The following is a 69164-nucleotide window of genomic DNA, read 5'->3' on the forward strand; positions in this document are numbered from 1 at the left end:
GAAGGATGAATATTTTTAAGATGAATTAACTAAATAGGGAAAAGGCTTGCTGCCTCTCTAGTACCTCTCTTTGCATATGGCGAGCTGTGGCAGGCTGCCGTCTGCCATGTGTCCCTAGCTCTCCCCGAGAAGTTTCAGCCCTGGGTATTTCTCTCCCCTGCCCCCCCCCCGGGCTGCTCCCCAGCTCTTTGGCGGGGTGAGTGCCTACGGGCGAGGAAACGCCTTTCCTCTGCCTGCAAGAAGATGGAAATAAAAACGGAAGGCAGAGGAAAGGGGGCCCCATCGCTGCGGGCCCAGGGCGGGGCGGGCTGGCGGGCTGCAGCCCGGGGTAGGTTACGGGGGTGCGCGGAGGGGGCAGAGTCCCCACACGCGGGGTCCTGGGGCAAACCCGGGGCGGGCAGCTTTCCCCAGCGCCGGGCAGCAGCAGCGCTCGCCGCGGCCTGCTTTACCCCTCCGCCGAGGCGGGCGGGGGTCGGGGCCTCTCCCCGGCCGCGGGACCCCGCCGTGCCTCCTGCGGCCGCCACCTGTTGCGCTGCCTCTTTAAGCCAGGTGCCGGCGCGTCACGGCCAGCCCCGCCCCTCCCGCGCAGGCATTGGGCCGTTCCCCCGTCAGGTGGATGGGGCCCGCGGCGCGTCGGGGGGTGTCCCTCACACACACCCTCCCCCCCCACCCCCCCCTCACCGCACACCTCCGCGGCCGGGAGACGCCTGGGGCGCGGACAGCCAATGGCGGCCGGGCTCCGCCGAAGGGGGCGGGGCCGCTGTGGAGGAGGCGGTGGCGGGCGCGAGGCACCTGCGGCTGGCAGGGGGGCGGGACGGGGCGGCGGCGCTGCCGTGCTAGCCGCGTGCTGGGCTGGCGGCGGCTGAGGGCAGAGGGCGGGAGGGCGGCGGGGAGGGACGGGCGGCGATGGAGGAGCCGCTGTGCTGCTGCGAGTACGTGGACCGGAGGGGTGAGAGGAACCACCTGGCGGCGTGCTGCTGCGACTGCGAGGACCTGGACGAGAGCTGCGAGAGGTAACGGCTCCGCCACCCTCCCCGGCCGGGGGGGCTCCGGGCGTCCTCCTCGACGGGGAAGGGGGCGGCGGGCGGGCCGGGCGCCTCGGGGCGGGCCGCCCCCCCCGCTAGCCGCCGCCCCACCGTTCCCACCTCGCAGGTGGCTGACGCGCAGACCCCCGCCGCCGGGAGCGCTGCGGAGGATCGCCGGCACCGTCGCGGACCGGGCGCGGGTCCCCTGGTTCGGGGGGGCCGTGAAGGTCAACGTCAGCCTGGTGCCGCCGCTGGTCCTGCTGCCCGCCGCGCTGCACCTCGCCGCTCTCCACTTCCTGCTGGGTCTGGCCGTCCTGGCGTCGCTGCCCGCGGCCGTGCTGTGGTACTACTACCGCACCCACCAGCGGAGGCAGCGGACGCTCTTCTTCCTCGCCCTGGGGCTCTTCTCCCTGGGCCACATGTACTACGTGTTCCTGCGGGAGGTGGTGCCCCGAGGCCGCCTGGCCCGCTCCCAGGTGGCCGCTCTCACCGGCGGGCTGGTCCTGATGCTCGCCGCCCTCTCTCGAGCCAAGAGAGACCCCGGCTACCTGCTCACCCCGGCGGGCAGTGGGAAGCCGTCGCCCCGGGGTTTGCCCAGCGAGGGCGTGAGGGGCAGCTCTAACGGGCTCCATGGCGTCACCGCGTCGGGAGCGGCCGGCGGCCGTGCCGTGAACGGGGAGGCCAAAGGCCATGCCAGGGCGTCAGCTGGGGAGCCGGAAGGTCTGCAGAAGGACTGGTGCGCTAGGTGCCAGCTGATCAGACCAGCCCGAGCAGGGCACTGCCGGCTCTGTGGCAGGTGTGTGAGGAGACTGGACCATCACTGTGTCTGGTAGGTCTTGCACTGCTGAGGCTACGCATGTTCTCTCTACCTCTCTCTCTCCCTCTCCCCTTTCTTAAGTTAGCTGCTTTTTTTTTTATGGCCATTGTCAAGTGGGGTTGCTTTTGTTACATGCAAGACCTGGTGATGTTATTTAAAACATAAACTCATATTTACCATTTTAAAGAACAACTTGAACAACTTTTGTAAGTGGGTTGACCTGATAGCTGATAAACTTCTACAGCAGACTTCAGAATTGCCTTTGGTTCGCTACTGGTTTTCTTCCAGACTTTTGGTTTGGTTCTGGTTTTTTGTTTTTTAAGACTTGGTCTGTGGAGCGCTAGCGATCCTGCAGTTAGCTTGCATTAGTGCTCTCCTGGGGCAAGGGAACCCAAAGCTGCCTCTGTGCATGCGGTACTGGAACCAAGGAGCAGTAGGGTATAGATGTGTCTCAGCGAAGAATACTACACTTGCTAAAAGTTTGAGGTAAATGGTCCACTGCCATTACCCTACTGGTCTCTTGACTTGTGCCTATAACCTTTCTATAAAAAGCTACAAAGCTTCTTTGAATGCATTTCAAAGTTCTTAGCCTGTGTTGTATTAGAAGCACCTTGGAAAACAGGTTCTCTGACAGCTGGGGGAGGGAGGAAGCAAGGGAAGCCAGCTTCTTTTCTTTTTAAGCAAAGTAATCTCTTCTTTCCTTTTGGAGGATTAACAGCTGTGTAGGGGAGCAGAACCACCAAGCATTCATCCTTGCACTCTCCTTCTTCATGCTCACCTCTGTGTATGGGATTACGTTGACCCTGCACACCGTGTGTAGGGGACGAAGTCCGTTTGTGGCATTGTTCTACTGCCCCGGGGCCTATTCTGACTACAGGTGAGACATCTGTCTGGGAGAGCGCTGGGGTGGGCATGGGCTTGGTCAGGCAGCTTAGCTCCTGTTCCTAATTCTGTGCTCTAGGCTAGTGCTGTTGGCTGTCAAACCTGACCAAAAAGCACTCCATAAAAAGCTATGGAAAGCAGGGATACATCACTGCTCGTGCCAAGGTGGGGACCCTGAGACTCAGAGAGAGCCCACCATTTATTTGGAAAAAGTTGTTGGAGAAGCTGGGGTTTGAAGTCTTTATTTCTTGTGTCCTGTATAGATACACCCTTAAATATGTTTGCCCCTGGTTGCAGGTAAGGGTCTGACAGCCTGGAATCCGCCTGCTGTCTCTCCCTCTCATCCCTTGCTGTTTATCTAGTGACTGTCCCTCCGAGTTATCCGCTTAGAACAGACAGTGTTAATATGCCTTGTCTGGCAGGGAGGGCGAGTTCAGAGACTGGTGCTACCACTGATGGGCAGAGTGCACTTGCACGAGTGACTCTACCTTCTTCTGTATTCCATTTCACATTCTATCAAGCATGAGTATCGTTGTGCCCTTAAATAAGGACCGAGTACCTTTACAACAGTAAGAGTAAAGAGCTAGGTAGTGTGATAGCAACGTGCAAGAGTAGCTCTGGTAATGCTAAAAGCTCTTACTAAGTAAGCCCTGAAGCTTTAATTTTGAGAAAGCTTTTCAGGATTATCTGATGAAAGCAGCGAAGTGAGATCACTGTGGCAGATGTAGCAGGGATTTGAAAGGGTAGTGATTACCAGGGAAAGTCTCTCTAAAGCAGATGCTCCAAAACTAAATGGCTTCCTTCCCATCTTTTTCCCTGCTGCCAGCTCTGCTCTGTCGTTCACCTGTGTGTGGTACTGTGCCATTGTAACAGCTGGCATGGGATACATCCTCCTTATCCAGCTGTTGAACATCAGCTACAACGTGACCGAGAGGGAAGCTCGGCTGGCTCTGCGGGACAACACTGGGCGCAGGCTCCTGGGTGGGTTAGTGATAGACACTGGCCAGTATAACAGGGGTTTCCTATGCAACTGGGGCCATTTCTTGAGCCTGGGGTCTTCTCCTTCACAGCGCTCTGCTGAAGACATCGTGTGACACCCCACTTTCTGCAGGTGACGTTGACTGACTTTCTTTAGCAGAGGAACGGCCCCTTCCACTAAGACTCCCTTCTCCCACATCCCTCTTCTGCGGCTGGTGCATGGGCTGCCTATCCTGTCACTGACAACATCGGAGGCTTTCCCGGGCAGTATGGTTCTTTGCGTGCTGTCAGCCAGCAGTAGGCTGCAGAAAGCCGTAAGCCATATGCACAAAAATGGAGAGAAGGAGCCTGCTGCCTTTTTCCAGCAAGGAAAACTTTGTGCAGCTCAACAGGAAGAAGAGAACAAGGTTTTGACAGCTTGAGTTTCCGTTAGGTGTGAACCCTGGCATCAAGAGGAGCCTGCTGCCGGACTTCAGAGCATGCACTGTTTCCTGCAAAGGCTAAGGAATCCCCAGCTTGTACCTACGTGCAACATTTCAGAGATGTCAGGAGGGTGAACTTTTACCACAGATGACAGACGGACCACTGCAGAAGCCAGGCTCTTTGGCTCAAAGAAACTGTCTAGGCAGTCATGGAGCAGTTCCTCCTCTCTGGTGCGGGTTTTTTTGTTTTGTTTTTTTCTATCTTCTATTCCATCCAACTGTATATATGCTTGTATTAAGTGCCTTTGTGAGCAACATGTAAGATCCCTTCACCTTGTGACCCCCAAAGTTGTTGTTCCATCCCTGTCCGTCTGACTGGGTGAGAAGACACTGTCAGCTTGCATCTCGTCGTTCTTTCTGCAAGCTGGGTCTGCGTTGGGTTGAAGGCTTGGCTCCTTTCCTTTAAAGTGCTTCTGCTTTGATTATGGAGCGTGACATGAGGCAGCAGGTACATATGCCAAGTAAGAAGGAAATGTTTTGAAGCAACATGTAACAGTGGACTCCGAGAGGAAAAAAGAGTGCTGTCTGATGTTAGTGTTGCTTTATGGAAACTACCTTTCTCCCTCCCTCTGTGGGAGAGTAGACAATTCTGATAACGGCATTTTTGGTAGGCGGCATCTTGGTTGTGTTGCTAATAACATAGTGATCCTCTCTCCTCTCAACCCATTCCCTAGAGCTGCCTGATTGTAGATCTTTTTTCTTGAGCCAGGAAGCTGAGAAACAGTTGAGTCTCTGGCGGCTGCTTTTGGGGTAGGTGACCTGCACGGGCAGGTGAACGAATGCGTTAAATGTGTTCTGGAAGAATGCCATGTGTTCCTCAGTAGCATGCAACTGTATTGGCCAGACTTGAGCTTCAGCTGAAATCACAGGGTTTTGGTGTTGATGGTTTCCCTTTTTTGTGGGTGGGTGTCTTTTTTTGTTGATTTCTGTTTTAAACCCTTTGAGTATGTTGTTGACCCTGCAGTAATAATACGAAAGGTCTGGCTGGAAAAGCCTGGGACTGTGGCACAAGAGTTTTGGGTTGGGCCTAAGATGCTGAAGCAGAGGGAAGAGCCTTGTGCTAGCTACTGGTGTTTTTAGATGAGTGTGCAGCACGCACAGTTCATACCTACCCTTGATTCCAGTTGCATGGCAGGCAGGTGGAGGATGTTGGTTGAGCGACGCAAACTCACTGTGCGCTATCTCTGAAAAATGGGTGGATGGTAAGCAGGCTTGAGAGTGTCCCTGGAGATCCCTGCCATATTTGGTGTGTGTGCTCCTGATTACGTGTCCCAGTTTAAGGTGAAGACCATGCCCTTCTTCACACTGTTTGGTTTCCTCAAGTGTCACTTTCTAAAACCGACAGATAATTGAGGAGCAGCTGCACTTTGAATGTGGCTGTGCAGAAAGATCTACTGACTTGCCAAGCATTCCTTCTTTCCTCTTACTCCTTTTTCATCCAGTGAGCAATCCTTTATAAGGAGGTGAAGGGGACACCTCTCTTGCTTCCTCCCTGTGACTGAACACACGAAGAGGTTTCTGACCACTTCCCTGGCCCTAATGTGAAGAAAAAGGCACTCAGCTGGACTGTGCTAACTCTTTCTCTATGACCTTCTGACTGTTTGGAGCTTGGAGCCTGACCCTAGGAGTTTATATTCATGCGAAGACCTCAGCTCGACATGAGTTGTCTGTAAACGTTTCTGTGGCATGTAGGCATTTTGCAGTGCCTGTTGAGGTGAACTGGAGCTTGGCGACCCCAGAGGCAGGAGTGCTGTGGGCTAGCAGATTTTCGATCTTCTCAGACCTCATGCTGCTGGTGCTTGGGAAGATCAAGGCAGAATGATCTCCTGGGCTAAATGAACCCCTGCGGTGGAGGTAGCCAACCTTTCTGTCCCCGCAAGTCACATGCGCAGAATTCAGTCATGAGCTGAATGAGCTCTGGGAGCATTTACAGGTTTGAGATGAGTGGTTTCTGAGTCCTGCTGCTCCTGGCTGGGAGAACGCAGAGCAGATCACAGATCATTTCCCTGGCGGTGCCTGACCCTGTTGTGCTCACTTTTTCCCACAAGCAGACACTGGTTACTACTTCGCAGCCTGTCTGTCAGTGTAGCGTTGTCCCTTGTCTCTTAGCTCTGGCGTGGGAGATTTAATTTGAACTGCTTACACTGAGACTCTTGGTCGGGTTCTCCCAGGCAGCGTAGGCTTTGGAGTGCACCCTGGGAACAGAGGACCTTGGACTAATGTAACCGTTCTGTACCTTGGTCAAGCCCACCCCAATACAGTGGGGGTAAAGCACTCAAATTTTATTTTTGTGCTCCCTCCAGAGGGAATAGGAGCCATTCAGGACACTGAAATGGTTGCAAGGCTGGGGTTTTGTGGGAGGAGAATACAGTGCTGATTCCCCAGTGAACAGGAAGTTCATGTGGCTGTAATCTGCATAGCAATGATGACTTTTTCTTTAGGGACATGACTTTTGTTTACCATCCTGGCTTCTTCCTGAGAGGATTTACCTTGTGAAAGCCTTGGGAGGTGGAAAGCGTGAAGTAACACGATATATTGCCATCTAAAAGGGCAGAAGAGTTTCGAGCTTTGGATACATACTTGGGAGCTCTCATTTTAATAGCCCTGAGAACTAGCAAGAAGCCCTTGAAGGGTAATGCTCCCTTTTGCACTTATAGCGAGGGCAGACTGTTGTGATCTCTTGTGCATTAAAGGGCAATTTCTGATTATTTTCTTGCTGAGCTTGTTTTTGGCCACGCTGGTAGAAACATGTTGAAACCTAGGCATAGTCAGTCCTTGGGCTCACTCTGTTAGTAGCTGCCTAGGTCCATGCTGCCTGGGTGTTGGAGCAGTGGGAGCAGTCTGCATTTGACAGGTGACTTGTGGGTCATGTGTGCATGGCCTTGAGGTGGGGACCAGTGTCTCACCTGTAAAACTGTGTGCATGTACCTGGCAGTGCAGAAAACTGTACCCTGATGGCCCTGGAAAAGTTTTCCCTGTGTAAGAACAGAGGACCCAGAGCTGGTCAGAAACAGGGAAGGATTTTGGTAATATCTAGCCTTGATGTTTCACCACCCAGACTTGGAAATGAGTTTATCCTACTTTAATGATGACCTTTTAAGAGGCATCTGTTGTTTCACAAATTGTGAGGGCTTCTGCAGACTAGGGCAACTCTTAAGGGGCCAGGGTTCTGATGTTGCTGCTGTTGTAGTGTTCAGCCCTCTGTGTACAAAAGCCAGTACCCTGCTGTTTGGTGACTACACCAAGAGCTGTGCACCGTTAGACACACCCTGTAAATGACGGCGTGGCATGCTTTAACTGTGTCTTCTTAAATTGTGCTTTTTTTTGTAGGCAAGTCACAGGTCCCCACATCGACTGTTTCTCCATTTAACTTGTCCTCAAATGACAAAAGTCACTGGTGAGCCTGAGCTGGCACCGCTTGTGACTCCTAATCGCGTTTCAGCCTTCATGCTATGATGGTGCTTTTTTCTTCAAAGTAGGTTGCTTTCAAGTGTCTTAATGAAATCATTTGCTGTAAAATTTCTTCTGAAGATAAAATGGATACTGCCTCACTGCCTAATGTCTTAATAATGTGTTTCGTTTTTTCCTTCTATATGAATGTATATTGCCTCATTAGGGCAGGAAGCGTGTGTGATTATGGATGTGTTTTCCTGTATTGCTTTCAGTGAAGAACTCTACAGTTTCCTAGGATTTTCTTCCACTGTCAAGATGTTTGTACAGTGAAAATCTTTCTGTGGACAGGTGAGGTGCTTTCTGAAATGTGGGAATTCAGCCTCCCAAGATCTTGGCTTTATGGAACTCCTCTAATGATAACGTGAAGAATGGCGGGCTCTGGAAGAAGTGGGGACTGGGGTGTTTTTGGGTGATAGGGGTGTTGAGGTTTTTTCCCCACCCTAAGCTTTAGGAAGAAACTTTGAAACATATTTGTGAGCTTTGTTGAAAGGACTGGGGTGGGTGGGTGTGTTCGTGTCCATTTTGCATCTTATTCAGTGTTTCCAAATGGGTGTAATTATGAATTAAAATAAATGATTAGAAATAATCTGTGGAGTTGCCTGTTGATTTATGCCAACACACTCAGCCAGGTCAAATGACCAAAAGCTGCCATCATCTCATGGCTAGCTAGCTGTGCGCTGGACTTGGGAATAAGGGAGCAACAGGCTAAGAAAAAGCTAGGAAACAAGTGTTCCTCCAGTTCTGCCAATATTGACATTTGGGTTTGTTGGTGTTGGGATGAGAGACCTGCTGGCAGTTCTCACCACCCTGGAAAGCAGGGATATTCCCCTGTGCTGGGGCTTTGAACTGAGATCTTGCATCCCAAGAGCAATCCATTATCAGATACTGAGGGTTTGTATCAGTTCAGGTTCCTACCCTTTTTGTCCAGTGTCTTGCTTTCCCTTCTACACAATACAACCAGAACCCCAAAAAGGAACAATCTCTTTCTTTAAACCCTCTTCTAAGCCATGTTTGGAAATGACATGGGTATTCTCTGTGCAGATAGTGGGAAGAGATGTAGCCTTTGATCCTGTTGTTATCTTGGGATATCTGCTGAAAGGCAAGATGACTTTTAATGAGTAGAATCACAGGTGCCTTTGATTGTTCCCTGAGCTCTGCTTTGATTTGCCTGGGTGGCACTTCTGTCTGCTCTTCAGCTGTTTCTCTTTGAAGATGACTTTGCACTCGCTGACAATGAGGACCTTGCACTAGCAGTGAACCAGGTTTGTCGTTAGGCGAGAGTGGCGTGTGCCGACTTCTGACACCCCAGCAGCCACCATGTTCATCAACTCCCATGCTGATGACGGGGACACATGAGACTACTGTCTCTCTCCAGTTTCTGTTTTTTCCCCTTGTGGCTTGTGGTGTTGCCCCTGCACAGCAGGAGCATGTCTGGAGTGGCAGCTCACGTGTTGGGGAAGGCCAAGGTGTGCTGCTGCGGCTGGTGTCTACGACAGGTACCAGGCCTGCAAAGATGTGAGCTGTGGATCAGACTGCAGTGGTTCATAGACCCTTCCCAGGCTACCTACCGTCCCCAGCTACAGTCTTGTTTGCCTGGGGTGAGCAGAGGAAATTATTGAACAATTCGGGCACTCTTTCAAATCCAGTTTGAGCTGGGCCTGGGAGACTTTGAAGAGACTAGTGTACAGATTTACTGAGAAGATGGTATTTCTGAGGTCAAGGTTTTTGGGAAAGTATGTAGGAACCCTGGAGGGCAGGTGTCAGCTGGGGATGGGTTTGGGGAGAGGGAGAGTTTGCGATCATTTCAGGGTTCTGCGTTTGCTGTTGTACCAAAATGAAAATCCTGCCCCCCCCCTGTGCAGGAGAAGGAAAGGCTGGCTGTGCAGCCGCCTCCCTCTCTTGCTAAGAAAAGCTAGGAGCTGACAGGCTGGAGTGTGGGCTGATGACCAGCATTAAAGCATTGACATCTGCATCTAACCAAGTGCTGGAGCAGGAGGTATGCTCTGGCAGGTGCAGGCTGAAGCCGTTTCCTCGATCTGACAAGCTCTCTTGTGTGTCACCCTCCTGCTGGGAACTGTTTGCTGGAGTTTTAATTTGCAAAACACTAATATCATGCTGGGGATTTTAGTCATGTCCTGTGCAGTCTCTCAACAGCATCGTCGGGCACAGCCTTGCTTCTGCCAAGGAGGTACAAGTTGTTTCAACCAGGTGTGAACAGAATGGGGAAGTCAAGGGGCTTCTCATCTCCCCTTTGCTTCAGACCACGTTCAGTATGAATGCGCCTAATCCCTGCACATCATCCCTAGCCCTCAGCTGGATCCAGCTGCGGCTTCAGCTCCATGCTAGCATTGAATTAGCAGTAGGCAAGGGTAAAGGGGTGTCAAAGCACAGCTCCTCCTGCATTTTCTTTTGGCTTCTTGCTGCTGGAACTGTCTAGGCAAAGAGCATCTTACCAGGAGAATTTCTTTCAAATCTACTAAGAATAGAAGAAAACCCTAGAAGGTAAGAGTATTGCAGACAAAGGCTGGTATCAAAAGTAAGCGTTGACTGTACTTCAGGTTCTTTGGAGGGAGTTATGGTCCACATAAGCAGAATTACTTGTGAATGGTGAGTGCGAGTTGTGGACCACAAGGACAATATGTGCAAGTGTGGCATTGCTGGGGAAAGAACCTGCAGGTGAGTAAACTGGATGCACCTGAGTACCCAGTGGTTTGGTGCACCCTTTCAGTGTGTGAGAGATGCAGATTCAATGCCTGCTCAGCCTTTTGCTAGGGTCAAGACCAGGCTGCGTGTGGGCCCATCCACTCCAGTGCTCCATACTCCTGCTGCTCCCGTTACCGCCGCGGTGTTGTCTTCTTTCTGGCTGGCTGTGATGCGACCTTCTCTCTAGCTGAGAAAGCCCTTGTATGCTCGCCTTTCATCCTCTGGCTCGCTATCCTCCTTGTGCCATGAATCCAGATGGAGGGTGGGCTGGAGACTTTCCCTGCTGCATTCGTTGCCAAGCCCTGGTGAGGAGGAATTCAGCTTAGGAAAAGGGCACCAGTAACATGGGAGCATAAGGGCTGGTTCGGAGGTGTTCAGGAGCTTGTTAGGCACTAAGTGGGAGAGGCTTCCAAGGGAAGAAAGCGTACTAAGAGAAAGCGGATTGCTGCTGCTGTGCTGCCACAGCTTGCAGCTATTAACACCAAGTGTGGCTGCTGGCTGCACTGGGGTGTTAGTTTGGTAGCTCAGCCCCCTGCTCTGCTCTTCCCTGCCTCTTTGGCTGAGTCCTCTGCAAAGATGCTACCCTTCTGCGGTGCCTGTCCCTCCCTGCAGGAGAAGTTATTCAGCCCTCTCTCAGCTTGTCACTTCCTCTCACAATCTGCCTGTAATGCAGCCAGATGGTCTGTACTCGCCCACACTCCACGCAGGCACCTTCAGCTCCCTGCACTTGGATAATGCGCTCATCTGACCTGCTGGTGGTCAGGTCTGCAAGCAGCCTTTGGGAGATGGTAAACCTTTGTGTGTTGTAGAGGATGGCTGTGGGACCTAACCTGGGACTGACATCATCTTCAGACATACACCGAGAGTCTGCTCGACAGCCTGGCTCGTGTGGGCAGGGAGGCTTCAGACCACAGCCCTGTGAGCTCTCCGCATGGACAGACTCCCGCTGCCAACGCTCTGGAGCCTGCTGCTGCGCCTGGGCACCCGACATGCCCCATACCGCTTCACCGGCAGTGCATAGTGCTGCTTTAGGTCCCTGACCCAGGACTTCTGTCTGGTGCCACTCAACCGGCTTCTAACACATTCGCACCAACAACTCGGTTGTGCTCATTTCAGATTTGGGTTTATCAGAAACTTTCACTGCATATACAGGACTTAAAAATTATCCAGTACAATGCATAACAGTAAACAGTCTTCTTTCTGGCGTTACCTAAGTGCTCCCTGTACTGCCAAATGCTCTTGGAGAGAACTTTGCCTGTCCTGTTGTGAGGGGGAAGCAATTCCAGATTCCTGCCTTATGCTGTTGCTAAGAGAAGACATACTGTACTTTAACCTGCAGCATAGTGCAGATAGGGTAATGCCATTACACAGTGCTAAGAAACTTTAATTTTAATCATGTCAGCTTTAGCTTATGTAAAAATACAGTCTGCCTTTTTCTTGGATTTTTGTTTTTTTGAAGTGCTGGATCAAGCGAAAAGGCCCATACAGACTTGCACAATAAATTCTTAAATACTACAGCTCATCTGACTTGGAAAATGTTTAAATGACAAGAAGATAGAGACTCATAAACTTGGAATCACTGCTTGACACCAAAATCAAAGCACGGTGATTGTGAGCTGGCCAGTGCTGTGAACTAGGCAGTCCCTTGAAAATGAGTCCAGGTTTTAGATTGTCTGTATGTGATGCTGTGATCTGGACCATTAGCAAATATGACTAGCTCTTCCCTCTCCTCCTCCCATCCAAACTTTCCTGGCACTGTTCACTAGAAACTGTTCTCTGGGTGGCCAAGTTTGCAGTAGTGGTCAGGGGTCAGCTGACAGTCAGGTCTGTTTGCGCTCTGATCAAGCTGTGTCACCCTACAGCGTGCTGGCAACAGAAAACCACCAGGTTACTACTTAAAGAAAAATAGGTGCAGTTCAGTTCTGTGCTTCCTGCGCTGAAGGAGGATTCGTGTCAGTGCTGCAGCTCTGCGTGTAGAAATGGTCTTGGCCTGAAACACGCTCTGTGCTAGGCTTTGGCTACCTAGGCCTCACTGCCACCAGCAAAGACACCCCTGCGGACACTTCACAGAAGGACCTTGTGGGGAATAACCCCCTGAAGTGCTCTGTTTCAGTCAGTAGGAAGATAGCACTGAACAGAATCTGTCTTTTTGTCCCCTTTCCCAGTCTCCTTTGACTCTCTCCTGTTATGTTTGGAAGTCAGGGAGAATTTCAGCTACTCTCCTGCGTAGCTGATTTCTCCTTTCCTCTCTCTCTCTTTCCTTTTTCATCAGTAATGGGTACCGCCTCCAGGCCTTGAATGCATTCACCATGAGTCTCCTGAAAGAAATTGGGGACACAAAGAACAAAGTGATGACATACAGATGTGTACATAACATAACAGGTAATCAAAAGCTGACTTCTCTCTGAGGGGAGAACTGCCCTAAAATACATGTGGGATTTGTCCTTTCTGCTGCTAGTCAGGGCTGTGACATGTTAAATGTCTGCATGCAGACCACTCCATTAATGTGTCAGTCATCCCAGGGAAAAATAACACATTGCCCTTCTCTACTCCTCTCTCCCAAGAATTTCGCTCCTCCCTCCGACAGGATTTATTAGCTGGTGTTTGCTTAGCACTCTGAAGATGAAAGATATTTCTTGAAGAATAAACAGGGTCTCTGAAAGCAGTTTCTTCAGGAAAAATGCAGTCTCGTTTGGTCTAGACTGACCACTTGGGAGCGCAGGCACCTGGGCTCCAATTCTCACCAAATTTCAAGCACCCCACCAAAGGCGCCTTGCCCTGGGTTCCCATATGGGCAACAGGGAGCAACAGTCCTGTCTAAGGAATAGTTTGTTATGTCAAGGTCTGAACTGCCTTTTGAAAGTCAGTGGGGGAAGAGGTGATATGGAATGACAGGTGATTATGCGCCTAATACGAGGGCCTACATAGAATGAATCTAGTCTCTTCCCGAGTCTGAATTACACAGAACCACAAAATGGTAGAGGTTGGAAGGGACCTCTGTGGGTCATCTAGTCCAACCTCCCTGCCGAAGCAGGGTCACCTACAGCAGGCTGCACAGGACCGCGTCCAGGCGGGTCTTGAATATCTCCAGAGAAGGAGAATCCACAACCTCCCTGGGCAGCCTGTTCCAGTGCTCCGTCACCCTCAGAGGGAAGAAGTTCTTCCTCATGTTCAGCTGGAACTTCCTGTGCTTCAGTTTGTGCCCATTGCCCCTTGTCCTGTCACTGGGCACCACTGAAAAGAGTCTGGCCCCACCCTCCTGACACCCACCCTTGAGATATTTATAAGCATTTTTTAGGTCCCCTCATAGCCTTCTCTTCTTCAGGCTGAACAAGCCCAGCTCCCTCAGCCTCTCCTCGTAGGAGAGATGCTCCAGTCCCCTCACCATCCTCGTACCCCTCCGCTGGACTCTCTCCAGTAGCTCCTCATCTTTCTTGAACTGGGGAGCCCAGAACTGGACAGAGTACTCCAGATGAGGGCTCACCAGGGCAGTGTAGAGGGGAAGGAGAACCTCCCTCGACCTACTGGCCACACTCCTCCTAATGCACCCCAGGATCCCACTGGCCTTTTTGGCAGCCAGGGCACACTGCTGGCTCATGGTCAACCTGTCGTCCACCAGCACTCCCAGGTCCCTCTCCACAGAGCTGCTCTCCAGCAGGTCTGCCCTGAGCCTGTACTGATGCATGGGGTTGTTCCTCCCCAGGTGCAGGACCCTGCACTTGCCCATGTTGAACCTCATCAGGTTCCTCTCTGCCCAACTCTCCAGCCTGTCCAGGTCACACTGAACAGCAGCACAGCCCTCTGGTGTATCTACCACTCCTCCCGGTTTTGTGTCGTCAGCAAACTTGCTGAGGGTACATTCTAACTCTTTTTTCCCTGGTTCCTCCAGTTTGCTGGCTTGTTGGGTTAAATCATGCACTGTTCTGATCTTAATGACACAGCAAGCTAGAACAGGTTTACTCTACCACCTAAGAGGTGAATTTCATTCAATTCCTCCTCCAAGGTGCTGCAGATCCTGTCTGGGCCATGCACAGGCACAGCCTATTCATGACTGTATGCAGCTGACATGCTTTCATGGTGAATATGCTTCCATTTTCTGCTGAATTTTGACAATAGTTTTTTCCTCCTGTTAAAATTCAGAGCTAATGCACTTATGGGACAACAAGTGAACTGGGAGTGTCCAGCTCCAGTTGTAATCAGTACAACTGTGCTGTAGTTCTCACTGCCAAGTCAGGCTGACAATGGCATAAACTGAAGGATTCCTTAAGGAGGGTTTCTAGTTGATCAGCTTTGGATTTGTGAACTAAATCATCTGCTGTGGACAAAACAATACAGTGTAATCATGCACAATCATTTGGCTTGCTATAATTGTACTTAAAGATTTTCCTAAGCCAGCTTTTAGCAGAAGCTGCACGGCCAGATAGCTAATCAGCTTAGAAAGTTTCAGCTACTTATCCACTTTCACTGTGTTCTCTTTCAGCAGATATAAAAGTTCTGTGAAGGGTACCACTAAATTTCCAGGCTACATGGAAAATTCTTACCATAAACCTCTGCTGATGTTGTCTGTGCATATCACACAAGCCAAAAACCAGCAGTAAAGAACCTGTTTCGCATGTTCTTTGGGAGCAGATAATTGACCTGTCAAAAGCAGTCTCTAAAAAAATCTATAGAGTATATTAAACCTAAGTAAAAAGAACTGCTGGCAAGGGAGCACACTTACTTGTTACTGTGTTCAGTAGCAATCTTCAGCTTCTCCCATAAGGTACTTTTTTCCTCCATGATCAGATCAAACCATGCCCAGAAGTACATCCTCATGAGGCAGGCTGCATGGAGGGTACTCACTTTCTCCTCCAGATTGGAGAGATAATCCTTGTACTAGGGGAAGGAAGACAGAGAAAGAGTTGAGAGTGGCTTCTTTCTACCAACCCAATAAGAAGAAACAGAGCAGCGCTGAGACTGTGGCATCAAAGGGTAATGGGGACAGGAGCTGAGGAAAATCAGCAGGGAGCAGGGTGACAAGAGTGCAAAGGTGGAGGAGCAGTATGTAGGAGAGTGTCCTGGGTGGAGAATGATGGAGAGTAGAGAGCTGAAAGAAGGTCTCTTAAGAAGGGAATGATGTTGCTGGAATGGGGACAGTGTAACTCCGCACAGACTGGGCTCCAGGTGTGTGAAGTGGCACTGCGGTGAGGGGAAAGTGCAGCAGCAGGTAGCTCGCTTGGTATCGTTTCTCCATAGTGGTGCGGGCAAACCTTTAGCCAGTTCCTGAAGCCCCGTCTCAGCAACATATGGGAATAGAAGTCCTCAGCCTGAGACACCTTCTCCATGAGGCTCCTCTGGGTGTGCTGATGCCACGTCGTCAGGCATTTCCTCTGCAGGCCCAAGCAGTGGTGCCTTTGTGCCACCTGAGTCAAGACAGCAGACACGGCAGCTACTTACTTGGATGTGTGACTACATAAACATGAAGCTATAGAAAACTGGGTACACTAGCAAATCACCTCAGCTTTTTGGTGCCCCCAAAATGCAGATGTCTGACAGCTGCAATAACTTACAGGACAGGTTCCCACAAAGAGGGGTCAGCAGAAGCAACAAGAGCAGCCTCTCTATCAGCCTACTGCTGTGTCACTTCTAGAGAGCATCCTTTTGAATTAGATGCTGTTTAACCTACTGTGAATGGAGCAGAGGCTTGGCCTGTAACAGTTCAGTTCAACCCCGTCCATAATGCTGGCCAGCAGGGTGGACTTACAGAGCAGCTGCTATCCCTCCACTTCTTCCCAGCCGGAGGCTATGTGCATTTGGTCAAGTACTGTAAGTAGCTACAGTTCTAGTGACTTAAATGGAAGCTTGCCAGCTTAGCCCTGGGCTCTGGCTAAATCTTCAGGATACGGTTGAGTGTTATTAGTCCACCCCTGATATGGCATGCCCATTCAGTCATGCACGGAAATGCTTCATTAGCAATATTTATGTGTCAAGGTCTCAGAAGCTACCACTTGCCGTTCTGCACTGAAGGTATGGCCAGGCCAGAAGAGATCGCTGGATTATCACGCATGGTGTCCTACCTCTAGCAGTGGCCAACACTGCATCAGCAGTGACTCCAGAGAGAGGGAAAGCCCTAGTAACGGGCTGGGGTTAGCTGTACTAGAACTACAGTGGCTTGGTAGCGTCTTGCTGATAAGCTTTCCTGTGCAGCAAGAAAACTGACAGGTTCATATCATGCAACTTCATTTTTTTTTTTGGCTGTGTCATACTAAACCAACTCCCACTGTGTTATTGGCATCAAATCATGTGGTAGTACTGCAGCCAAGTGGAGGCTAACAAAAGATGACTTATTAGAATGAAGTTCATTCCTTCCTCTGTCCTTTTTGTTCCTGTTTAATCAGCTATAAATGAGGATGCCACCCTTGTGGGTTTTTGATGACCTTTCGGGATTACTGTCAGATGGGCTAATTTAAAGTACTAATATAGGGCAGGAAGAATTTTTGCTTTTTCCATCTTTACCTGTCTTAAGAGCCTATTCAGGTTTCTGCTAAGTGCTGCGTCCATTCTTTTTCCCTTCCTCACATGGCACCAGTCCTTTCCTTTATCCTTAGCACTTACCACCAGGTTTTCCTTGGCTTGCTCCCTCAGCCTTTTCCATGGCACCATTCCCACCTTTCTCAGCAGGACCTTCTCATAATGATCTCTGGCCTTTCTCTGGAGCTGCTGCTCTTTCTCCAACCTCCTTTTCTTCTCCAGCTCTTTCTACAATACAAAGAGCAGTAGTTTTAATTTACTCTGGATGAAGAGGGTGTTAAGACAATAGATTGTCATACTGGAGCTGGAGGTCCTGACCTGACAGGAAATGGGGATCTGCATCATCTTTAGCAGTGCAGACCAGACATGACCCCATGTACTAGAAGCCGTGGTAGAAAGCAGAGCGAACTTGAAAATCCTCATGGAAGAGGATGGCACTTCTGGACATTTCCTTGGGCCACGTATCAGCAAGTGGCCTCCCCTCAGCGCTGCAGTTCGGTGTTACTATAGCGGACATATAATCTGTGGCTACCAGCAGTGCTGACGCAGCAGGAACCTCCTTTGGATGGGCCTTCATCAGTGTGGGGAGGGGTGCTTTGGGGAGCTCAAGGACGGCAGCTTTCTATGTCTATAAAACTAGATTGAAAACATGTCCAAAAATTATTCTGAGTTTACATATGGGCCCTACCACTTAATCTAGCCTAAATAGTAGGGGAGGGATGTGGGTGTTATATAACTGTACAACATTACTTTTGACTGAGATTCAGGGATGAAGGTCAAACATCCTAAAACACTGAATCCAAGTAGAACAGTAGTTGTAGGTCAAAATTCCTGTAGGATTTCAAATGTGCTATTTGGATTATTAGGACAGCTCATTTCCAAGTAACAAGAATGAACTGGAGCTATTCCTAGGCTAGCTCCAAGGACAGGATGCTTCTATTCTTCAGGTGGAAAGTTGCCCTTGATATATCTCTCAGGCTTGTTTACTTTTAAACTGTGTGTTTGTGATGTTATCATTGTGTATGCTGGAGGGGGACACAAGTAGAAGGAGCAGTCTCAGGGTAGGCTGAACGTGCTGCCACTGTGGGGGCTTATGTGGCTATACCTCAGCAGTGAACGTCCACCAGCTGGGACCTCGTCCTGCTGATGAGACACAGACAGTATTTGCTTCATTGTGCCTTCGGTCCACAGCCCTTCCCCTGAAGTTGCCAAAAAAGGGGAAAGTGGTGAGTCTATACAGCGGGTGCTATGCTGTGGCACTCTGCTCTACTAACGAAGCCCTGCAGTTCACATTACTCTGGCTGCTGACTGAGTGCTAGTGGGTATCGTCTCTTCCCCTCCCCTCTAACAGTGATAGGGAAGAAAAGAGGTGAGGTGTTCAGTCACCAGCTTCTGCTGCCTTCTCTCCTCCCGTCGTTTTTCCTGCTGAGCTTCCTTTTCCTCAGCCTCCTTCTTTTGTCGTGCTTCCTCTTCAGCCTTCAGCTGGGCCTTGAAATGGAGAAAATGGAGGAAGGTAAAATTTAATTTGGTGCACGTGGTCTTTTCAGCAAACACAGACCTCTAAGCTTTCCCAGTATTCCTCTATAGTATTGACCAGCACCTGAAACTTTAGAAGGAAGCAGACTTTGTCACATACTAGACATGATCTGTGCTGGACAATGAACTGTCGAAGGGAGAAGAAGGAGGGACTGTTATTTCTACTACCTATATATATCTTTTTACTATCTCTATATGTCTTTCTTTGCCCTAAGTTATAGTATTTGCCTACTCTTCCTCTAAAAAATTTAAACCATACACCAAGTTATATATTGATAACCTGATTACTGAAGTCAGTTCTGAATCCCTGGGCTCTGTTCTGAAGTTTTACTTCTACATGCAAAGCAGCATTACAGATACTTAAACATTTCTTTCCCCAAACACTGAAGACCAAGGAAGTTCGTTTACTTCAGTACTGGTCATATTTGGCACTCCCCTTGCAAACCCCACTCCATTTCACGAAGCTTTTCCTCCTGGTGAATGCATCAAAGGCCTACAAATCACACCAACCATAAGGCATGACTGCTATGACTGTGCTTCCTGATCTGTACGATTCTGGCAACTGCAGCTGAGGAAACCTAACCTGATGCTTGTCTGTCCACTCTATGGTTAGAGTGTTCTTTAAGGCTAGTTTCAGCCTCCTGTGTATGTGAGTGCATCTCTCCTGCCTGGAGAAGGAAGAAACGCTGGTTGTTTTAGGACCCCAGTTCTGAGCTTTCTAATCCTACTGCAATTTACTATCAATGTTTCCAGTGACAATGCCCCGAAGCTAAGAAAGCTCCTCTGTGTATCACAGAATTTGCATATTGTCAGTATCTTTTCTCTTCAGTAGAGATTTGCTAGAAAAATGCAGGACTTTTACGAAGTCAGACTGCATGTCCTCAAGCTGCACGTGACCAGACAGGAAAGCCAGGGGAGGGGAAACCCACCATTGCCAGGTCCAATCAAGTGGATCTCTGCATGCACTTCCACCCGTCACATCCTTGGCATGGACAGTTACAGTCACGTGGTAGGTGTGAAAGAGGTGGGGGGGGGTTGGTATGCTAGGCTGCTCCTAGAATTCCAACTGCATCAACATGAAGTGTCGGCCTGTGATATGACAGGGCTAGTGCCATCACCATATGCAAATGCAGTGATAATTACTTCTTTTGATGTGTGCTGGACATGGGCTTTCTCACAAGCTATAAAACTCTTCTTTCGGATAAAAGGCCTTTTCTTAGTCTCTGGCTCTGGGGTTAAAACAGCATTTCTTTTAACTGAAATGGTGTGAGAGAGACTTTGTTTCATTTTCCTCTTTCCTTACCAGTTTCTCCTCTTCTCTTTGTTGTTTGGCTTCTTCTAGTTTCCTCCTCCGTTCTGCCCGCTGAGCAGCTCTCTCCTCCATAGCTACAGAAACGCAAGGACATAAGGCTTAGTGGAAATGAGCTACAGGATAATGGCAGAAGTTTAGTGAACAAGGAAGACCACTTCTCTCTCCTGCCATGCCCCCATTGACCTCTGGCAATGCCAGTGCAAAGCAACTTGCTTTCTGCTGCCTCTTATGGCTGGCAGTGTCATGAACAAGGAACCCAGAAATGTTTATAAGATGACTCAGGACCAGCCCAATTAGATTCTCTCCAACCTCCTTGGTTGACAGTCACAGCCATGAGGCTCAGTCATGAAAGGGGTTGTGTCCAGAGGCTTTATCCCTGGTTGAGTGCTGAGGCTCAGGGCACCTGATTTAGCAGAAATTGCTATGAGTTCTCCAGTAAGCTCCAATTGCTTATTTAAAGAGCGACTTCATGATGGAAAGCATTCCTGCCACAGTGATGCACAGGTACTCAGTCTCATTAGTGAGAAACTACTGCTTAATGCTTCTTTTGGGAGACAAATTGCAATGTGGTGCCCTTGCTGACATGACCACAGAATATGCAGTGGAGTTGAGAACGCATGCTGCCTTCTCCGAAGTCACAAATGAAGCACAGGCTGGAGCAATCGATAACTGGGGGGCATTTAACTGTTTTGACCACAATAGGCTTCCCCAGGTTCTTTTCTCCTCTCAGCTGTCCAAGGGTCCTCTGCCAAGGTAAAATCATCCAGTGATAACTTAGTCACTGATTTTTGGGGGGACATTTAAACAAAGCACTTGAGTGCTCTAAAATACATTTGCTGTCCCTAAGCTGTACAGAGTGAAGACAAATCAGAGTGAGTGATGGCTTGCACTAGGTAGTACTGGAGCTGAACACAGTCAGTTAACGTAAGCCAACTATTAATGCCCAGCTATCATGGCCATAAAACTCTGTTGATCCCAACAGATCATGATCCCACAATGATCATATTCCAGCCAGCCTTTCATGCAGACTGTGACCATCCGCCCATTGATATGGAAGAACACGACCTAGGGATATAACAGAACCTGATCTTAATTTACTCCACGAAAACGCTGTGCTGCATGTTTAACATGTATACGCTGTTCCAGCATGGCCAGAGAAGCAGAGATATCTCACAGAGGCAGGAATCCAGAGCTCCTTCCCCAGCCTAGCTGCTGTTGTCTCACAAAACCTTGGGTAGGCACTTACTTCCCTTTGAAGTCTGAATACCTCTGTCACAGTTAGATGAAAATGACTGGTCAGTTTGTTACTTGGATGCGTAATGAAGGGATAAAACTGACACCAAAAAACCCAGCAGAGCTTCTCTCTCTGAGTCTTGTCACACCAGAAACAATCACAAGTGTTAAGAGTAACCACTACTACAGTATACTGAGCATGGACTTGCGGGGCTTGCGGTGGCCCAGGTTTTACAGATGCCTGACTTGGACATAAAAACAGCTCACCCCCTCACAGTGCTGGTCAGGCTGGGAAAGGGAGTGCTGAGTTTTACTTGCATACTGTCATCAGCCAGCAAGGCTGAGGGGAAGAGAGGCTTCCGGACAAGCTGTTGAGAAATGTGGTCTGGAATGGTCTTCGCTATCTAGAACAATACCTTTCAGTATGGGATGAGCTGAGGTCAGCTGGCTGGAGGGCCTCTTGCCTTGCATCACTGCTCTTGTGTTTTCTGGCCCATGAGAAACAGGTGGACTATGAAAGGGAAGAGTAAAGAAATTCATCAATGAATGCAGTCAAATGATGTCTCACAGCTACCACCTTTTGTTGCAAAACAGGCCTTGTAGTTTCTATTCTTTGTTGTGCTGCATTTTCATCCTAAATCCCTGATACACCTTTCTTCTACTTGAAAGGGGATTAATGATGTATGCTTGCAAAGGAGAGGAGTACCCAGGGCTGATGCATGTTCTGAAGTACTGAGGTCAACAATCTTGTTTCCTAACTAAATAAATCCCTGCTGCTACTACGTGACACTCTGGCGTTGCTGTTTCTAAGTGGATCCTGTGTGGATCGCAGGGTGTAGAGCCATTGCCAAAGAAGGAGAAGGATGGAGAACTGTGGCCAGCCTGACACTACCCTTGAGGCTAGGTCACAGGTGAGAGGAAGAGATGATAGCGCTAGCATGTCTGAAGCGTGCCTGGCAAATTCTGGCTCAGCTTGAGTAGGAATGAGATATGCTGACTAATTGAGCCTGCTTTACGAAGGGCCTTACATCAAATGCGTTGTATTCTTGCATTTGGGTTGTTTTTCCCTCTTCAGTTTTTCCTCCCTAGTTTGTGAAGCAGAGTTGTTAAGTCCCTGGGTTACAGACATGGCTTGTGCCGCCTCTTCTTTAGCTCTGCTCAGCCTCTGCTTTTCCTGCAGTTCAAGGATCAGCTCTTGCTGTTTCTGAAGCTGCTGCCTCTGCTCCTCAATGAGGCGTTGCTGGAAGGCATGACGGTGCTCAAAACGGCTACCATAAGCAGGAGCTGTCTTTGGACCAGGTGCCTGAAACTGCTGGGGGAGAGTGGCTATTTGATTCCTGTACACAGCCTGGTCCTGGGTACTCAGGGCTGCATCTTTTAGGGTAATGTCCCAGGCAAATTTGGGTTTTCTGCAGGAATGAGATGTGAGCGCAGCATCCCAACAAGAGTGGTCTCTGGTCTGGTCAGGTCCTTTCTGTATGAGGCGAGTTTCAGTTGGCTGGCAGGAAAAAAAAAAGAAATGAAGAAAATTTGGCATTGATTAAAACCAAGCACTCTTCTGCCCTTGCTACACAGTGTTTCTTTAATGCAAATCTAGTGAGATCCCTGAGAAGTAGGGTAATCTCAGCTATACAATCTTTATCCAGTTCCTCACTAGGGCAGAGGGGGCCCCATTATGCACAAAATGGGAGGCTATGGAAAAAAAACATTAAGGAGCCATGTGCCATTCCCTTGGGAGGAACAAACCTCGATCAGGCAAGAGCTCCGGCAGGAATATATCCTGACTATTTTGTTAGGGAGCACAGCTCAGGACAGCTCACCTCTCAGGGATTAGCACACTCCCTTTTGGACTGTGTTGTCCCCACTCAGCACTCGGAGAATAAAGGAAAAACAATTGCTGAAGTGATCTACACAGCCGATCTACTGGACAGTCCCTTTACAGGTGGAAGAGGAGTCTACAAGGTGCTGCTTCCTCCTGCCTCTTCTCCAGCTTTGATAAATATTACCATGAAACTGGTGCACAGTGAGGAATGAGGCTGCACCTTTTCTGACACATGGTTTTTCTCTGGAAAAGGCATCAGATGTAAGATCCACTTTCTAATTCCTAGGTCAAACTCCAGATGCAGTCCCATCCTTCCAGCATGAATTTTACTAGTACATCTGAAGAAAAATATGGGCCTCCTAGGATGATATGAGCACCATAGGAAATCAACTTTTGCTGACAGTTAAGCAAACTGAAATCTTGACCTGTAATATGTGTAAGAGTGCGAGCTCTCATACTGGGATCAGGACACTGCTATGGTACAGGTTCTATAGACAGAAAGGAAGGGCAGGTTCTGACCTGACAAATGATAATTTAAAGAAGCAATTTCTCATCCTCCTCTGCTACCTCCTTGTGATGCACACTATCCTGAAACAGCCAGTGACAACTTTTTTCCCCCATGTTTAAAAACCAGAGAGCTGCACTGGCACAACAAAATCTATTGTCATGCAGTCAAGCATTATTCAAGTCTAAGCAAGCATCAAAGATGTAACTAATCTCTCAGCAAAAGTGATCTGGGGCTGGGACGCTCATTGCAACTCACAGTACGTGAAGGACTGTTCTCTGGCAGCATTAGAGATTATTTTTAAAACTCATCTATTGTCCTTCACATTTGCCTCTGATATTTAAAGACTTCCCTCTTGAACAGTTGCAGGCCCGTATTTGGGGGTCACCCTGGGAAAGAAGCCTTCCTCTGTGACAACGTACTTTTTATTTCAGATTGCACAAAAGAAGTACTTCATAAGAGTACTGACACATCAATGGACAAAAGTCCATGGGAAGGATTTACCTTGTCCTGCTGCAAATCTTGATGATGGTTTACTTCTGCTGTCCCACGCTTGTTTACCTCCAGTGGCCTGTCCAGACCACCCTTCCCCAGTGACACTGCCTCCAGCAGCTCTGCCATCTTTCTCTTTGTCTCCTCCCTCTTGTTCTGCAGCTCTCGCTTTTCTGTCTCTGCTCGGCTCCAGTGCTGCCACGCCAGAAAGCAGCAGCGCAAAAGCCGTCGCTGGTTATGCTCTGCAGACAGTTGTTTTTTCCTGAATGAGAAAGCCCTTGTGTTATAACAGGAGTGAGGCTTCTGCCCAGCCCTGCCTGAAACAATTGCGTCAAGTGCAGCCGCCCAGGCCATGGCACGAAGCCCCATCACTTCTCGAGTCTTTTTGTCGCGTAACTCTGAAGGGCCTCCAAAGCGGTACAGTGTTTCTCCAGGGAGAAGTGGAAGGGCAGAAAGGATGCCCATTACTTTGAAGTAAGTTTCCCTTAGTTCACATTTTGCAGTTTCCCGTGTCATCCTGGGGCTGTAGGATAAGTGCAAAAGAGGTATCTTGTTCCCTTGCCAGCTGCACAGGGGGAAGCGGCAGTGCCCCTAGGCACTGGGAATTCATCCAACAGCCTCCTTAATGAAAGGCACTGGCCAAAATGATCTGTGCTATACTGCTACTGAAATAAGCAACAACTATGTTAATCAGGAATAAATATGGCACCTCATATTCTCTGGGGTCCAGAGCAAGCCACGGTGAGATTCCCAGGAAAGATACCTGCAGAGGCAGTGAGACACAGGCTTGTTGGAAAGTGCTAATGCTCTTGTTTATCTCTGTCCTCTTTTTCATCTGTGCCACAGGCAGTGTAGTGATTTTCTCAAAAAGCTACTTTTTTCCTCCTGCTGACTAACTGGCAAGCTCCTTTCACAGTCCCTGATCACTCCACTGCCCGAGTACTGCTGCGGTAGGAGGAATTCCACAGTGAAGGGTCACTACCTGTTTTGATCTTGTAGATGAACTTGCAATTGCTGTGTCTCATGCTCTACTTTCTGGGCCCAAGTATAGTTTCTCCAAGCTTGCAGGGCCTTCAGTTGGCATTTCCAGTCAGCAAGAACTCTGGCTTTTCCCATTTTAATTCTATGCTCCAGAATGACTTTTAGCCAAGCAGAGAAATGTCGTTGCAAGCACTGTTTGGGAGAATATCAGAAAACCAATAAGCGAGATGTAGCCTATCACACAAATGTTGATCCTCTCCACTCCTCCCCTTATCTGAATTTCCTTTTTAAGATTCTTTTTAGAATCCTCACTTTCCACAATTACCTTGAGGGTAAAAAAAAAAACAACACAGAGCATGTGCAGGTCTTCTACAAAAAGCAGAAAGGGACTAGAAAGATAAGATCATAGAGCTCTGTGCTTTTGAGTGAAACACATTTAGCTCACCACATGTAAAGGAATAAAATGGGTGAGGAACATAGAATTTCCAGAAACAGGAAAGACATTTCAAAATCTAGAAAATGTTTAAGACTCTACAGGTAAGAACACTTCTGTGGAGAACAGTTCACAAATATCTCCATGGACCACCTTGGGTTGTTTTTTTTTTAAACTTTGACAAAAATCAAGACACTTCCTAGTGTGAATTTATGACATGACCTAGGCTCACCCTTGTTTCAGTAGGAAGCCAAATCTTTCTCCTATTATGTAATTAGACTCACTGCCTCTGGGAGTGATATACGTTGTACAGAACAGCAATTTGCTATCTAATCTACCTCGTAATTCTAGCCCTGTCACTGCAGACACTGTTCATTTTGATCCTCCAAGTGGGTCAACTCATAGGACTCAGCTGTTCTCCTTTTGTCATAATGCCTTGTTTTAATTGCATTCCTCTCAGTCACTGAAATCTCCAAACGGAGACTTATGAAAAGGACAAAATGTCAATGCATTAGCTATTTCTTTCTGCTTCAGGAAAATAATCAAAGTGTCACTATTGCTTAGCTCAGCTAAGCTGTGGCTTCTCACATTATGCCAGCACTAAATTGTTCTGTGGTTTCATTCAGGCTTATCTTCACAGCTTAGACTGTGCTGGAGCGAGGCTGTGTACTGCTAAGCAGTCGCCAAGCTCAAATCCAGCAGACATGCAGATGAAATGAGCCATGGGGAGCATCACCATAAAAGCCATGGGATTCTCCTACAGACAAAAATCTAGATGTAGATAAGTAGACATTAATGATGATGACTGCTCTTTTAATTAAAAACATGACGTAATAGATGGCATTCATACCTGAACTCAGGGAAATTTATTCCCTTCACTGAGACTACCCATATAAAATTATTCAGTACAAGGAGATCCCTCTTTGATTGCAAGTATCTGATACAACCAAATGTTTAACCCATCTTATGTTTAACCAAATGTTTAACCCATCTGGCCGTGGTATCAGAATAATGAGGGTAAAAGAAATAGGTTCCTACTAACAAATACTAAAGTCTGCATGTTTGCCTCAAAACAGCTGTTGCAATATCACAGAATATTCTACTGCACCCAGTGGGAGCGGATGCTTGAGGAACCTGATACTGTGGATGTGCTGGCATACTTCAGCTCTTGCAGACCCAGCTCAAAATTCATCCCAGTCCTCAGCACTTCTCTTTCCTCTCCCTGCTCCTGCACCAGGGTCTGCAAGGCAATCTTTAAAATATCTTCCCATATACACAGTAAGGGCTTCTCAGATCCTTTTGTGCCATTTCCCCCCTTTTACTTCCTTCCTCAAGGGAAAATAAATCTTGCTCCGCTGCCTCCTCTGTACATCTGCCTGTTTCTCAATTGCAGAAGCCTTTTTTGTTCACAACTGTCCTGAGAGCCAGATCTTTTCTACAATTCTAAGTGAAACTTCCCACTGAGTACACTTGAGGCACAGACATGCTGGGGGTGGAGGCTCAGGATTTCTGCTCCTAGTCTTACAAGACACTTTTTGCCCTGCTCTTCTACTTTCCTGGAGTAAGGAGGAGGGCTTGACAGAAGTAGAAACTTCTGATAACCAGGACTTTTTACTTCAGTTTTGCAAATGGTAGCTGAGGGCAGGAAGCTCAGAGTCTCACGTAAAGAAGGGTGATGCTCACTCTCTGCTTATTGGTGTGAATCCTGCGCAGCAGCTCCTGAGCCTTTCTCTGTTTCTCCTCTCCTTGCTCTTCTTTCTTCAGGACCGGGGGTGGTGACACAGTAATAGGTATCTCCTGAATTGACAGCTTCTGACTTTCTTCTTGTCTATTCCGCTCCCTGAAAAGTGAATAAACACACAGATCTAATGCAATGAGGAAAGTACTGCAGCACAGATTTCACTCTCTTTTTTGCCAACCTCTTCAGTTTAGAAAGTTGCTGATTATTTAACTCAGCCTTCTTAGAAAACTGCCTCTGTCATGGTTTGGGGTCCCAGAGATTAAACAGTCTGGAGCATTCCCAAAATACAGCAGGCAGAAGAAAATAGTAAGAGTTCAGTAAAGCACTTGCATGAGAAGATTTAGGATCTCAGGGCTGCCTAAGTAAATAAATGGCATCCCTACAAGTCACATCTCTGTGACAATCCAAGCTCAGCAGAAGCAAAAAATACGTCTCTGCAGAATTCTTAGCCAAGAATGCTCTTTATTCTCTCACAGCAGAAGTATCACAAGCGCTAGACTTTCAACATAGACTGTACTAAGCAGGCTAGCGATTCATTCTTCGTGTATGTGTGTGTGTACTGGCTTTCATGCTGCATTAGATGCTAACAAGGCTGGATGTGGCCAGAGTTGATGGAGGGAACAGACACACTGCAGACACACTCCTACTTTGTGACTCAGCATACATAGTGGTAATGGCTGACGGGAGGCTAACAGCATGTTCAGCCCATCCTCCCACTAATGATAAACTCTGCCAATGAAGTTGGTAACAAAGGAATAGAAGGTTTTGGGAGAGATTAAAGACAGGAATAGCACGTTTCCTTTGGGACCACCAATCCTCTTACATTTAGCAAAAGGAGGCGACAAGAGAAGTGCTCTTCATACGGATCTTTCCATGCCCCCCTCTCCCTCTTACGTTCTCCATGCTTCTGCGATAGTATGCCTCTTCTCAGCCATTTCCTTTCGCAGCTTTACCATTTCCCTCTGGATCTCCTCCTCCTCCTTCTTGGCCTTCAATGCCTTCCTTCTGTCCTCCTCCTGTGCTCGGAGCCTGGCCTCAGATAGAACTGATTTCTTCATGGACTTTTCTTGTCTCTGAAGTTCTAATGCCTTCTGACGCCTCATTCGGTTTTCTTTCACCTGGGAAGGAGGAAATCGGCAAAAGTCAAAGCAGGTGCCAAAGGCTGAAGAATTTGAGGTTCCGTGCACACTGACAGGGTGGGTCACAATCCACCTTTCACATCAAGCAAGCAACCCTATCCATACCTGGCACTGACTGGACTGGTTCTGCTCTTAGACCAGAAAAAAACTGGATTCAAGAGTGGGGTTAAACCAGTATTATTTGATGGAAGCAAACTCAGAACTGACTGCCATGGTGGCTTTTTCTGTCAGTCTTCAGAAAGGAGAAGAACCTGAACACATGTAGTATAAGTTGACTGTGCAAGCTACCGTGAATGGCTAACGTGTACGCAGAAATGCAGTAATGTTTCAGCTAAACTGTGGAAGAGTATCCTCAGGTATTTGCCTTCAAGTCAGAGATTATTGCAGGCTGGGGAAGAATACTGGGGGAGTATCACTGAGCATTTACTCTAATCCTATAGTCCTCCATCTTATTCCTTTTAACTGTGGTGCCTTGCCTCCTCACCTGCTTGTGTCTGAGCTCCATGATTATTCGTGGATCTGCCAGTTTTTGTTTTTCCTTCATGTCTTGAAGTCTAAGGTTTTCCACTATCCCACAGTTCACAGCTTCGCTCTGCAAAAGATGCTGTAGGTATTCTTGGACAGAAGAACTTTCCAGTTCATTTTCCAGATAGCTGCACAAGTCTGAAATTAGGAATTTAGATTATCTCAGGCTAGTCTGAAATGAATAAACCCCTCTGTCTCAGATCACAAAGCCTAATGTAATTAAAGGGATCACTTTCCCAGACTGTGAATGTATTTCTGATGAAAGCAGACACACTGGCTGCACTCCATTTATCCCCAAAGAGTCTTAATCAGTCTCCCATTGAACATGCTAGAGCAGTAACAACATCTTGTCCATTTTTCACTACTTTGCCTCTGAGCATCTCAAACGGCTGTATGCATTTGACAGGCCTCACAAATACCCATACACAAAAGAAATAAAATTTCTCTTTTACAATGGGAGACATCAAATGTTTATGAGGTGCATTTGTGCAGCCCTACAGGAAGCTGCTGTAAAAGCTGGGGGAGTAAAATCATCACCTCTACACTTGTTTCTACTGAGCCCACTATCCTGGCCTCAAAGCAAGTTTTACTTCTCAGTCTGACAAGCCACAAGGCCTGACTCGCTTCCCCAGCACACCCTCAGAAAGGAAGCCAGGAACTGCTTTGTTGTGCTCTCACCATCAAACCGCTCACACTTCAGAGGGGCTGCAGAAGGCTTTTCCAGGAGGACAGAGTCAACTTCCTCTTCTCCATCTCTCATCAGCTCCAGTTGCAGTTTGGACTTCATCCAGTTACTGAGCAGCTCTTGGGCTATCATGGGGAAAGAGACTGATGACTTCACTTGCTTAAAAAATATATGGGTAAGTGTAAACTAGCAAGACTCTGTCTCTGGGATAGTCATATCACATGCTGGGAAGGCTGTCTAAAATGACTGAAAGCTGAGCTGCAACAGAAAATGGAATAAGGCTAATAGCTCTGTTCTCATCTTCTTGATCTATAAAAGAACAGGAAGAGAAGGTGGAAGACTTCTTCCCTGCCACATACATCACAAACGAATTCTTCTCCACTCCATTTATCCTACAAGATTCTGTGGACGTTTAGATCACTCACGTGATCGTAACAGCATTTATCAAGGAGATGGAATTCAGATGAGGTAATTCATAACTCAGATAGCTTTCATATATTTTACCACTGCACTTGCAGACACTTAGATATTTTCCACATGTACAGCCAAGGTCATCACATGTTAAATACAAAAAGAACCACTGTTTGGACAAGTGTTTGCTTCATGTGTACAGGTTAACCTTTGCAAGTACCACAGCTCCAGGAACAAGTGGTGAGTCTGGATTACAAATCCATCAGGTGGCAAGCTTCACCAGGGACAACCTATACTCAGAATTAAGACTGCAACTACAGGAGTGCACCCATGATGTATTTGGTACTCGTCAGTGAGCTCAAATGCCTAATGAACAACTGGGTATAGACTCCTTTTGTGGACTTTATTTGCATCTCCGCCCTTCTGTGGAAGAAGGCAAAAATTCCTTTTTCAGAGTTCCTACTCAAAAGCAAGGACTGCTAACGTGGCTGCTGCCTCATCAAACCACCTGGCCTCGCTGCACGGGTGGCCAAGCTGTCCTGAAGCAGAGCGCAGGGCTGTAGACTACAAGGCATGAGGAGCAGCTCCACAAGAAGCTGAGCCATCCATGCGGTGAGGATGGGCAAAGAGCAGGATCTCAGCAGCCACTGCAGTGCAGGTCATCCCCTGTAAAGGCACACAGCCGCTAGCCAGGAGGAAGCAGCTGCTCCAAATCTCTAGTTCTAACACAAATGAACATGCTCCCATCGAGTCCTGGTATTTTTAAGACAATAAAGCCCTTTTAATATTTCCTTAAAGGGAGGGGGAGCTTGAATGAAACATAAATCTAATGTTTACTGTCCTTCTAATCACTTTTGTTCTCTTTTATAATCTCTCAGGCCAGCTCAGGAACAAGGAAACATATCTGACGACAGAAAGAAGAGAGAAAAACAACTTATCACTTGGGGAAGGGTTACTTTTTAAACTGGGAAATGCAAGCTCCTTGTAACTGGAGTAAAAGAGTCTTTGTGCTTATTTTATCAATACCTTTCTTTGCAAAGTGGACTATGTGTAGTTAATACCATTAAGTATTCTAATAATGGATTCCAGATAAAAGGCTTTCAGCTGAGCTAGGAATAATCCTGAGGGACTGGTAGCTATAAAAAGGAAAACACTACCAGAGAAGGGCAAACAAAAATAATAAAGGAACATGATGAAAGCAACTTTTCCACATATTGCAAAGACAGCTCCTTTTGAGCCACTATGCTATATAATGCATTCAGACAGTGCACTGTAAGCAGATAGGTGTATTCTGTGCTATTAGTTGAACCCTTCATGATTACGAGCGAAAAAGCTGCCTTCCTGTATTGAAGTGGATGCTCCGGAGACATGTCTTCATTCCACTCTGTAAGGCTCACTTTTGACTCTTAAAAGAAAGGTTAACTCAGTTTTTACAATGTCTTCTATCAGCTTTTTACACTGCAGGTGTACTTCTAGCACTGATGGGAGGTAATTTCCCTCTTGTTTTTGTTTTTTAAATGTACCACAGTTTTATGTCAAGTTTCAGTAAGCACTTGGGGCTGCAGGCATTACAAAGGGACTACTTAGCTAATTAGTGATGAAAATTTTGCATGGGAATCAAAGCAAACCCACACAATTATTCATAGATGTGAAAGTTGCACAAAGCAAATCCATTTTCACATCTGACCTACTACCAGAATATGTCAGGTAATTTCATCTGGTTTCCTATAGCCCACTTGTATTTGACCATACAGTGTGTCTTCAAGGACAGTGTTCGTCGTCGTCTTGACCTGAAATCTTCAGGAGACGGAGAGTTTATCCTTCCCCTAGGTATGCTAATCAGGACCTACCTTGAACTCCAGCAACTGATTCTTCTTATGCCTTTCTCCATTAGCTAAAAGGCATCTTACTGTGAACTGCTTCTTTTGGTCTCAAGCTTTGCGAGAGCCTGTTCAGACCAGAACCACAATACTGGATCAAGAAGAGTTAATATTAGGCAGTCTGTGGCAAGCAGCATTTCAGCTCACCTTCCTCACAGGCCTCATCACGATCTTGCAGCTGTTCCATGGTTTCCAAACTCATCACAGGACCACAAGACCCCTGTGGGTACCTTGAATGTTGAAGTGAAAAAGCTTTGGAGATAGCATACTCAGAGGCTTGCTCCACTCTCTTTAAATTAAAGAAAGGAAAACATTTCTAAGGATTGCTGGACATAAAATTTAAACTTCCTGTATCCAAGTTTCTCCTCCAGAGAGGGCAAACATCAGTGGGAATGTAACACAAGACAGCACGGCTGTTATAAGAAACAGATTTCTTTTGAAACACATTTCTCCAACTGCTATTGATTGACTGAAGAAATTGGACTTAGAAATTATTAAGTAATATGCATTCATTTGGCAATTAGTGCCAATCACAGTGATTGGAGAACACGTTGGGAGAATGCAAACACATAGTCCCTGGGGGCTGAATGGAGACTTCCCGGGTTAAGTCCCCAGCAGCCACCAACTATGAAAGCTGGTATCAGCATCTTGTGCTAACCAGGCCGGCCACTGTGTGAATAACTCTGAGTGATCTTCTGTCCCATATTCATCTCTCTGAGACGTAATGGTCCTGATGTGTCACTGCAGTTTCACATGTAACACCGCTACGCCAGACAGCCCGCATTCCTGCGGAACTTCTTCCCTTTGCAGAGAGGTCTAGGAGGCTGCACAAGGAGGCAGCCACATGCCCCACGTGCCCGAAGAAGCAGGGTGACAGCACGGGGCTACCCAAGTAAGTCACACCAAAGGAACTTCACCACAGAATTCAGTTGCCTTGACCTTAAGTGGTTGTAGATGCAGGAGAAGGTGCTTTGGGGTAAATCTCATCTATCGCTGACACAAACATGCATCCTGCAGCACTGTGTAAGCCTCTCCTGTTGCCGACATGTACACACGGCCCCCGGCACTGCTCAGCGGCACGTTTCGTCTGTGACCCACGCAGGACAGCGGGGTGCCTTACTCCTGAGCGAGTTATTGTGCCATTACTTCACCTTGATCCAGTGCCCCAAGCTATCAGGAGTCAAACTTCGGCTAGAAATAAGCTAAACGAAACAGTGCTTCAGCCACTCGTCTCTTTTTTCGAACCGCAGTTTAACACCGCCAAGCTTGGTGCCACTCACCCCAGTGCAGCGCAGACCTCACAGAATCACAGAATGGTAGGGGTTGGAAGGGACCTCTGTGGGTCATCTAGTCCAACCCCGCTGCCGAAGCAGGGTCACCTACAGCAGACTGCACAGGACCGCATCCAGGAGGGTCTTGAATTTCATCTCCAGAGGAGAATCCACAACCTCCCTGGGCAGCCTGTTCCAGTGCTCCGTCACCCTCAGAGGGAAGAAGTTCTTCCTCATGTTCAGCTGGAACTTCCTGTGCTTCAGTTTGTGCCCATTGCCCCTTGTCCTGTCACTGGGCACCACTGAAAAGAGCCTGGCCTCACCCTCCTGACACCCACCCTGCAGATATTTATAAGCATTTATAAGGTCCCCTTGCAGCCTTCTCTTCTTCAGGCTGAACAAGCCCAGCTCCCTCAGCCTCTCCTCATAGGAGAGATGCTCCAGTCCCCTCACCATCCTCGTAGCCCTCCGCTGGACTCTCTCCAGTAGCTCTTTATCTTTCTTGAACTGGGGAGCCCAGAACTGGACACAGTACTCCAGATGAGGCCTCACTGGGGCAGAATAGAGACCTCCCAGCCGCTGGCAAACCACGCGGCCATTGCTGCAGCCCTCCCGCAGACCTAGGGCAGCCCCCGGCCTTACCCCTGCCCCCGACCAGGCTCCTAAAAGCAGGGTTGGTCCCCCGGGGCCGCCTCACGCAGGGCCCGCAGCCCGCCCCACCCGGCGGCCGTTGGGGCGTGGCGGCCCCCCCTCCCCGCCGAGGGGGCGCGCCTTGATTGGACAGCGCAGTGCAGGGCGCCCCCTAGCGCTCTCTGCGCCGCCCCCGCGGTCCCCCGGGCCCCGTTACCTTCGGCCCGGCCCCGGCGACGCGGCGCCGCCAGCGGTACAGCTGGGGCCGGTGCCGCGGGAAGGCCGCGGCCACGCCAGGCGCCCTCTCGACCTGGCCCGCGGCCCACCGCGCCGGGAGCGGCTTCGCCATGGCGACGCCCCCCTCGCTCCCGCTCCTCGGCGGGCGGCGGCAAGGAGGCACCTCCCCGGCGGCGCGCGCTGATGACGCGGCGTGAGGGCAGGGGGGAGCGGGGAGATGAAGGTGAGGCTGTGCGGGGCGGGCGGCGCGCGGCTGGGGACGCTGGCGGGGCTGGGCCGCAGCGGGGCCGCCGCCCTGGCGCTGCCCGGCTGCCTGCTCTACACGCGCACCGGCTCGGCGCCCCACCTCACCCACGACACCCTGCAGGCCGTCCGCGGCGTCCCCGCCGTGGCCCAGCTCCCGCTGCCCGCCCTGTGAGTACCGCGGCCGAGGGCGGGGGGTCTGCGGGGGGCAGGCGGGCTCCTCGCTTCCCGGGGGGCAAGGCGGGACGTCGGAGCCGGGTGCCCCCTGTGCTGCTTCCCCGTCGGAGGGAGGTGCCGCGACCCGGCACTGGAAGCGGGTGGAGGCGAGGGGCCCAGGGAGCGGCGTCGGTTATGAGCGCGCCGTGGACAGACCCCTCTTAGCGACCGGGCAGCCGCCTTCCCAGCAGAACACCCGGCTGTAGAAGCAGCCGCCTCTCGGATCCAGCTAGGCGAGCGGCAACCGAAAGGAAAGGTCAACCCCGTAAGGCTGGTTAGAAGCTCTCCCCTGCCGTTGCTGGGTGATGCGCGTCAGTCAGGCTGCCCGGAGAGTCGCGGCGTGGCTCCGTGCTGCCCAGCAAGCCGCCCGTCCCGGGCAGTGCAGGTAAACGCTCTGCCCTTTCGCCGCAGAGCTGCGAGGGCCCCGGTGTGTAAGCTCTGGTTCTTGAGCTCTGCGGCTCTGGCATTTGGTTCTGGCTGTCCCAGCTCTGCTGCCTGATAGGTGGGTGGCAGCCGCCAATGCCTGAACCAAAGTTCAGACAACACACACGTGTGGGAACAGAAGCCATAGCTGTGAAACCACCCATCTGTCTTGGCGGTTGTTTGCTTATTTAATGTGTTTCTGTGTCTGGATGCAGGGCAGAAATTCATGATGTCCTGGAAGAGTATAAAGAAGGAGCTGCAAAATTCATAGGTAAGGGGGGTGTGTGTGTTTTTTTGTGTGTCTGGAGAGATGGCAGAGGTGCGTCCCACTGGTGCGTTTTTAGGCAGTACAGCAGGCAGAAAGATGTAGGCATAGACTTTCCACCTTTGGGCGTTTTCTCACTCATAGTGGCACTAAGGAAGACTTGAAATAGTATGTTGTCACTAGTATGGCCAGAAATCCTTCAAACAGGCTACAGAAATACGTAAAGAAATAAGCTTTATTTCTCTTTTTCTGCACCCAGCCTTCTCCTTGGCAGCTCCAGCACTGACTGGGATGGGCTTAGCCCAAAAGTTGAGACTAGAACTGAGAGAGGTTTTACTGTAGCCTCCAGTCACTGCTGCAAATGAATCTTGCCGGATTCAGTTTATGACTTCTTTTGAGGAGGAGAATTAGAAATAATGGCCTTCCCCATACAGCTGTTCAGATGCATTTCCTGAGAGTATTTGTCTGCACAAGCTGGCTTTTTGGTTCTTGTGAAATAGTTTGTTTCATCTAAAGATTTCCAACAGGAAATCTTCATGCAGTATGAAGAATAAACAGGGAAAGCACTCCACATCAGATCAGTCTCAGCTGGTGGACACTTCTGCCTCTGAGCTGTTCCTGTTCTGAGAGGATGTTGGGGAAGGACCCATGTTGGATTTGTGGGGGCTTTGAGGAACTAAAGAAGTGGGTAGAGAAGGTCATTTTGCCCCTGCTCTGTTCCTGCCAGTTTAGCAGTCAAACTGTACTTTCTCTATGTATTCTTCCATTTTTCCATGTTAAAGCGTCACTTTTAGGAATAAACTCAGTTTTGCTTAATGGGTAGTCAAATGCAAAACAGTCAACATTGCCGTGGTACTCAGCTGCACCAAGCCTTTGTGATCTTCATCAGTCCGTGTACTCCATTCTTGAAGCAGTTCCTGAATGAAATCTTTATCTTAACACCTTGGTGACAAGAATGATTAAAGCAGCAGTTCACATGTTGTGACTGGAGTTTTTCCTCTGGTTGTTTTGTATGTGCCAGTTGCACATATATTATTACAGTAATGTAAATTATTATGATTTTAAAGTATGTTTTAGCGTTTTTGTCCTATGTACTCGGGCCAAGCTCTTTTTTTTAAAAAGCACATCAAGATTTTGGACATGCATTTCATTACATAAGCAAAGTTGTGGCTTGGATTTCCAAAGGAAGTTTGCACCCAACTTTCAGTAAACTGATTGCATTGGGACAATTTATTCCTTCAAGAAAAATTGAAAATCCCTTTTATCTGAACCTTTTTGGAAGTTTCACCAATTTCACTGCGTATCTGCGAAGAGAAAATTGTATGTCATTGAGACATACTGTCTAGCTTTCTGTATGACATTTGAAACTTCCGGTCTGGCAGGGATGATAAGTTCCTCATTCCTGTAGCTGATCTGTTCTCTCACTATGCGTTGTCTGTTGGTAAAAGTTCTAGGCTTGAGGCTGTTGCTTGGTTTAGATTATGTCAGATGTCTCTGGTGTATCAGCTGAGTGGTCAAGGCAGTCAGCTGTTGGGCCTGCTGAATTTCAGTAGCAGGAGTATTAATCAAGAAGAGACATAAATAATCTCAAAGGAGCTATGTATGTTGCAGAACGGAAGGGTCTTATCTGGTGGTTTGTCCCGATGCTGTGCTCTCCTCCCTGCAGCTAGTAAAGCTGGGGAAAAAGTCTGCCGCCTTTGGTGCTGAGAGATCAAATTAAGTTTGTTTTTTTGTTTTGTTTTTTTGGTCAGAATGGATGTTTTTGTGTGTGGGAGGATACCCTGTTCCCATTTGCAAATTTACAAACCATGTATTTGCATCATCTTTGTTTTGGTTCATGAAAGTCTACTTTGTGCCTGTTGCTCTGTTCCCAGGTATGCCAGACACGGTCCTCTACTGCTCCCTGCATGACCCGGTCACTCCCCGTCCATCTGGCTACAACACTAACAAGGTAACTGCAAAGACTTGCAAGAATACACTTAAAGTTCCCAAAAGAAATCTACCAGTCATCCCTCCCCTCGTCTATGTGGGTGTGTGTAGACAGCCACAAGATTTTTTCTATGCTTTATAGAAAAATATATCTTTGCCTAAAGAGGAGTGTCATTTACATGCTCATACCTACAGCTAAATAAAGCTGGACATTTTCTTACTTGGCAGTGCGTTCCCTGAACAGTTCCTGAACAGTTAAGTGGCAGTTCAGATAGAAAGGAGAGCTCTGGACTCCCATGCTGTTGCAGTTACTATGAAAAAAGAAAATACGTGTGTTTTAGCTTATATGCTGTACAAGCTTATGGTGATGCCACTGATAAGCAATACACCTGAACCCCCAAGTGTGTATTTACAGGCTGCTACAGCCCAACAAAGGGGAAGAACTTAGTATTTCTGCAGGAAGGTGGCTCAGCAATTCAGGAGTGTGTAGTGCTGCAGATGTTTGCCTGTTCCATCCCCCAGGCACACGCGTTCCCTGTGCAATCCACAGGCTACCTGCTGCCAGCCACAGCTTTGGCCTGGAGGGGCCACTTCTGGCACCTGCTCAGATGTGGTCAGTCACAAAGCCTGTTTGGGTATGGTCAGATTTGGTGAACGGTCAGTGAATGACAGACAATAACTACTGCCATCCAGCTGTCAGTGTATATTCTTTGCTGCTGGGAACCAGACTGAGGCCTGTCTCTCTTCAGGGAAGGAATTACCCGAAGCTTGTCTCACCATTGTGCAGCTATAAGGTGATAGCAGTGATCTAAGCCTGGGTGTTGCAGGTTTCATTTTTTAACTGGTGAACTTGTTGCAAGACCTTCTACAGTTGGATCTGTGCTGACAAGTACTTATGAAAGCTTGTTGAAAGCAGTGGGACAGAATGCTCTGGATTCTGTGCCAGAAAAGTTGGCACAGGCTGGATTTCAATAATTGTGGGGTAATGCTCAGTTCTCTAAGCCACATGGCTGTTTTATTTACTAAAGCAGCATTTTTTCCTCTGGAGAGTAGAATGAAGGTAGCTAGACTTGGTTACGCTCTGTGCCCTTTGGCTCAAACAATTCTGCCTTTCCTCCGCCTGCCCTCACCAGCTGTTCCTTGATGCTCTCACATAAGAGGCAGCAGGTACTAACTGGCAAACATGCTGCTGCAGGACAGCAGGTAGCTGCTGTGTTCCAGTTATTCTGCAGGTACTAATTTGGCATCTCCCTCTTTTGGAGTTGCAGGAAAATTTATGGGAAATTTACAAAAATGTTATTACTTTGAAGACTTCTGTCAGTTTGTCACTCAAATTTAGTGAAATTGGTTGATGAGGCCAAAAATAATCAGGAGAGATGGATGGTCAGGCAACAGACGTGTGGTGTACTTGCGCAATCCTTTTGTGGAGACCAGATAAAAAAAAAAAAATTGTCTTGCTTATTTTTTTTTGCATCAGCCGATCAAATTGAATTTATGAATTAGTATGCATGAGAACTGCACTGCTTAATCTGTCTGTCTGGCATAGGCTAGGAGAATGTGTTTAAACCCTCGTGCCCCAAAAAGTCCCCATAACACCTCAATCTATAAGCTATTTCTGATAACTGAAAAACGTTCCTCATTTAGAAAAGCCCTAATGAAGTTGCAGATGAAGAGAACTAATGTCTAAAGGGCTCGAGCCCAGTACTTAACCTACCTGAATGCCCCTTTAAAATTTTGGAGCAGCGGTGTCACAAATGTAATAATAATACAACAAAAGCAACGTTCAGGCTGCACTCACAGATTAATTACAAATTCTGCAGAAGAGGATGAAACATGGTAGCTTGCATAGTTGCAGTGGCTGCAGTAACATTTTGTGAATATGGATGTTTAGTGAATTGAACGGTGACGTCTGCTAGCCCAGAGGTGTTCAGGTAGCATAACCTCTCTGTGCAGGTGCTTTTGTCTTGCTTTAAAATGTTCTGACGGTGGCATGGAGTAACAGTGGAGGATGGGGCCCATGTGTGCACACAGAATGGGAAGTGTGTGAAGAAACTGAGAAGACTGTGTGCGAAATCCCGACGAGTACCTGCCATTTGTTATGTTGGCTCAGTTTAAAAGCTGTCTGTTTCTTTCACGCTTGGTATTTCAGTCCTTTCTGAAGTGGCTGGACTTGGGACCTGAAATAACATTAGATTCTAAGATTAAATTGCCTCACAAGCTTTTGTATTTTTCCCAGTGTGTCTGTGTGGTCTATATATACATGTACATTCATACGGGTGGTATGAATACACTGCTATGAAGAGGAAATAGTTTGTTGGTTTTGCATTGTGTACAGAAAAAGTGAGCTGCATTTTCTGTTGCAGCCTTTGCTGCTTTTCTTGAGATGACAACATAAGTTTGATGTGAATTAAATATTTTCTTGTTTTTAATCTTTTTTCCCATTCTGCCACTAAGTTGTGTGGTGATGGACCAGCTACTCTATGTGGGAGACTTCCAAACATGTGAAGTCGTCACTGTGTTAAGTGTGATGGTTTCATGAAAGGGTAACCCAGAAATCCCAGTTCAGTCATTCATCTCTTTTCACTCATTGTGCCAAGTGCAGCTGATTGTCTGAGCCATGCTCCTGAAGGACTTATCTATGAGGTATCATTCCAGTATCTGCGTTTTCACCAGACCAATTGCTTCTCTGCTTTGACCCTTAAGGTCTGTTAACATTTGCAACTAACGTTCATCCCTATCTTTCCCTGACAGACAGTGTCCCTGTGGGGAAACTCAGGGCGCATGGAAATATCAGCCTCCAAGTTCATGGACATACAGCGGGCCATCCAGCCAGACTGGTTCCAATGCATCTCTGATGGAGACACCATTTCTGGTGAAGTTGGTAGAAAAAGGGCCAAGAAGTCTGTGGATAGGTCGCTTTCCTTCCTGGATGTATGCCTTCAGCTGCTAGAAAAATCACCGGTAAGGTGCCCAGAATATCAGGGCAATAGCACCGCAGCTGCTTTTTGGTCTGTGCTGCATCCTGGGCTAGTCCCAGGATGTGATTTAGTAGGAAATTGTGTCATGCATATGTAGCAGAGAATGCCCAGGTGACAGTCCTGGATGAGGTGTAACCAGTAGCACAGCGGGTTTTCTTTTACTTCTGCCACCCTCTGCTTTTAATGACTTGCCTCCTGCACCAGAATACCCATCTCTACTAGTTGAGAAGTATTTTTTTTTTTTTCCCCGCTTTTGGACTGCAGTGCATTTCTTTCACTTACCTTCATGCTATTATACATGGGCAAAGTAGGATCTTCTCATTCAGTTTTGAGAAAACCCATTTTTTTGGTCTGAAGTCCCCTCACTTCCAAGTGAGGGAGGACTTGCAAGAATTTGCCAGTGCAATTCTTTGTCTTCCAGCAGCTTTGAAACTCCCCTCCCTTTTGATGAAAGGGGACATCCTATCTGAGTCTGCACCTCAGAGGAAAATGGATGGCAGGAGCTGATAGTGGTATCCCCTGAAAGGCAATTCACTGTGAGATCTGGTGTCTGACAGCCAGGATAACGGCACCTGCTTTGTATTCTGCACTGACACATGTAGTGCTGAGGGGCCGCCTATGAAAAGCCGTGTACAGAGATGATCTGTGGTTATTGCTTTGTATAGGGAGGTGGGAAGAATGACACCAAAATTCTCAGGGAGTTAGTGTCAAGGTAAGGAGCAGAATCTTGTCTCTCCTAGTCCCATTTCTGTCTTGGACTTGGACTTCACATTGTTGTGTGGGGAGTAGTCTTACATGGGATGAAACATGGTGGCTCTGGCAAGTTCTTGGGAATGTGTGTCTTAAGTAGCAGGCGTCTGGAGTCTGGGCTGTGAGATGTCTTGCGTGTCTTTGGCAGAGCATACTCTAACACTTGCAGCTTTCTCCTGGGCCAGGAACTACAAGGAAGCATAATGTTTGGGGCAATTGAAGGTGGAGATGTCTTGGAAGAGAGGCTCAGATCAGCCAGGGAGACTGCCAAGCGACCTGTGGGTGGCTTTCTGCTAGATGGCTTCCAGGGATCTGCCATGGCCAAGGAGACCAAGTTGAAACTGATAGCTTCTGTCACAGCAGAGCTGCCAGAGGATAAACCAAGGTAAGTTGTGTGGGCAACATCCCAAGAAGTCCATCTGTCCTATTACGAGGAGTGTCTACAGGCTGCTGTGCAACAGTATAGGAAATAATCACTGTGTTGCACAGCTCCTTGTGCGTGCCAGGCTGCCTAAATTCTGCCACTGTCAGGCTGCGGTCTTCAACCCCTGTTTCAATTTTCAGCTGCAGTTTGCACCAAACTGTGCTCTTATTGTGGGTTTGAGTATTCCCCATGTTTGGGGAGCAGTCAAGATTTTAGTTCAAGTTGTCTTTTTTTTTTTAGGAAGAATTACAAGTAGGGTATGTCTGGCCAAATGTGCTTGTGTTAGGCCTCTGTGACCATGTTTTACTTCTTGTTCGAGCTGAACTTCAATGTTATTATCAACTTGTTTTACAGGGACAACTTCTCAGAAAAACTGTTATGTTTCCAGTTCTCTCTGGTCTGAACTGGAGGAGAGCAGAGAGGGGTGCTGATAGAACCAGCCAGCGCTTACGCGATCTTATGGCAGCCAGCTCTGACCCAGTGCCTGAGGCACTGAGCCTGTGAACTACCAGAGGTGGTACAGCCTGGCCCAGAACGGGTGTATCCTCTGCTTGGGCTGGCGTAGCGTGGGGACTGTTGTGTATTTTGAGTTGTTGGTTGTGCCCATCTGATCCATGCCAGAGACTGGGCAGGAGCGGCAGCATTCTTGGCTCTGATGAACGACTCACAGTAACTAAAGACTTCCAGAAAATGTGTGCTAATACTTGCTAGTGCTTCAGAACTGGAGGGGTTTCTCAGCGTTGGGTTGACCTTGCTGGCATTTGCATGGGTTGCTCTTACAAGAGCAGCTGCAACAGAAGCAGCGTGGGTGCTTTTTTCATCATTTCCTGAAGAGAGTGACCCAGGCCCCATTGTCTTTCTGTAGCTGTGCTGCCCTCTGCTAGCTGAGCGTTGCTCTGACCTAATGGTGTTCAAAAGGAAATAAAGTGTGAAAGCGTGTGTCTGGTGTTGCAGCATGGTCATGCTTAGCGTTGCCCGGGGTTTGAATTTTCCTGACAATTAGAAGGCTTGCTGTGTTGTTGCGTCCTGTCTGGTTGAGCTACTTAAAACGATCCCCTGGGAGCACTAGAGTCCAATCTGCTCAGCTAACCTTGGTGGCTACCGGTGCATCTGCCTCATCTGTCAAATAGTTTGCTTGTCTGGTTAAGACAGGTGTTTCTGACCTCTTTGTAGGAAGAAAGCTGGTGAGCCCTAGGGGATCTTGTAAGTACCTCAAGTGAATTTCAGACAATCCTGCTTTCCTGAATCACCCTTGCCATTCTAGCTGGGGAAGTTGTTTTGCAGCTGTGTTCTACCCCAATATGAAATTCTCTAGAAGACAAACACTTTCTGTGCTTCACCCAAGAAGTGAGTGCTTCTTGTGTGATGGTGAAATGATCTTTTAGAGTCCTTTCATGTACCTAAAGATGCTGAAGTCTCTTAGTAAAATTTATTTTCCTTTTCAATAGCATCAGAACCCTTGCAAGAACAAACACTTGTCCTTACCTGTGCAAAGATAAGTTTTAGCAAGGGTTTTGATCATATATGCAGAGCTACTGTTTTAACTATTGTCATTTTCTCCCTGCCATGAGTGCCTGAAACAGAGGACATGCATGCTGTAAACTTCTTCCATCCTTATTCTGTGCTCATCAATTTAATTGGAGTACTTAGACTAGTGACTAAAAATGGCACCTTGTGACTTCATTTATCAGCCCCTGTGTATTTTCCTAATTATCTGTTTAGATCATTGCCCTACATTAGCTGCTGTCAGCCCAGCCATGCACCTGCAGGAGAGCAGGCACTGCTCTGTTCTCTTCTGCTTCACCCACCTTCATGGAAGCTGCCAGCTAAATTTGGCTAACAGCAGGATCTCTGTCGCCATTGTTGGCAATGCAGCTGGGCTCTTCCTGGCTTGTAATGCCATGTCCCAGGAGATGGTACAGCCCAGGTTTTTGAGTAAATCATATGAGCAGGTAGAGTGTAGAGAGGAGGGAAGAATGAAGCAAGGAACTCTTCTCTTTCCAATGACATTTCGTATTAGTGCATTCTCCTCCAGGCAGTTCTCCAAGTGCTATATGATTTGTCTGTCACCTGAAGGACTTGTACCTTTGACCAGCCAGCTACTGCTGTCTCTGCTGCTCTTGATGAAATCTTTTTAGACTGTCTCCTAAACAGTTACAAAGCAAAGGTGTCCATGTGTCTGGAAACTGGTAGTTCACTGGGGCACAAACACGACAAAGGAAAATTTCTGTTCTAAGGCATAGACGTTGGGGGAATTTTGAATTTAGGTGTATTTATGTGTGTGTGAAAGAAACAAAATTACTTCAAACGTAATGGACAGAATGAGGTTTTTCCCTCAGTAAATGAGAGCTTATTGCTGTCTTCCAAATGGCAGATAAAGAAAAGCCTGCCATGTACTGGATGGGTTGGATGTGGGGAAATGGAAGCACATAGGATTCCGAGTGATGACTGTTGTACCCACTTGCCTTCTGGTTAGCAGCTGCAGGGATAAGCTACACATGCTGCATATGTGCCTATTCCTTCAGGTACCTGCTTGCTTATACTCAGAATATTCTAGATTTGTCTTCTTATGTCTCTCTTACAGAATCATCCATGGTGTAGGCAAACCAGATGAGGTGCTTGAGTGCATTGAAAGAGGAGTGGACATTTTTGAGAGCTGCTTTCCCTTCCAAGTGACAGAGCGAGGCTGTGCCTTGGTTTTCAGTTATGACTGCAATTCAGATCCTGAGGCAACAGGTAGGCTTCTTGGTGGTCATGATAATTTTTACTGTGTGAACTAATATTGCGGCAAGCATAATTCATGCTTTGGAGGAATCTGTATTTGAGTTTTTGTTCCTGAAGTAAGTGCAGTAACCACTGGAAAAAATGGAATTCCACTGTCAAGTATTGCTCCTGAAGTGGGGGTATTTTGGTGTGAAACCTGTTGAACTTGAGGCCTCAGCCTGGGATCTGAATGTCTGATTAGCCAAAATGTGCTCAAATATTTCTAAAACACTTACTGAATAGAAAGTTTTTTTGTTCTGGACCATTGGCAATTTTTTCATTACCATTAGCAGTGAAAGCTGGACTTACTTAAGTGGAGATCTGTGATGCTTGATCTCTCGAATTAGTTGAGTATGTGTTTGTTTTAATAATATATTTTTGAAGTCCCTTCTCCTTTCTAGCTGACAAAAGTTAGGGATCCCATATCTTTGGGCAGCTTTCCTCTCTGTCCTTGCATTATCAGTTCATACCAGAACAAAGTGAAGATGTTCCTAACTCATTACCTCATTATGCTGTGAAATGGGAGCATGTGTATCACCTGTTAAAGCATCTATCAAATGTGTTTCAAGCAGCTGTCTTGTTTTGGCCTATTAAACGTTTTTAATACAGAACAACATCTTACATTTTTCTTCCTAGCGGCTTTTCATGCCTGGATAATTCATAACAAGCTGAATAGAACAGAACATCTTGTTTCTTTGTCCTTGCTGCAATTTTTTTTAACCATTCCCTTTGTTTGTTGTTCTTTACCTTGTCTCACCTTATTCTTAAATCATAAGATTCTGGGGAAGGACCATCTCTTTGTTCTGTGTATGTCTAACACTCAGTAGACACAGACTGTGCCAGCAGTAATACTGATGTTTCCAGATATATATTCTACTTAAGAACAAGCCTAAAAATGCAAATCTACAAAATTTTAGGGTGTTTTTTTAAGATAGACTGCTGAGAAGGCAGATGTGGAATCTACCTCTTCTGCATCAGTGCTACCAGCCGTTTTTTATTCCAGTTGTTTTTGTTGTTTTTTTTTTTAAAAAGGCATCTAAATCTCTGAGCCTGATGACAGCATGGAAAGTAGAATGATTGAATGCAGATGAGTTGCCCGTCTACTCTAACAAAATCTCAATAAAATCAATTTGTTCAGGTGGCTGCATTCTGTTCAGCATGCAGTTCAGACTGGAAATATTTTTGACATTTTATTAAGAATTCAGCTCAGTAGTCCTGCAAAAAGTTATACTGTTGTTTCAGCTCTAACTCTTAATTAGGTTTAGTAGGTTAGTTTTTACTTGTCTCTTACTGTTTTAATCATCTAAAATTGTGTTTGTGTTAACTAACCTATGACAATTAAAGAAAAGAGTTGCTTACTAGAGGAAAGAGGTGGAAACTTGGGTGGGAATTTTCATCTGGCAAGAGGGTAGCAGACATACCTGCTTCAATGTTGCTACACTTCTTCTGCCCTTGCTGTTGGTTCATAAAAAGGCTATTGTCTTTTTATTTAAAACAGTTTTAAAACAAAATGGGCCCCAAGACCTGGAGAAGAATGGTGCTGAAGAGGACCAGGATGAAATCTCCAAAGCTGACCCAGAAATGACACCATTTGAGATATGTCTGAAGGACAAAAGGTACATGAGTTTGTGAGGAGGGTACCTGCAGCTGTATCAGTAAATATGATGCTTCTGTCCTCTGTATTTGATTGCATGTAGTCAGTAGCTGGATGGGAGACTTCATAAAACATGAAGCTGAAGAAAGTATTTCTGGACATTGAATGGAGAGTGTTGGACAAGTGTTCTAGCTTGTTATCAGGCAACAGTGTATGGCTGAAAGCACCATCTTTTGCCTGACCTAAAGCCAGAGATTTTCTGATCATTTATCTAGCAGACATACTGTGGTCATAGGTATGTTCCAGCTGAAAGACAAAGGTTGTGTGGGAATCATTTTGGTCTTCCGCATCTAACTTGGGTCATCTCGAGATGCATATTTTATTTAAACTATGGAGAACCTCCACTTTCTGACTAAGTTTGGGCAGCTGCAGAGCAATTCTGCAATTTCTGAATACTTCACAAAAACTTTGGCCAGTGTTGCCACCTGTCCTTCCTTCTCTTTTCCACAGCTACTGCTAGGATGTCTGAGTAGACAACTGTGTTCCTTTGCTCCATCCTCTCTCCACTTTGAGAATGGTGTAACTCACAGTAGAGGGAAATAATGTTCTGTGAATAATGGAACCAGTAAATCCTTGTTTCTGATGGCTTGCATGTCTTGCACTGAAGCTTTTCTGTCGAGGAAGGCATAGATAAGGCCTGCCTGTGCTGTTAGTTCTGATGTAGTCAAAGTTGTCTTCTGACTTAGATGTGTGGCCCTTTGGCTCTCTAGTGAGTTCTGGCATGATATTTTAAGTCCTTCGTGCCAGTGATGGTCATAGATGTCCACACATTTTACAGCAGCTGGATTCAGGCCCTCAGGACTTCAAGTCTCAGGTCCCTGCAAAAGGCTAAGTAGTAACTGGATACTCTTTTTATTGCTTGAATGGATCTTCTCACCTTTGATATTATCCAACATTGCTTCCTCCTTAGATACCAAGAAGATTTTGGTCCTTTGCTGGAAGGATGCACCTGTTACTGTTGTCAGAGGCATACTCGTGCCTATGTCCATCACCTCCTCGTGACGAATGAGCTGTTGGCCGGTGTCCTGCTCATGATGCACAACTTCCAGCACTACTTCAGTTTCTTCAGCACCATACGGGATGCCTTAAGAGATAATAAACTGGATCAGCTGAAGAAGGTTGTCTTCAGGCAGGCGCTTCAAGGCCCAGCAAATATGAAGCCAGGCCAGTGAGTTTGGAGGAGGTTGCAGGCTACATCCTGTATCCAGTGGGACTGTGTGAGGTGGACTGCCAACAGTGTCACCTGCATCTGCTAGTAGTAAATGCATTCCTTCCTGGAGCAAATTGAAGGGGACATTTGAAGAAGATCTCACTTCCTGGCAGGAAAGGAAGATCTTACTCAAATGTCTCTTTCAGTCAATTGGCTTGCTGCATTCTTAGGGTGTGGAGGAGCCTGAACAGCTCATAAGACCAGTATGGACAGCTTTGTTTTTAGTTACTAACTGTTGGTTTTCTATGTGGAAGGACAGAATTATTGAACTTCTGACTGAAAAATAAGCAGGGCATATGTTTAGAGTTAATCCAGCTGGTGACAGGAGGCTCAGCAGCTGTTTGGGACTCTCATTCCATACCGAATGCATGTTATAGGTAATTGTTTTTCTAGAAAATCCCAGTGGTATGGTTGTCCTGTCATGCCGCTTCTTGGGAGATCCTGCCTCAGTCTAACACACTGTTCCCTGTGGCCACTGCCGGCATCTGTGTCCCTGGAAAGAATGAGTTGGAAGTGCCGCTGTCTTCGGTGGCACAGGGGACTGTCCGTGTGCTTCTCTTGGGCCGCCTGCAGTGCAGAATGTTCTCTGGGCCAGGAGGAGGCCCTCCACCTTGGCCTGGCCTTGAAAACCCTTGCCTCAGGAGTCCTGCTCTGTGACATTAGAGCCAGAAAGGAAAGAAGGTGTTTAATCCATGCCCTGCTACAGAGGAGTTTTTTAACTCTGTACCCTTTTACCCGTAAGGACTAAGATTTCACTCCCGCACTAGCATGTGGCTGATAATGAATGTACTGTTCTTTCCAGCTGTCCTAGCACTGGTCAAATAGCAGGCTGCACAGATGTCAGTGTGAGGTGGAGCTGTGGGAGCGATCTATTGCGGGAAAAGGTGTTTAGAAAAGGTTCTTGTGGCTCCTTGTTTTAAAATATGACTCAATTATGTCACATTCCTCTTACTCAGTTTTTTCTAATGCCCCTTAATTTGGAATCCTGGATTTATTCATTTTATATTACAAAACAACAATAAAAAAAATTATTATTCATTAGACTGGCTCCTCAATGTGTGACAGAGGTGGTGTACCAGAGAGTTTTAGTGCAGTATGCAAGAAGATGTCTCCTGGGAACTTGACCTAGCACCCTGATGGACTCGTCTAGGAGTAGGATCTTTTCACGAAGCAGGGGTCCAAATAATTTGCTTCAAAAGAAGCCATAATAGATGTACAAGTGTTAAAGACACCCACCTCTCCCTCTCCCCATAAAAACTCTACTACCTGAATTTACCTTAAAAAAATACGACAGTTAAAGTTGCTGGCCTTAAAGCAATTAAGGATTAATCTGCAGTTTGCTCTTCTTCACCATTTCTTTAATGTTTTAAGATGTTAGTATTTCCCATTGGAATGACTTCACCATAGAGTATAAGGACTTTTTGGCTTGCCTGTTAGCATTATCTGCACATCCCTGTTTCCCTGGGCAGATACTCACTGGTGTCAGAGTCCTTTCTACCATTCTGCGTGAGGCAGAAGGTCTGACGTTTTCAGGATCCATCCATCTTAACGGGCAGGGAATTCTAATGAAACAAATGTTTTGTGTTTCTTTCCAGAGGACTGCAGGATACGATGGATACACAGTGCTCGAGGTGTGGCCTCACCAGTGCCGAGTACAGGGGCACGATCACCTCCCTGCTCCTGCTGGCTACACCATTCCTGATAGAAGCCAGGATGCCATTGGCTTTCTTGGCCACCTGTTCAGCTGGCTGTCGACCAGCACCCCAAGGTCCTTTTCTGCTGGGTAGCTTTCCAGCTGCTCCTCCCCAAGCCTGTAAAGTTGCATGGGGTTGTTGTGACTGAAGTGCAGGACCCGGCATTCGGCCTTGTTGAACCTCATACAGTTGGTCTCGGCCCATCAATCCAGTCTGTCCAGATCCCTCTGCAGAGCCTTCCTACCCTCGAGCAGATTGACACTCCCGCCCAGCTTGGTGTCATCTGCAAACTGACTGAGGGAGCACTCAATCCCCTCATCCAGATCATTGATAAAGATGTTAAATAAGACCAGACCCAAAACTGAGCCCTGGGGAACACCACTCGTGTTGGTGGTGACTGGCCACCAGCTGGATTTAACTCCATTCACCACAGCTCCCTGAGCTTGGTCATCCAGCCAGTTCTTTACCCAGTGAAGAGTACACTTGTCTAAGCCATAAGTCACTAGGTTCTCCAGGAGGATGCTGTGGGAGACAGCGTCAAAGGCCTTACTAAAGTCCAGGTAGATGAAGTCCACAGCCTTTCCCTCACCCACTAGGCAGGTCACCTGGTCATAGCAGGACCTACCTTTCATGAACACATTCTGGCTGGGCCTGATCCCCTGGTTGTCCTTCACATGCCCAGTGAGTGCACTCCAGATGAACTGTTCCACAATCTTCCCCAGCACCAAGGTCAGGCTGGCAGGCCTGTAGTTCCTGGGATTCTTCTTCCAATCCTTCTTGCAGATGGGTGTTACACTGGCAATCCTCCAGTCATCTGGGACCTCCCCTGCTAGACAGGGCTGCTGATAGATGATGGAGAGTGGCTTGGTCAGCTTCTCCACCAGTTCCCTCAGCACTCTTGGGTGGATCCCATCTGGCCCCATAGACTTGTAAGTGTCCAGGTGGCATAGCAGGTCGTTAACTGCTTCCTCCTGGATTATGGGAGATTTATTCTGCTCTCCATCCCTGCCCTCCGGCTCAGGGGGCTGACTACCCTGGGAATAACCAGTCTGACTATTAAAGACTGAGGCAAAGAAGGCATTAAGTACTTCAGCGTTTTCCTCATCCTTAGTGGCAATGTTCCCTCCTGCATCCTATAAAGGATGGAGATTCTCCTTGGCCCTCTGTTTGTTGTTGATGTATTTGTAAAAACATTTTTTGTTGTCCCTTACAACAGTGGCCAGCCTGAGTTCTAGCTGGGCTTTTGCCTTTCTAATTTCCTCTCTGCATGACCTAACAAGACCCTGTACTCCTCTTGAGTTGCCTGCCCCTTCTTCTATAGGTGGTAGACTCTCCTTTTTTTCCTGAGTCCCAGCAAGAGCTCCATGTTCAGCTATGCTGGTCATCTTCCCTGCCGATTCGTCTTGCTGCACAAGGGGACAGCCTGCTCCTGTGGCTCTAAGATTTCCTCCTTGAAGAATGTCCAGCCTTCCTGGATCCCTTTGCCCTTGAGGACTCTCTCCCAAGGGCCCTTCTCAACCAGCATCCTGAACAGGCCAAAGTCTGCCCTCTGAAACTCCATGGTGGTGGTTTTGCTGGCCCCCCTGTTTACTTCACCACGAACCGAGAACTCTGTCATTTTGTGGTTGCTAAGGCTAAGATGATCTCTGACCACCACATCTCCCACCAGTCCTTCTCTGTTAGTAAACAGCAGGTCTAGCGAGGCACCTCCCCTGGTAGGCTCACTTACCAGCTGTGTCAGGAAGTTATCTGCCACATACTCCAGGAACCTCCTGGGCTGTTTCCTCTCTGCTGTGTTGTATTTCCAGCAGACGTCTGGTGAGTTCAAGTCCCTCACAAGAACAAGGGCTAGCAATTGTGAGACTTCTGCCAGCCTCTTGCAGAAAACTTCATCTACCTCTTCATCCTGGTTGGGTGGCCTATAACAGATCCCCAGCAGGATGTCTGCCTTGTTGGCTTTCCTCCTCATCTTTACCCATAAGCGCTAGACCTTGTCATCACAGTTGTCGAGCTCTATACAATCGAAGCAGTCCCTAACATACAGAGCCACCCCACTGCCTCTCCTTCCTTGCCTGTCCCTTCTGAAGAGCTTATACCCATGCATCGCAGCACTCCAGTCATCAGAGTCGTCCCGCCACGTTTCTGTGATGGCAACCAAGTCATAGCTGTCCTGCTGCACAATGGCTTCCAGCTCCTCCTGTTTGTCACCCATGCTATGAGCATTGGTGTAGATGCACTTGAGCTGGGCCATCGATCTCACCCCGACCTCAGCACACCACACCTGGGCTCATCTTTAGTGAGCCTGGTTAGATCCTCTTCCCAGCCTTACTAGAGATGAGCCCAGGGGTGGCATGCCAATAACAAGTGCCAGTATATTCTCAGTAACCCTTCTGCTCTTCCTTCTGGCCTCCCAGTCTTCCCATGCTGCTGTGTTCCTGCTCATTCTCCAGTCACGCCAATCAGGTTTTCCTGTTAGGGTTCTCTGCTTAGCACCTGTGTGTGTCTACAGAGCTGCACAAAGGGAACAATTTCCTGCTGGGCATGTTTTGATCAGGTAAAGATGCTTATTATCTAACGAACACAGTAACGAACTGCTCTAACCCTAAAACATCCCTAACGTGTTTTGTATAAACGAGTTTTCAATCTGTCAGTCCTCCTAGTTCACATCGTAAAAATTCAGCAACATTTTTCATGCTAACTTAGAAAGTTTTTTATTTTGTTTCCAAGCAGAGATCTAATTTCTCTCAAAACCAGAATTCTCGCCCTTATATGGGGAAGAAAACTAAACTTTTCATGGAGAAGTGAAAACTGAAATGAATAAGGAGTGGAAAATTTTCTGTGCTAAATTAAATTTATCTAGGAGTCCAAAACCATCCTTGACTGCCATCCATCCCCAAATGGCAGAATACAACAGAGCAAAGCAGAACACAAAAGAGATGGTGTGCTACAAAAACATTGGCCCCTTGAACGTCTTTCCCTTAGCAACTTTTAGTGTAGCCTTCCCCTCAATAAAGAAAAATCTTTCATGCTATTCTCATTCTGATGAGAATAACTGGCAGGGCCACATGTTAAATGTGAAGTCCTGTGCCTTTCTGACCACTTTGTCAGTATTCTGCTCAGTAACTTACTCCTTTCAGAGCTGTTTTAATATTGCAGGCTCTTTAGCAATGTCAAAGGTCTGCTTTAAAATGTGTTAAGGAAAAAAAATCAAATCCGTTTATCACAAAAATGATTTCTCCTTCCCTCCAGGTCTGTCATTTCTTCCCCCATACATTCCCCCACCCTATCCATCCTCTGAATTACTAGCACACGGTGTCCCTGAGAGGTAGTATGAAGCCTTGTCTGACAGCTTCTAGGTCTGCTCTTCTGTGGCTCTATGAGATTGCAGGAGCTGCCCAAGACTGGAACTGTTCCAGCAGGGAGCTCCATTTATTTCTACATCTCTGAGGTCCAGAGGGCCTTCAGATCATGCATAGAAAAATCAGCTCCAGGTATGTTCAGAGGTGCTTTTAAGCATCGGGTAGCTTTTTTTTTCTTCCTGAACTCTGTTGATTCATAACCTGACTTGGCAGGCCAAGAGCTGTTTAAAAAAAATAGCCCCAATAAAATGTTTAAACCTTCCTCTCAGTAATTTCAGAGAGGTTTCCTCTGCGATATGGAAGGCATACACAAAATAGATGATGCTGCAGGCCAGTTTAATGGTCTTATTTGTGGTACTCTGGGGTGATCTACATAATTCACTAGGAACTTCATCTCTTTCTGGTAATGCAGCACTCACTTCTCCAGACTATTCGAGATGTTCGAGGACGTGTTACCATGCTTCTTGAAGCACATTCTGTAGACGTGATGGGACTTTTAGAACAAAAAGAGAGTGAAGTTAAACCCCTTGGAGAAGTTGGAGCTAGATTGGCAAAGTTGGTGCTGGCACAAAAGTGGTTAACGTCTTCCTGCAGCAAAATGTTCTTCTTGTTTCCCTGTTGATGTTGCCAGTGTGAATGGCGTCTGTCAGAGCGTGTGGTCTCCTCCTTGGCTGCATATTGGCTGGGAAAAGCAATACCTTCCCTGCCTCACAGTGAGGTGATGATGAGCTGCCTGGTTACTTCTACATCTGTCATCTGTACGATTTAATTAACTTGGTCAGGTGAAGGTGCAACACAGTGGGATGCTCTGTCACAGCTCTGATGTACCTTCTCCAGCTCCTGGCCTCACTCCCCATCATTTCAGACACTTCAGAGAAAGCCTGCTCTGTTCAGCAGCTCTTTGTGTGTCTGAACATCTTGCAGAAGTCTTTGGGGAGCAGGTTTGGATGAGAAGGGGTTACGTGGTTAACCAGGGTTATTTCAAACTTATTTCAAACTGAAAATTTAAGAAGCTGTATAGTGGGGACAGGGCCATATGTAAAGAAATTGTAACTGGAGGCATCTGGATCCACTAGACAGTTCTGGATTAGCCAGCTGCCTGTCTTGCTATCCTCTTGCTGCTGGGTAAAGCATTTTCTGGCCAAGGGGATGGCCAGTGTGCTGGGAAAGGCAATGGTTGTGGTTCATGCCTGCAGGTCTACAGGACGAGGTGCATCTCATCCACCCATGCTTGCAGAGCAGCTTGATTTCAAGATTTTTGGTCAAGAAAATATCTAAGAACTATGGCCTTAGATACGATGGTCCAAGAGAGATTTTCACAAAAGAAAAAATTGGTTTCAAGGTTCCTTGGCCAGAGTTCCTGGACCCATTCCAGCGCTATGTGTATGACACCTTCCCCTCTTGACTTGACTCCCTTTCCGAGGTAGTGGGCATGTATTGCAAAGCATGATACCAAGGTGGCTTTGTAGCAGTGCTTTGTGCTTGTTGCTACCTCCTTCCACAGGAGAACGGTTGGTTTGCCTTTTGCCAAGGTAATCGGGGGAGGTATTGATGTGATGTAGCCAAAACATTGCAGGGAGTCAGCAGAGCTGAGGCTACAAATCTGTCCTGAGCTCTTTACGCTGCCCTTCCCAGACCAGAATGGAACCGTCTACAATGTAATGTCAAACTTAATGCTACTATGTGCTGAAAAACGGCTGAGGAATCCAACCCTTGGGAAAGCCAGGAGCTTTCTCCGGGCAAAGCTGACTGAACTGGGATGGGAGAGAACACAGAGACTGGAAGGCAGCCAAAGCCTTCAAAGAGATGCAGCATCTTCAAGGAAGGGAGCAGGAGATGGAGCATCTGGGAGGAAGGAGCAGAGGCAAACAAGACGACGAAGATTTGGCAAGGCCAGCAAAGAAAGGAGTGGGAGCTGTGCAGTATGTCCACAAGTAGCATTGCCAACACTGAGCTGCAGCAGATGCTGGCATGTGCCTGTTTACATCTCTTGTTTTGCGCATGTCTTGAGGAGGAAGCAGCATTCTGTTGTTGTTCAGGAAGTTTAGCAATGGCTGCTGTACTCCTGCTCACAAAGGCAAAAGGCTGCAGGGTAGTGCTGGTGGCCTTCAGACATGAGGCTGACAGGAAATTGAGAGCTGGACTCACCCCCGATATGTGACTCGCCTTCTGCCCGCAGCCGGTGCCACCATAAACATTCAAGAGAGTCCTACAACATTAACGATCCACCCATCTCCCCCTGCCTGGCCCTCACAGAAGCGCTGCTTCCTCTCAGCTGAGGCACCTGCCTCACAGCCCTGCCACCACAGCACAGGCTGGCAGAAAGAGACGTAAGGTTCCATGACAAGTGTGCTTCTGCCCAGTGAGAAGTAGCCTTGATTTGTGCTGTTCAATTCACCATGCTCACAGCTGCAGGGTAGAACTTGCTAAACCTGACAAAAGTCCCTAGGGCAGGGAACCAGGAGGTTCCTTCCCACATCGCCAAACATACAGCAGCCTGGTGCTTGTCTCGCTGAAATGCTTAAATCATTATGCTGAAATTAATTTTTGATTATGTTGGTTTTCTTCTTTGGCTCTAGGGGTTTTCTTTTTCTTTGCCTCACATTTCCAGAGGAATTCAGGGAAGAGATGAGACCAGTGTCTGGCAGGAAGAGATTCACTGACATGTGGCCAGAATCATGAAGGAGACTCAGGAGAATTCGTCGCTTGGGCCTGGGAGAAAGAGCATCCCTGTTGGAGAAAGGTGTGGTTGGTGTCAGAGATGATGGGCTCCTGCTCTGGTGCTTGAGGCAGTATGAAACCAAGGAAGGGTGGCATGAGTGGTGCCAGGAAAGCAGAACGAGAAAGGTCACAGCTCTGTCTTGGGTTGAGATTGGCTGTTTGGAGAGTAACCGAGCACAGCTGGATCAGTGGCATTTGAGATTGAAAGGGAGGACTGGTCTGGGATATATCTTCTACCTCCTGTTCAATGTCATTCAGCAAGACGTACGTAGCAGCTGATGCTGATTTTGAAGAAGTACCGTTTCATATCCCTCACATCTTGAATTGGCTGCAGCCTTGTCAACCTTCCTTTGCTCCTAAGGCAGCAGGTCAGGTGGTAAGATACTACCAGGAGATGACAACTGTGTTAATTCGTTATTACGATTTGATAAGGATAAGTTCACTTGAATTGTTCAGTCAAAGGCTAACTCAGATTTGGGGTACTCGCATTGGTCTGAGACGGAGCTGATGTGCCCGTTCTCTTTGGGAGATGAGACACCTCACAGCCAGGAGCGTTTGCAGGCTGAAGCCTGCCAGAGCCTGTCATCACTTTGTGCACAAACCATCACACACTTGGCTGGAACTAATCAGATTGGTACCAGCGTCCTCTGGGTGACCGCAGTTCCTATTTGCAGTTTTCTGAACATCACCATACCAGCAGCCCGCAGCTTGTTGATCCTTCCTCGACGTGCTGGCATTGATTCTTCAAAAACCCTCATGTCAGTAACGGTGGCTGAGACAGGGCTGTGCTCTGCAGTAAGCGTAAGCCCAGCTGTGTCTCACGTAGGGCTGCCCTCCCAGAGGAGCTGCCCGCCTGAGCAGGTTGTGCTGACCCCAGCTGTGGTCAGAGGACCAGCCTGGGGAAGCGGGTCCCCAGGTCACCCCAGAGCCCCTCAGAAAGGCTGCAGGACAGCAGACGCTGGCTGTACCCCCTGCCAAGGGGGAGCTGCTCATGCATAGCCCCACAGCAGGGTCCGGCCAAGCTCAGCTGAGTAGCTGGCCTGCCCATCCCCGAAGGAGTCCAGTGAGGATTACCTGGGGAAGCGAGATTGTCTGCAAGACTTTGCTTTGTCCTTGTTATAATCTGACAGATGCATTTTTTTTTAGGTCTGTCTGCAGCTGGGATTGTGAAGACAACGCGTCCCACAGCTGCTGCAAGGTGCGTTGGAGCAGGTTAGCTGAGCAGTGTCACCTGCAGAGCAGCAGGGCCATGCCAGCGGGTGAAACCCTCCTCCTCCATCATTCCCTCGCCTTCCCGGCAGGCAGCTTTCCCTCATGGGAGATATTTTTTACCTTCTCCCTTGTGGGCCTTCGTGCTTTGCCGCTTAAAGACTCCTGCGTGACCTGGTGCCTGTCGTGCCTGCTGCTGCCTCCGATGGGAAGAGTCTTTTATGGTTTCTTCTCTGTTTATGTTTCACAATGTAAAACTCAACATAAGAACTGCTGATTTTAGCTCTGGATAGCTTCAGTGTGCTACCTGGTACCATTTCAGGTTTTAGTAATGTGGGTAACCTGTGGTTTTGCTGCTGGTCCTGAAGTTTAAGTCGCGGCCCTGGAGAACACAGCTGAGAGCCATGGGACACACATGGGGCTCTGATCTGTGACGAACATCTCTTGCGTTACCTGCACCCAAATAAGCCACAGAAGTAGCTGCAATAACCACCATAGAGCAGCCTAAATAAATAGAAATTTTTGTTGGTCTGAAGGGGTGGCAGTGAGATATGGAGACGCTTGCTGCTTGCTTCTGCCCGCCATGCTTGTAGGAGTGAGTGACTGAGACCTGCTCGGGGTGGGCTGTCTCCTCTTGCCTTGTTTTCAGATGATTGGTACCCACCTTAACTACTCTCTACCATCATAGCTACGGCACAGCAGCCTGAGGAGAGGTTGCAGGCTGAGAGGCACCATGGAGAGTAGGTTGCTGCCTGGCCAGATGTCCTTTCCAGCCCTGAGTCCTGCCACTTATTCTGAAAAACCTCTTGATCTGAACTGCTGATTCATAATCCATTTTATTTACATGTTTTATGCTCTAAAAAAAAGCACCTCAGAGCTGCAGCCGCCATCAGGGTCCCCCGTGCCCCTCCAGGGAGGGCACTGGGAGGTGCACACCCCCCCCGGGTGGGCTGTGCTGTTTCAGAGCCCCAAAGAGCAGCGTCACAGGCGGGAGCAGCAAACCTGACGCACGCAACGTGGGGCACACCTACCACAGGCGTACCCCTGGGTGCCCCAGGTACGTGTGGAGGAGACCAGGGGCTCTGTGGCTTTGCCCGAGCCAGTGTTCAGTGCTGTGAGAGAGCTGCGTGTGGCTGCGAACCGGAGCGAGCGCAGCCCACGGCGCGGCTGCCGAGCAAGCCATGGGGGAACACGGGCCCAGCGGCTCGGTCGTCTGGGCTCCTGCAGCTCAGTCAGAACCTACGGCTCTGCGAGCTGGGACACGTCCGCCTGGAGAAACAGTGGAGGCAGGGGATAAATGGTGTTTTTCAGTCCATTTCTCCAGTGTGCTGTCATTGCGTCTAGACAGGCGGTGCTTGGATGGCTGCTTTGTACCTTGCAGGGGAGGCTGCTCTTCCCAGGGGTTCTGCCAGCTCGCCTTCGCCTCCAAAGGGTCTTAACTCTGCTCAGCTACAGCAGAGAAGCTTCCTGGCTGTTTGGTCTGCCGGCTTGTTTGCAAATGATACCCAGCACAGGGAACCGTCGGTGTCCCGTTCCTGCTGCCTGGTGGAGCGGCGTGAAGCTGAGCACAGACCCCAGGACCGCTCGCTGACATCTGCCCAGCCGCTGTCAGAGCCGCTCTCCTGACACCCAGAATTATTTACAGCCTGCGGCAGTCTCTGAGCTCCGTCTTTCTCTCTGCGGGAGAGGACCTTTCTGCGTTCTCCAAAGGCTCTTCGAATGTGATCATCAGCATGTAAATGAACCCCTGTACCACGCCTGTGGTTCTTCAGCCGAGCACAGAGTCACAGCTCACCTCTCCTCTTCCAGCTAGCCATGGAGCCAGGGGAAAAGAAAAACAGCGAAGAAGAAAACATTGTAGAAAACGAAGGTTAGGAGGAAGCATTTCAGTTAAACAACGAGGGAGTGCAGATTATTCTACTGCAAATTATGAGTGGAGGTTTGTGAAGCACAGCTCCTGGGGGGGGCCCTCAGCTGTCCCCTTGGCTTGCTGGGGAGGGGTGGTGGGTATCAACTGGTTGCACCTTTGATTGCTTCTGTTCCTTGGCCTTTCCTGTGAGGCCACCAGTGTTCACATTGCTGCAGTAAAACTGGACATGGAGCTCAAGCAGTGCTGGAAGGAGGGGGAGAGAGATTGTTTTCTTTTGGACTTGAGTTCTTGTAATGGTGGGTGGGTTTTGTGGTGCCTTTTTTCTTTTTTTGTCCATACCAAGTTATAGTTCAAGAGGTTGCTGTCAGTTCTGTGAGCTGGTAGCTCAAGTCTTAATTAGTAAATAAAGGTCCATATTTTTAGGTATAGAACTTTCCCCATCCCTCATAGCTGTGTGGGTACCATATAGTGCTTGGTCTTCCACCACACCTCCTGTTCCTCACCTCTATCCTGAATCACTTTGGGAATCACTGCTTAAAGAACAGGTTCAAATTCAAGGAAGGCCAGACTGAACATGACACCTGAGAGACGCTAGGCCAGGGCTTGAAATGCACCGAGTCACCCTTCAAAAAAACTTTTTCCTTGTTTCTGCCTTTCTGGCAACTGTGTATGTAAAGCAACTGAAACTGGTCTCTGGTGATCTGTGTTATGAAGCATCTTAATGAGAATTACTTGAGCAGCAATCTGTCCACAGGTTGATTCACTTGACTGGTACCCCCAATATGCTGTGTGCTGAGTACCTCCTGTGCTGCCCAGCACCTTTGAGCAGATGCAGTAACACCACTGCACGCCTGCTTAGTGTAGCTGGGAAACAAATGGACCATATTTTCAGAACTCACATGCTAGAAGTGCTTAAAGCAGCCGTGGATTTTTTTCCCAGTTGCAAGTGAAATGCAAGCAATGATAAAGGCCTCTTGTGGGTGTCCGGGTGGCTGATCATCTTGTACAGGGAAAGTGTTAAGAGGGCTACAGGTGAGAAAAGGCTTATGGAAGGGCTACATTCGCTACAAAGGTACCAAAACTTCCAGTTACAGTCGGGTTTTATTGGATTAATGCAGTTACAATGCAGTACAGAGGGCATCTCCCCAGGCAAACAACACATGCTGGCCACGAGCATCTCCTCCCAAAACCCAGACAAAAGTAGAAGCTAGAGCTCTAGCTATGGCAGAGATGATGGGTTTGGCTTCATATTAGGAAAGAGAGGAAGCCCTTCCCAGACGGAGGAGCTGTGGCATGGGCACAGGCAGAGACAGCACGCACAGTTACGCCCACAGCTGTCAAACGAGCGCGGCCAACAGCACAGCTAAGCCTAGTCGTGGGAGCAAGAGCTGGAGCCTCTGACCCCGTACAGTGAGGGGCTGGGGAATGAGAGAAACACGTTGAGGCTGTCCCAGGTCAAGTTTGTCTACAGAAGGAGAAGAACATCACAGTGCCCCGACATGAGACCAGCTTGCATGGCACGGCAGGGCTTGTCTGGTGTTTTCACCCAGGAACTATCAGAGGTGGCTTTGTAAAACACTGCTGGGAAAGGAGAGCATGGCAGGGCTGCATGTGGCCAGCTCCTGGAAGCTGGGATGTGCGGGCACCTGTGTGCTGCCAACTGTGTTGGGGAGGGGAGCCAGGGAGCGTCCCGGGTTGGACCCCGAGGCACACGTCCCTCCTCGCTGGGAGGGATGCTACTGAAACAGCTCTCCCCCAGGAGTGGGCTGAAGCAGGAGATAGCACAGCAGTCAGACAGGACAAACCCTTAATCCAACATGCTCCTGATGAGGAGAGGAGCACAAACTGAGATCGGTTCCAAAGAGACCACGAACAAGTTTTGAGACAGGTTGCATGCAACCTGCCCCAGCTGAAAAAACAGGTTTGAATCTATTGCAGGCATGACTGGAGCTATCCTGGGCCTTGTTCGTTATTCAGTGGCCCCAGCAGATGACTGGGTGCATGGTAGTTAAGTAGTCACCAATCTGTCGCTGGTCCTTGGGTTGGGAAGAGAGGGGACGCTGGGACAGCGTTGAACTCCTCATGCGATCTGACCTACCAGCGGGATGGTAACCAACTCTCTACCTTGCAAGGAGCAACAAAATGCAAGCTGGAAGCACAGGGGAAGGTTTCATTCGCAACTGGGGCAATTTTCTCAAGGACTGAGACTGACCCAGTTCTATGGGCAAACCTTTTGATGGAGACAACAGGAGTGTTGTAATTTCTCCATCAGTGCTCTGTTTCTAAGATCATTGCCACATTTTTCGCTCGTGGGTCCTGACTGAAGGGATCAGGGTCCTTATCAAAGAGGTCATGTTCTGCCCCCTTATCAGGACTGCTGTGTGCGAGCTGGGTGCCTTCTGCAGGCGGAGGCTCCAGCCATGGGGAAGGCAGCTGTGCTCCCAGCACATGGGCTGAGGAGACGAGAGATGCTCTCCGCTTTGCGTCCCGTGCGCTGCGGTTGCTGACCTCCCACTGCGCGCCCGGGTCTGCCTCCCAGCACCGCTGTGCCCAGCGCTGAGGGACTCCCTGGTTCGCCTCTGTGTCTTCTTCCCTCCCTTCCCCAGAAGCTGGGGACTTTCTCACGCTGTCCTCAGCAGGAGCGCCGAGGAGGCTGGGTGTGGGAAGCCAGCCGTGCAGGTGGGGTGCGTTCCTGCTCTGCGCTCTGGTGCGGAGGGTGCCCGGCTGTCAGCAACGACCACCTCACGCCGACCAGCAGCGTTCACAGCCGAGGGGAGAGCATCGCTCCCCACAGCCTGTCAAGCGGAGGGAGGGAAGGGCCCCGCACCCCGTTCCCAGCCCAGGAGTCTGGTGCAAACCGCAGCCCGTGCAGCCCGGTGCTGGCCCCGCGGTCAGCAGCAGAGGATCTTGAGGAAGGCTTTGCGGAAGTCGGTGTTGAAGGTCGTGTAGATGATGGGGTTGAGGGCACTGTTCACGTAGCCGAGCCAGGTGCTGGCACTGTAGAGCCCTGGGGGCACATGGCAGGATGGGCAGTGGGCATTGAGGATGTGAATCAAGAAGAAGGGCAGCCAGCAGACTATGAATGTCCCTGGGTTTAGAGAGAGAGAGAGAAAACAGTCCATGACTTTAGGGAAGCAACTGCTTGGAAAGGGGCCTGCAACTGTGTCCTCTCCCTCCATCCTCTCACTATTTCCACGCGCGTGTCTGCATTCGGTAAATGCTGAAGGTGACGTTTATTCCTGATGGAGAGGGACTTGGCAAGAGCCCAGGCTCCTTGGGACCAGTTATGTGAATGGACGGATGGGGCTTCAGAAGTGGCCTGGGGACAGACAAAAGCAAGCGGCCGCAACCTAGAGGGAAAGACTGCTGCCTTAGCTGCCTTAACCAGTTACGATGAGGGCTGCATTATTTCCCTGCTAGTGCTGAGTTAGTGAGGGGAAGCAGAGCGTCTGGCAACCGTGGCAGGTGACTGGGGCACCAGTCTCCTGGCTTCTCCATCCAGCTGTGTGAGCTGATTCCTCTGCTGCTCCTTGCCTCAGTTTCCCCTTCTGTAATTGAACCTAAGAGCGGCTGCATGTATGGAAAGTTAGGATTTTTCCATCTTAATAATAATAATAATAATGGAAAAGGGAAAGGAAAGGTGTTGGCTGTTGGTGCCTCTAGCAGGGCTTGCTGGCCAGTGATTTAAAACAAAAGGGTAACAAAGCATAGCAAACAAAACACTAAGATACTTGGCTCTCCACACTTGAGAGCATTTTACCCTAGATCCCTAAATGTCCCACGGTTCTCTCTCCTAAGTTTGTGGAGCAGGGACAGCTGAAGTTTGGGCCTGGCTTGCATTTTTTTAATCTCAATACTGTATTGGGAGATTCCTTGCTCTTGTGAGTCCCAAACCACCCCCCACCCATGCACCCCACTAGAGAGAGGGGCTCTCACTCACCCAGGACAATAGCTAACATCTGTGTAGCCTTCCTCTCCCGAAGCTGGATCAGCCGGGGCTGCTGGTGCGCTAGCTTCAAAGAGCTGATGGTTTTGCCACTGCTGAGCCTCCGTACCTCCAGCCCTGGCTTCGTACTCTTCCTCCTCTCTTCCAGCCTGCTGTGTTGTGTAGTCCCTGGTGTCCTGGTGAGGGATGCCTCGCGGCAGAAGCTGCGGTACCGCTGCAGGCTGAAGACTGTCAGCAGCTTCCTTTTGGTAGGCATCTCCTGGCCGGAGCATTTGAGTGGAAGACAGTGGGGAAAGGTGCCTTGGCATCTGTTTGGCAAAGTTTTTCTGTCCGTGTGTTCCTGCAAAAGAGGATGCCACAGAGGAACTCGGAACCATCCAAACCATTCACTGGGTAAAAGGAAGATGAGGAAAGTTGTAGGAGTCATCCTTAGCCCCACTTGCTTCTTAGGTTTGCACTATATCCTCTGGACCGACCTTGGCTTATCAGAGGGGTGAACCAGCACCGGAAAACTCTCTCTCCATCCCACCAAGGAGAAGCATAAGAACAAGAAGAGCTGGAACACCCACTCTGCTAACCTTTCACTTGTATTTTTGTGTTGGCCCTGCTCCCCTCAGCATCCCCACCCTTTTAAAATGTATCTTCACTGTGAGAAAATGGGTAAAAGCAGCAGATGTGTGTGACCAGGCGATCCCTTTCAAACCATTGTGCTGGTTCCCATGGTTGCAGATATTTCATCTCGAAAGGTCAGTGGAACGAATGCTCCATGCACCATGAGCATTTTGACCTCTGAAGTCTGTCAGATGAAGAGGGTTTTTTTTAAACAATCTAGGTTAAAATCCTGTGAAGGCCTGAGAACAAAGCTTCATCAAGCAAAAATCAATAAATTAAAATCAATAAATGAAGAAATTAGCCAGACTTCTGCATGGCTGAGGAAGCCCTGCTCTGAAGAAATATTGAAGTAGGCTGTGCTCTTTTCTAATTGCCTGGTTCTAGAGGGCAGAGATACCCAGGGAGTATCCTCTTTCTAGAGGGCAGAAAAGGATTTAACTGGAGCTTCTGCATCTCAGATATCATGGTGTATGAGTGAGGGGTGGGATGAAAACATGACATGTCCCTTCTTTACGCTTTCTGTTCTGCACTTTGACCCTTTGAGGAGAAGAGATGATGCATGCCCTGTCCTTTTTGACAGCTCCTATTGCAATCATGTGGGTCTTACTTTGTGTGCATAACACGGTTTGGTGCTGGCGCTGTGGCTGCCCTGCCGGGTGAGGGTTCGCTTCTTTTGTCTTTGTCTTAGCACGAGGTAAATCCGGACATAGAGCAGCAGGGTCACCATGAAGGGGAGGTAGAAGGACACCAAAGAGGAGTAGATGACGAAAATAGGGTTGGATATGGAACAGACACTGGGATCCCCTGGGGAGGAGAAGAGAGAGAGAAAGGAGTGGCTGAGCTGCTTCAGTTTAGTACAAGGAGGCTCTGGTACGTTGGCAAAGCAAGCCGAAAGGTGGCTGGGGGAGAAAGGCAGTCTAAGGATTGCAAGTATCTCCTATCTCTGTTGTTGCAAATCATACCGTGGCCTACACACTCACCTAACTGATGCTTAAAATGGACTCTACCTAGGGCCATCTAGCATGACCCAGCATGCATCCACCTGCTTTTCTGGCCAACAGCTCTGCCCTCTTCTCTCATGTTTATTCCCATCCTTTCTCAGAGGATCCTTTCTCCTTTCATCCTTTCTTCTGTTCCTCTGACGGCCTCTGAACTGTCTAGATGCAGAGGTGTGTCTTCATCCCCATCTGTCTGGACCAGGCACTGGGGGAGCGTGGCGCTTCCCTCCCCTGTCCCCTTCTCGCCTCAAGCACTGCACAGAGGATGGATGGGGAGCAGAGGACTTCTGCCTATGGCTCGCAGCAAGGAAGGCTCCCCTGTCCCTCTGCCTCCAGGAAAAATGGGCTGCCCTAGGCGAGGGGAAGGAGAAAGACCAACCTGCTTCCAAGGAGGAGGCTAAATTGTTGGCTCTCCTCAAGGGATTAGCTGAGGAAGCAGACAGCCAGTTGGATGGGAAGGAGGTTTCTCACAAGCAGCGCCAGTATGCAGTCCTTGCAGTTTAGAAAAGTGTCTTGTATCAGATTTAAAACTGTGTATCTGGACCTGTTGCTGTTGGCAAGATGCAGTAAGTTTGATGTATGTGCTGGAAGTGCTGCATGTCTGGAGATTTGCTCTGTGTGCACAGTGACTGGGGGGATTTCTAGACCTGGACACTTTGATGGGCATTGATTTGGCAGTAAAGCCGGCAGGTCTGTCCTCAGAGCAATAGTCAGTGTCTGCCTGAGCAAATGCAAGTTTATAGATAAGAGCACATCTGCTCTCCAGCCCTGGAGATTTTTTCTCACCCTTCACAGTGTGCTTTCCAGTTCCCTAAAATTTCCTGTAACTTGGAAAGTCTGCAGGACCTACGTTATATGACCTGGCCATACACAGGGCAGCTCCATTTCCAACCCCTCTCTGCGTGCTACTGTTTGGGATGTCACCTACCTGTAGTATTGAAGCCAAAGAGGAGAGGGCACGACACTGCGAACGCCAGCATCCAGACTATCACGATCATGAGAGAGACCCTCCTGCAGGAGCTCTGCCCCGTGCTGTACTGGTACTGAACTGGTTTCACCACTGCAGTATATCTGCGGACCAAACCAGGTCCAGAAAGAGGAGAGGTAAGAATGGAGGGAGGAAAAGGAAAAGGACCAGGTTTTACAAGGAGAAATGAAAGCCACATAGGGAACATGATGGGGAACATGATGAGGAAATGGAAGAGAAAAGAGAGAAGGTCAGATGATGAGATCAGCAATTTGTAGAAATGGTAAGTGGGGCGTTGGGAGGAGGAGCAGACCAAATCAGTTAGTTGGCAGCACTGCGGAGAAACGCTCTGCAGAACTGCCAGCATTGTGAAGCTACACAACCTGCAAAACCCCAGGAAACCCCCATCACCCAAGCCCCTAAGGTTATATGTGCACTGGTGGGAAAGCTCAGCCTCTGGAGCAACCACAGCCAGCCACACTCTGTGCCTCAGCTGCCCGCTCCGGCGTCGGTCTCACTGACAGTCAGAGGATCGCCCGTGAGTGGGTGTCCAGGGCCTTTGGCTGCCGGGGTGCCCCAGGGGTGCAGCTCAGCAAGGCTGATTTGAAGGCACAGGAGTCTCATCTTTTGGATAGCCCAGGGGCTGCTCCTTGCAGACAGAGTTGAAACGAAGCAGGGATAAAGATTCCAATGGAGGAACACTGGATCAACCCAGAGTTCAGAGCTGCTTCATATGATTACCCTTGAACCACATACTACAAAGCTACAGCATGCAATGCTTTTTCTTCCCCCACTCCTCTGTCCTAACAGCACCACATTTGCCAAGGTCTTGGCTCCCAGCCCTCAGCGTTCCTTAAAATAGGCTCAGTTTTAAGATGCAGGAGAACAGATTAAGGCAGAAGATTACACAGCAATAATCTTCACCCTTTCCTATGTATATGGCAGGATTTTGTTTATTTAAACTTCATGGGTGAGGTCTCCAGAAGGAGAAACCCTCTTTGAGACTCAGTGGGAATTCTGCTTCCCGCCTTTAAAAGGCATGAGAATGTGGTTGGCTACCTACTGGTGATGTTTTCTGGCTCGTGCCTCTGCCCTTAAGTGCAGACATCTTCTAGCACATGGCTGGCAGAGACATATTAATAGCAGTAGTGGCAGTGACAGACTTGCAGGGAGGTTTGTGTTCCAGAAGACACTGACGCTGCCTGTGCAAACCCTGCTTCCTTGTCCCTGCCACGCTGGGGTACGGGGCCGACCCTCATCTCCAATCTATCCCCCTGGGTGCTGTTGGCTCTCACCTGTCAATGCTGATAGCACAGAGGTTTAAAATGCTGGCTGTGCACATCATTACATCCATGGTGACGAAGATATCGCAACAGATGCGGCTGAAAGTCCAGACTCCTCCGGTCACCTGCACCAGCAACCACAAAACGGTCAGCCCTGTTCTGCACCGTGTCCTGATGAGTTATGTATAAGGAGGTGCCCTCCTCCAAGCATGTCAACAGCTAGGTGAGCTCATGTCCACTGTGATGTGCAGAGGGAAACTGAGGGACCTATCTTGTGTGCAAGACAACACAGTGGTAGGTCATGGAGAAAGAGACACACCTTGATTTCAATCCTTTAGTTACTCTTACAGAGAGAGGCAGGCTGAAGAAATAGATAACAGCTATCCCTTCCCTTAAGGCCTAGCATGATAAATTGATTTAAATTTGATATCATTGTATATATCCTTTGATTAAGGGTTATCTGAGGAAATCTAAGGGCTGAAAGTGTTTCTCAGCTTAGCTGCTGGAGTTGTCTTGCAGGCAGTGAGCTGGAAAAGTGCTGCAAATTTTATGCATTTATGTATGAAACAGAGACCTGAGACCAGAGGCTTCTCTAAAATCTTATTTGGATTCTTATCTCAGTTACAGATTCTGACTATTAGATCTGAGTGAGAACTCACAAGCTCTTCAGATAAAGGGTTTTGGCTTGCTACCATGTCGAGCTTTTGTTCTGGTTGTTTTGCATTTTTAATCTGAAGTATGTAATCGTGACAGCTTAGCTGTGGCCAATCTTTGTGACAGAGAAATGCATTTTTTGGCCCAGACATCAAGTTCATGACAACGACCTTTTCAGCTGACAACAACATGCTCCAAGCACCGTGTGGCACTGCTCTTCCAGAGGCTGGGATGACAGCCTGCCTCCGAGCGAGGGGGTCTGCCGCAGCACCCGCTCCTTGCAGGACATCAACAAGGAGGCAGCCTGTTGGTAAGGCAAGCCCGCTGGATGACTACAGCAAATCAACCTAATGCTGCACTGGTTGGAGAAGGTGGGTAGGAGAGAAAAAAGGGAGGGAAGTCCTTGCCCTGGATTTTAGCCCTTAACCCTGTAGATCCTGCTGGTTCAGCTGGACTCTGGGAAGCTATCAGGAACCAGCACTAGTTCCTGGTCTCTCTGCTTACATTTAGACCACATCTGGAGTACTGCATCTGGTTTTGGGGCCCCAGCACAGAAAGGCCATTGATGAACGGGACCAAGTCCAACAGAGGGCCACCGAGACAGTCCTTGAGGGCTGAAGCACTTGTCCTGTGAGGAGCAGCTAGGGGAACTGGGCTTGTTCAGCCTGGAGAAGAGGTGGCTTTGGGGGCAGGACTTAACAGCAGTTCCCCAGTGCCGAATAGGAAGTTACTAAGAAGGCTGAAGCCAGGATACTAAGAAGACGGACCCAGTTTTTTCACAGTGGTGCGTGGTGAGAGGACAAGAGGCAACAGGCCTAGGTTGAAAGCAGAAAGGTTCAAACTGGTTATGATGGTAAACTTTCTGACCATGAGGACAGCGAGGCAGTGGAGCCGGTTGCTTGGTGAGTCTGTGCAGGCTCCATCCTTGGAGGTTTTCAAGACCCACTCAAAAATACCCATTGCAGATCAGGCTGGAGAGGGTGCCACAAGTAAGCTTGGCTTCTCAGGCAGTGGGTCAACCCTGCAGCAAGTGTCAACGCCTAGGAAGGATGCAGCTCCCTGCAGAGAGAAGCACTTGTATAGATACAGAATTCACTCTGTGTGAGTTGTTTTCAGAGTTGTGTAAGAAATAATCCTGAGAAATTTAACTGGTTTTGATTGTGGCCGTGTTCCTGCACATGTGCAGAGAAACTCGCTGAGGTGAGCTGTGTCTTTAGGGTGTTCTCTGCTGGACCCAGCTGCTGTGTGTCAGAAGTCAGGTATGAGTCAGTCTTCCATTAGACCCCCGGACTCTGAATGCAGTGGGAAGAAATGGGAATTCGCTTGCAAAGTGCAGTGGGGAACTGTGCTTTCATCTTCAGTTCTCTGATACTTGTGGGGCTCCTTTGTTTTCTTCTAAAAAAAGCAAGCAATGAAAAAAAAAACCAGACCAAACTCTTAGAGCTTTTCTGCAAAATTAAGTAGGTTACAAGATGTGCAAACTGAAGGCTGTCCTTCTGAAATCAGGCAGATTAATAGGTAGGTTCAGTCTCCAAAGAAACCCCAAGCTGTTTTTGCTTTAGTTGCAGATTTTGAGATCTGCTTGACCACCTCAAAACATTAAAAAGCCTTATAAATGCTGGAAGGCTCTGCAGTGGGACCTGGTAAGGGGTGTTTCTGTAGTCTGAGGCAAAATGCAATGCAGTGCCTATGTGATCTGTGGAGTTTGAAGAGTATTTCACCAAGAGCTGGTGCCAGGTGTTCGCATGAAAGCCAGCTGCACCAGCCCAGCAGATGTACAGGCACTTAACTGAGGGAGTTTCCAAGGTCCTGAGCACATTCAAACGCTAAGCCTGAAAAGAAGCACTGGGAATGTGAACTATGAAAACAAGAAGGTGGTGGTGGGAATGGCTCTGAAATGAACCCTCTCAGGCTGATGGATTCAGATCACACCACTTGCATACTAAGCTGTAGTTGGTATGAAGAGGATGCCTGACAGATCAAAACATTGGGCTAAAACCCCATCCTCCTCTCCACCAGCCACAACTTCTAAAATGGGGAGCAGCTCTGGTGAAGTTGTTGAAGTAGATATTATTTACCTGTGGGGTATGCAAACCCAGAATTTATTCCAGAATTTAAACATTGAAGAAAAGCCTTTTTATTACAGGCCTCATTCATAATTTTAAAAATTCTATTTCTGCTCTTCCTTTTCTTGCTCTGTTCTGCTTATCTTTGTTACAGCAGCTACAACCTGCCACTGTGCATTTCTGGTTTTCCTGTGCTGGCAGGGTACATATGCTTTATCCCTCTAGTGCCTTTTGTCCAGGAACCTCAAAGCACATCACAGGTATTAATTGAATGAACCCTCACAACTGCCTGGGTTAGGTGGATGGTCAAATATTATTCTCTTACAGGTGATGAGAGAAAACCACAGAGAGACGAGCTGATACAATCTCTCATTACCACTCAGTGCGTGTGCAGCAGAAGTGGGAATAGACTTCAGGGTGAAATCCTGGCTCTGTCAAAGACAATGCTAAAGCTCCCTATAGACTATTCTCACCTCATCTTTCTTGATGACCTGTCTGCTTTATCCAAAAAATTGCAGTATTAGTATTTTTAACTTTCCAACTCTACAGAAAGTCTTCCTTTTTTTTTTTTTAAATCATTGTGCATTCCTAACTTATTCAAATCCATCACTATCCTGAATCCTTAGAAAAAACCCTAAAAGAATCTCTGTAAATCAGATTTGTATAGTGATGCAGTATTGAGCAGTACATGGATGGAAAAGATTAAAAGTATGAACACAAAGTTGCATCAGGTGATGACAAGCATGTAACTAGCAGTGGCTCTGAGCATGCTCACTTAAGTGTTTTGTGTCTAAGACAGCGTTCTTCTTGGGGGTGCCATTAGCTCCTCGCAGCTGTGAAATGGCTGCTTGTGCTTTTGCACAGCAAGAGTAACTAAGAGCATGTGTGAGGTCAGGCCAGCTGACACATGGTAAACTGCTGAGCTGCAGTAACTCCGTTGTCTGCCCTCACTTTGATGGGAGTCTGGTGAGCTCCTTGAGCTCAAAGAGCAGTTGTAGGTCTCACTGTTCTGGTGTTAAGAGCCACAGAAGAGGAGATAGGGTTACTCTCACATACTCTGAATAGAGCTGCAGGTGAGACATCAGTGGCAATCATCTTCTGAAGATATTTTTCCTTTGGAGGTAGAACTGGTTGTTATGAGAAGATTGAGAAGGATGCTCCAGGCCATGCTGCTACATGTCGTCCTCCATTTATACCATGACTATAAAGCATGAGGGCATTTAATGCCATCAAACTCCAGTGGGCAT

At 48.2% G+C, this 69164-nt stretch overlaps 4 protein-coding genes across 6 annotated transcripts in view; 2 read left to right on the top strand and 2 right to left on the bottom strand.

Moving 5' to 3' along the window:
- The first annotated feature begins 905 nt into the window (after positions 1 to 905).
- Positions 906 to 8184, top strand: ZDHHC23 (zDHHC palmitoyltransferase 23). 2 transcript variants are annotated; one of them, XM_075436815.1, is made up of 5 exons: positions 906 to 1013; positions 1153 to 1854; positions 2552 to 2719; positions 3551 to 3705; positions 3795 to 8184. In XM_075436815.1, exons 1-5 carry the CDS (start codon positions 907 to 909, stop codon positions 3803 to 3805), a joined length of 1143 nt encoding a protein of 380 aa, XP_075292930.1. In that variant the 5' UTR covers position 906; the 3' UTR covers positions 3806 to 8184. The 2 variants fall into 2 exon arrangements, with proteins under 2 accessions (XP_075292930.1, XP_075292923.1); XM_075436808.1 differs by having other exon boundaries at positions 3551 to 8184.
- Positions 8185 to 11652: 3468 nt separating this feature from the next.
- On the bottom strand, positions 11653 to 33839 carry CCDC191 (coiled-coil domain containing 191). The gene is given in 18 exon segments (XM_075436836.1): positions 11653 to 12658; positions 15061 to 15215; positions 15590 to 15742; positions 16935 to 17078; positions 18237 to 18338; positions 19690 to 19772; positions 21348 to 21442; positions 21960 to 22429; positions 23763 to 24012; positions 24733 to 24923; positions 26848 to 27004; positions 27800 to 28023; positions 28529 to 28707; positions 29248 to 29379; positions 31693 to 31834; positions 32697 to 32720; positions 32722 to 32736; positions 33664 to 33839. Coding segments are annotated over 18 exon segments (2781 nt in total). The 5' UTR covers positions 33796 to 33839; the 3' UTR covers positions 11653 to 12525.
- On the top strand, positions 33714 to 47579 carry QTRT2 (queuine tRNA-ribosyltransferase accessory subunit 2). The gene is made up of 8 exons (XM_075436825.1): positions 33714 to 34097; positions 34781 to 34836; positions 36705 to 36781; positions 39511 to 39720; positions 40673 to 40872; positions 43496 to 43647; positions 45173 to 45290; positions 46239 to 47579. Exons 1-8 carry the CDS (start codon positions 33901 to 33903, stop codon positions 46498 to 46500), a joined length of 1272 nt encoding a protein of 423 aa, XP_075292940.1. The 5' UTR covers positions 33714 to 33900; the 3' UTR covers positions 46501 to 47579.
- Positions 47580 to 58531: 10952 nt separating this feature from the next.
- Positions 58532 to 69164, bottom strand: part of DRD3 (dopamine receptor D3) — a 15774-nt gene continuing 5141 nt past the window's right edge. The window contains exons 3-7 of one of the 2 annotated variants that reach the window (XM_075412782.1): positions 65210 to 65322; positions 63876 to 64018; positions 62557 to 62753; positions 61332 to 61677; positions 60198 to 60479 (exon numbers count right to left, since the gene is read on the bottom strand). In XM_075412782.1, the coding sequence (XP_075268897.1) occupies positions 60283 to 60479; positions 61332 to 61677; positions 62557 to 62753; positions 63876 to 64018; positions 65210 to 65322 (996 nt within the window). In that variant the 3' untranslated portion in view covers positions 60198 to 60282. Of the gene's footprint in view, positions 60480 to 61331; positions 61678 to 62556; positions 62754 to 63875; positions 64019 to 65209; positions 65323 to 69164 lie in introns of both variants that reach the window. The other variant, XM_075412792.1, reaches the window with a different exon arrangement.

Source organism: Opisthocomus hoazin, chromosome 1, assembly GCF_030867145.1.
Source record: "Opisthocomus hoazin isolate bOpiHoa1 chromosome 1, bOpiHoa1.hap1, whole genome shotgun sequence".
In the NCBI taxonomy this organism is placed as follows: domain Eukaryota; kingdom Metazoa; phylum Chordata; class Aves; order Opisthocomiformes; family Opisthocomidae; genus Opisthocomus; species Opisthocomus hoazin.

What these genes read in the sequence shown, in the direction of transcription:
- ZDHHC23 (XM_075436808.1), top strand. Translation starts at nt 907, where the DNA reads ATGGAGGAGCCGCTGTGCTGCTGCGAGTACGTGGACCGGAGGGGTGAG. An exon ending in CTGGACGAGAGCTGCGAGAG is followed by an intron (nt 1,014 to 1,152) that starts GTAACGGCTCCG and finishes CCCACCTCGCAG; the next exon opens with GTGGCTGACGCGCAGACCCC. An exon ending in CTGGACCATCACTGTGTCTG is followed by an intron (nt 1,855 to 2,551) that starts GTAGGTCTTGCA and finishes TTCCTTTTGGAG; the next exon opens with GATTAACAGCTGTGTAGGGG.
- QTRT2 (XM_075436825.1), top strand. Translation starts at nt 33,901, where the DNA reads ATGAAGGTGAGGCTGTGCGGGGCGGGCGGCGCGCGGCTGGGGACGCTG. An exon ending in CTGCCAGAGGATAAACCAAG is followed by an intron (nt 40,873 to 43,495) that starts GTAAGTTGTGTG and finishes TCTCTCTTACAG; the next exon opens with AATCATCCATGGTGTAGGCA. An exon ending in TTCAGATCCTGAGGCAACAG is followed by an intron (nt 43,648 to 45,172) that starts GTAGGCTTCTTG and finishes TATTTAAAACAG; the next exon opens with TTTTAAAACAAAATGGGCCC.